The sequence below is a fragment of the Hevea brasiliensis genome, chromosome 2, assembly GCF_030052815.1.
Source record: "Hevea brasiliensis isolate MT/VB/25A 57/8 chromosome 2, ASM3005281v1, whole genome shotgun sequence".
In the NCBI taxonomy this organism is placed as follows: domain Eukaryota; kingdom Viridiplantae; phylum Streptophyta; class Magnoliopsida; order Malpighiales; family Euphorbiaceae; genus Hevea; species Hevea brasiliensis.
In genome coordinates this window covers 112,385,049-112,454,426 of record NC_079494.1, presented here as the reverse complement: position 1 = coordinate 112,454,426, position 69,378 = coordinate 112,385,049, and the positions used below count along the sequence as shown (strand labels likewise).

The following is a 69,378-nucleotide window of genomic DNA, read 5'->3' as shown; positions in this document are numbered from 1 at the left end:
CGCAGAATCTAGAAACAAAGAATTACAGAAAAGACAAAACAGAATCCTATACTCCGCATGTAACATCCTAACAAGACTCATTTTTCACTCCCAAGTATATTCTTTCCCATGAATCTAGAGCCTAAGCTCTGATACCAACTTTGTCACGACCCAACCTATTGGGCCGGACCGGCACTAGGACCTGGGCCAGCCTAAAGCCCCCGAGGCCCGTAGTAAGCCTAACTATTCCTCAACCCATAACCAAGCCCATAATTTAGGCCCAATATGCATATAAAAATAATTTACATTAAACTGTTATAATTTTATTTCGGGCCTTCTTAGCCCAAAAATCATCAGAGACTAAAATTAGAGGAGCCCGGCTCAACCCTGTTACCTCATTTTACAAACTATTTAAATACCATACAAATCTTCATTTATTAATCTAAAAAATTTAAATTACACGATTCCTAATAAGGTTCACACTATTACTAACACATGCGGAGTTCTAGATTTTTAATTTAGAAAAGATATTAAAACAATTAAGTAATCGACGTTAAACCTGCGAGGAAGAAAACAGGTTGCTCAGAAATAACTCCCGTGGCTGGAAAATATTGAACAGGAGTGAACGTTCGACTCAGAGAGTAAAATATCAATTTTAAGCATAATCTCTATAACTATCTAAAACTAATGCACCCTATAGAGTGAAATGCAACATCAATAACATTTTCACATCATAACATCAAAAAGGTAATTTGGAGCACTCATGCACCCTGTAACATCAATCATAATATATGGGAGCTGATCCCCTATACAGCCCTCTTAAATCCAACCTGGTGCCAGCGAAGAACTCAAGCCAGACTTTCGCTTAATAACCAAATCGGGAGTCCCAGCGAAGAACTCAAGCCGTGACTACCCCCCGAAGGATCGGGTCCCAGCGAAGAACTCAAGCCGTGACTACCCGTCCTATCCATAGTCCACACCACATCATACGCACGCCAACGCACGCACACTGCTCCAAATCGCCACAACAACATACATGGCACTTTCACAGTTATGAATGCAACATAAATCGTGCCTAAAGTTTATCTACATAAATATATGCATATAAGTAATGCATGGGCATGCTTGAACATATAATAATAGTGAAATTACAATTAAAATTAATATTTTACTCACAGTACACCGATGACTATTGTGGCTGCTGGACGCAGAAAAATAGCTGATCTCGATCACCTAATAATTAAATTATAAATTTATTAGTACTAAGTTAGAATAAAACTCTAAAGAGGCAATAGACAGCATAATTCATACCAGAAATCCGGCAGAGTTTCCCCTATACCTGGGACCTACCCAACCTGCAAAAAGGGCTCAAATAACACTTCTAAATTCTCAATTTCCACAATCACATCTCATCAATATCACATGGCCCCTCCTGGGCCCTCCAAATCAGACAATACTCAAAATCTTAAAAATTACGTTTTAGTCCCTATAATTGATATTTTGCAAAAATCCACTCAAACAAGCTCCAACAATTCTAAAATTTCACCCCGCGGTCCCTAATAATATTATATGACTATTGCAAAAGGAATTATAATTTTTCGATAATCCACGAATATTTTATGAATTTTATTCTAAATCGATATTAGCCGAAAATGAGCAACTTGGAGTTCGGGTTTACCTATGCCAATTTCGACACTGAACGCGCCCGTAACGTCTGAAAATGCTAGGATTGACTGTAATATTGACCACGTTCTGAGATTGGCCGTCGGGCAGCCGGATCTGGCTGAAAATGCAGTCCCGACGCCGATGAGCTATCCTCGATCCAATCGCACCTAAATTAAGTCCAAATTTTGTTAATAATTATCATAAAATTATTTTTAAATTTTAGAAATCGAAAAAGTTCGAAAATCTCACCAAGCGATCCGACTGCTCGATTATCGCCTTTTTCAAACGGTGTCCGACGGAGCGACCGGCCCTATCCCGAAGATCTCGTGCGTCTTGAGTCCATCGGTGGCCTCGGATTTCCAATCCAAGGTCGGATCGGAAAAGTGGCGGAAATCTCGAAACCCATATGTTTTTCTTCCAACTTTCCCTCACCGATCTTCTCCTCCGCCACCGCTGGAGGCGAGGCTGGTTGGTTCTTGAAGCTTGTGTGGGAGTTGAACGAGCCCACCTCGTCGGAAACAACCACCGATGACGCCGAACGGCTCGAAAGTGGCACCTCGCACATGCGCCCACCTCCCTCTCTCATTGAAACTAGCCTTCATTGCCGCTTTGCCGCTTTGCTTGTCAGAGAGGCTCGTCGAGCATGCCGAGACTCACCGGTCTTCATCGCCAGCGGTGTCCTTTGCCACGGAAAATGAAGAAAGGAAGAGAAAGAGAGGGTGAAAGGGAGAGAGTGCGTGGGGGTGAGGGGGGGGTTTGCATGGGTCTGTTTCCAAATTTCAATTTTTTTTTTTTTAATTTAAAGGTTGGCAGTGACAGTGGATTTCCACTGTCACACGCCAACCTCAAATCAATCAATATATATATATATATATATATATATATATATATATATATATTTTTTTTTTTTTTTCTGGGTTGTTACACATAACTATGAAATCCGGCCAAACCGATTGATTAAACAGTAAAATTCATTAATCGGCCTTTCAAATGGTCTAATTCATATTCAAAAACTATATGGCATCAAAATCGGCAAAAATTCGGTGATCTAACCGAATACTTGATCACCCGTTCAACTCATTGTGTGTTCAACGGTTTCGCAAGTCTTCATTATTTTTTTGTTATTCAACCAATTTGATAAAAAAAAATTATGATATTTTAGGAAATCTAGGGTTATATAAATGAATTAGAGCTAATTTACATGAAGGAAAGAAAAAAAAAATTTGTGGCTTGAATCTTTGATTGTAACGATCATGGCTTAAATCTTAATTAATAAAGAAAATAATTTATGTGTATATATGCACTTGTTTTGTATAATTATTTGTTAAATATAAAATATAAGATTTTAATGAAAATAAAATAAAAGATATTTAATACATCCAAAACCTAATTAATTAGTGTTTATTATATTTATTTTATATGTAACTGCTCAATTTGTTCCATTTATTATTATAGCTAAAGATAATAAATCATTGTTTGGTTTTGGCCTCAGCAGCGGATTCAAAAATATTGTTTTGGTAAACATATAAAAAAATATAATAAAATATATTATTATAATTGTATTTTAATAAGATTTAATATTCTAAAAACTATTAAAATTTGAAAAAGTTAATTAATTCCTCAATATAAAAATATGTTTTTTTTTTCTTTATAAAAAGGTTCAAAGTTTATATTGAAGAGGTGTTAATTTATAACAAAACATGTGTACATAAAAGTAATTTCAAAAAAACAAAGATCAATGGATCTCTTATTTACATTTATATATATCTGCTATTGACCTGACATGTAACACCCCAAAATTTTAAATTTTATGAGCATTTTTTTGTATTTTAATTTTATTTAAATTTTAGAAATTTTTTTGAGATTTTTCGGATTTTAAAAATCGGGTTCGATTTTTCAAAAATATAAACTTTGATGATTTTTAAAAATTAATTTAAAGACCACGTGGCAAAACTAAAAATATATTTGGAGTCTACGTATTTTTTTGAGTTTTCTGAAATTTTTTCGAAATTTTTGGACCTCGTTTTCGGTCCCGAGGCAGAATAAAAAAATTCAAAATTTTGTATTTGAATCGGACCGAATCGAATCGATCGGACGGATCGGCCAAATCGACCGCCTTTTCTTTTTCTTCTTCCCTTCCTCGCGTCGACCTCTCTCCCTTCTCTCTCTCTTTTCTCTCTCCCGCCGCCACGGCCACCACCTCCCGCCACTCACTGACGGCGCGCCTTCCACCTCCCAGCTAGGCCGCCCAAAGCCGGAAACCCGCGTGAACTTCCTCCCTCGCGCGCGCGGCGTTTCGACTTTCCCGGCCAAAATCCGGCCGATCCGGCCACCAATTGGACCGAGTCTTGTGTCTAAAATCATCTACTCGACGAGAGTTTCCATAGACACCAAGAACACTGAAATCCATCGAGCGGTTTATCCGATTTTTGCTCGGGAAGTTTTTAGCCCATTTCGACTTTTAGGCTAGATTTCTCGAAAACCGTGAATCCCACGAGACAACCGAGAGTACCAAAGACGCTCCACTGCCGAGAGCTTCGCAAATGACATAATTTTCGTTTTTTTCTGACACCGTTTTTCGGTGGGTCCCACGGAACTTCGCAATATTTTTTCGAGCATTTAATGAGCTTAGAAAATTCTGAAAAATTTATGTACTAACCCCCGTGTTATAGGCTTCGTGTAGGTATCCTCAATTCGCGGAAATTCGACAGTTGTCCGGGTCTGTGAATTTCCGGCCAGACAAACCCGTTACCGGAAAAGTCTCCGAATTGGATCGAGGTTTTGGCTAGCCCCCATTGTCGACGCCCCGAAGGCCCTCAAGTCGGAATCGGCAAAGGTAAACCCGAACCTTCCTTTTTCGTAATTTTCTAGTGCTTAAATAGGATTAAAAATCCATAAAATATTCGTGGTAGCTTAGAAAATTATGATTCTTTTTGCAATAGCCTAGTAATATTGCTAAGGACCGCGGGGCAAAGTTTTAGAATTTTTAGAACTTGTTTGGGCATTTTTTGCAAAAATGATCAATTATAAGGACTAAATTGAAATTTTACATATTATGATGGATGACTGATTTGATGGGTCCAGGAGGGGCTGTGTGATGTGATTGAGTTGTGGATATATGGATTGTGAGTATAGAAGTGTGTTTTGAGCCCTTTTGCAGGTTGGGTAGGTCCTAGGTACAGGGGAGACTCTGCCGGATTTTCAGCACGACTTAGGACGTAATTGGTCTTTTCTTGATTTGTATTGAGTCATTTGTATTAAATAAATGTAATGTAATTGTCAGGTGAGCCGGGACAGCCTTCTTCCTCCGCCCAGCCGCCACAGTGACCGTTGTTAAGTCTGTGAGTAAAATATTAATTTTAATTGTAATTTCGATATTATTATATGTTCAAGCATGCCCATGCATCACTTATATGCATATATTTATGTAGTTAAACTCTAGGCACGATTTATGTTGCATTCATAACTGTTAGCGTGCCATGGATGTTGTTGTGGTAATTTGGAGCAGAGTGCGTGCGTTGGCGTGCGTGTGATGTGGTGTGGACTATGGATAGGACGGGTAGACACGGCTTGAGATCTTCGCTGGGACCCGGTCCTTCGGGGTAGACACGTCTTGAGTTCTTCGCTGGGACCCCGATTTGGTTATTAAGTGGAAGTCCGAGCTGAGTTCTTCGCTGGCACCAGGTTGGATTTAAGAGAGCTATATAGGGGATCAGCTCCCATATATTATGATTGATGTTACAGGGTGCGTGAGTGCTCCAAATTACCTTTTTGATGTTATGATGTGAAAATGTTGTTGATGTTGCATTTCACTCTACAGGGTGCATTAGTTTTAGATAGTTATAGAGATTATAGTTAAAATTGATATTTTACTCTCTGAGTCGAACGCTCACTCCTGTTCAAAAATTTTTCCAGGCCACAGGAGGATATTTTTGAGGTTAACCTGCTTTCTCCCTCGCAGGTCGATTACTAATGTTTGTATAAACTTGTTAAATCTTAGAGTTTCCGCATGTGTTAGAAATGTTTATTTGATTTAGGTCTGTAACCTAAATTATTATTTTGGACCTGTAAACTTAATATTATATGCATGTTTGATGGATTGGATGAGGGAGCTGAGCTCCCATTTATTTTTATGCTGATGAGTATGTGGAGGGTGAGCTGAGCTCCCCAATTGAGTATTTATTGTGTTTACAGGTCGGGTGAGTCGAAAACTCCCCGTTGGAAAGTCCATTTTATGGCCGGACTCTCCGCTTGTTTTCTTGAAATTGGGCCCAAATGGGCCTTAGAGTTGGGTTAATGAACAGCTAGGCTTACTACGGGCCTCGGGGCTTTAGGTCGCCTGTGTCCTAGTCTGGTCCGCCCATGGGTTGGGTCGTGACAAATGTGGTATCAGAGCTTAGGCTCCAGATTCTTAGGGAATGTTCATCTAAAATGTTGAGAAGAGTCTAATAGGAGTCACATGCGGAAAGTAGGGTCCACATTCGTCTTGCATTGTCACCTTTGCTTCTAGTCTCTGCTTCATATATTGTGTATAAATATGAGTCTATAGAGCTGTGTAATGTGCAGTTTTGAATTTTGTGGGCTAATGCTGCTGAATTTCAGGAAAATGAGTAGAAGCGGAGAGCGCCATCGCACTGTAACTGGATGTGCCTGACGAGGTGTCAGCACAGGATGAGACGCCTGCCCCGAGGAGGCGGGGTAGGAGGCCTAGAGCTGCTCAAGTAGAAGAGTAGCTGCCAACAGTTTAGGATCAGTCTTTCATGGCACAGGGTCCTATGGACCCCATGGCAGCTGCTCTAGCTAGGTTGCAGAGAACCATCGACATGATGGCACAGTATATGGTCCACCCTCCACAGCAGCAGTAGTCCACCGCACCAAGAGGGAACCTTACAAACAGATAATAAATTTCAAGAAATTGGTGCCTGGTACTTACGATGTGTCTGATGATGCATATCGGTTCTTGGATTCTCGCAGATAGGCAGGGGACAGAGCTGATCGATGTAAGACTTATAGAGTGTATGCAGCATGTAATGGGGCCTATGCCTAGACAATGGATGAATGACTACATATTACCTCGGATGGAGGGTTTGTCGTGGGCTCAGTTTGTGGAACTGTTTATCAATCGGTTTGTGCCAGAAAGTTTCAGAGATCAGAAACAGTGGGCCTTTGAGGCCTTAAGACAGAATGGCAGGTCTGTAGATGAATATGCTACTGAATTTCGAATTGAGCAGATATGCCTCACAGAAGAGCTACTGAAACAATGAAGGTGAAGAGATTCCTAAAAGGGCTTGACAGAGGTATGCAAACCTGCCATGATGTCCGATCGCTTTTGACGTGGTAGTTGATCGAGCAGCATGATAGAGATTAGCTATGCCGTGGATGACAAATGGAAGGGCAAAGAAAAACAGAGCGTAGGGTTCTTCAGTGTTCCCCACATGGCTACTACATGCATGGTGGCCAAACTAATTACAGAGGAAGAAGCGAGAATAAGAGGAGTGGTTTGAGACACAAATCCCGAGGATCTGCACCGGTATGGATCCAGAAGGTGGTCTGATTCAGTACAGCAGCCTGGTCGTTCAGATCCTCCTTGGCACCTTGTGCAGTGTGAAGAGGACATTCAGACCTTGTATGATGGGTTCAGGAGTATGCTTCTGTGTGGCCAACTGTGTCACTTTGCTAGGGAATGCCCCGTGTTCATGAGCCACGATGGGGTCACAGGTGGTTACGTACAAATGTTCCTCGCCGATTGTATCCGGAAGCTTCCAAGATGTCGATTCCAGTGGCCAACAGCGCCGAGGACAATGGCGACGTGGATTTGGAGGCGGTCGAGGTAGAAGTCGATGATCAAGGTTACGCCACTGGTAGGGGTCAAGCTCGGGTTTTCACCCTGACCCACCAGGATGCTCAGGCTTCCAATGCAGTTGTGGCAGGTATTCTTCTGGTCTGTTCCTATGAGGTTCTTGTTTTAATAGATCCGGGTGCTACACACTCATTTGTCTCCCCTGTGTTTGCCATGAGGTTGGGTAGAAACCCTATAACCTTAGAATGTCCTTTGTCAGTAGCTACCCCACTTAGCGACAACATAGAGGTAGATATGGTTTTTCCGGGTAGTCCAGTGGTAGTGGATGGAAAGATCCTCCCAGCAGACTTGGTTCCTCTACTCGTAATGGATTTTGATGTAATTTTGGGGATGGATTGGTTGGCAACTCACTATGCCACTTTAGACTGCAGGAACAAAAAGGTGTATTTCCATATACCTGGTGTGGAAGAGTTTAGCTTTGATGGTGGCAGGAGCGTGGCTCCATATAATTTGGTGTCAGCAATAAGTGCTAGAAAAATGTTGAGTCGTGGATGCCAAGGGTATTTGGCATTGGTGAGGGATACATCTGTAGAAGGTGTCAGCATGGAAAATGTTCCTGTTGTCAGAGAATTTATGGATGTCTTCTCAGAGGAGCTTCCAGGGTTGCCACCAGGAAGGGAAATAGAGTTTTGCATTGATGTTGTGCCGGGTTCAAACCTCATATCAATGCCGCCATACAGGATGGCCCCAGCAGAATTGAAAGAGTTAAAGGAGCAACTACAGGAGCTGTTGGACAAAGGTTTCATACGTCCGAGCACTTCACCCTGGGGTGCTCCTGTTCTATTTGTGAGAAAGAAGGATGGGTCATTGAGGTTGTGTATCGACTACAGACAGCTGAACAAGGTGACTGTGAAGAACAAGTATCCACTTCCTCGGATCAATGATTTGTTTGATCAGCTCCAAGGAGCTAGATTCTTTTCCAAGATAGACTTGCGATCAGGCTACCATCAGTTGAGAATCAGGAATGAGGACGTGTCCAAAACGGCATTCAGGACAAGATATGGTTATTATGAGTTCTTGGTAATGTCTTTTGGACTCACTAATGCACCAACAGCCTTCATGGACTTGATGAACAGGGTGTTCAAGCCATTTTTGGACCGTTTTGTCATTGTATTCATAGATGACATTTTGGTATACTCTCAGACCGAGGAAGAGCACGTGTGGCACTTGAGGATGGTGTTGCAGACTTTGAGGGAGCACCAGCTATATGCCAAATTTTCAAAATGTGAATTTTGGCTAGAAAGCATCTCATTCTTGGGACACGTGGTTTCAAGAGAAGGTATTCAAGTGGATCCCAAGAAAATTGAAGCTGTAACTGATTGGCTTAGGCCTACAACAGTCACTGAGGTGCGAAGTTTTCTAGGTTTAGCTGGCTACTACAGGAGCTTTGTGCAAGATTTTTCCAGGGTAGCGGCTCCCTTAACTAAGTTAACTCGGAAGAATGTTCCATTCATTTGGACAGATGACTATGAGAAGAGTTTCCAGAAGTTGAAGGAGTGTCTAACCACTGCCCCTGTGTTGACACTACCTGTGAGTGGTGAAGGATACACCATGTATTGTGACGCCTCCAGAGTTGGCTTAGGGTGTGTTTTGATGCAGAATGGAAATATAGTGGCTTATACTTCAAGGCAGCTGAAGAGGCATGAGCAGAACTACCCCACCCATGACTTGGAAATGGCGGCTGTAATCTTTGCACTAAAAATCTGGAGACACTACCTGTATGGTGAAGTGTGCGAGATATACACTGACCATAAGAGTTTGAAGTACATCTTCCAACAGAGGGATTTAAACTTGAGACAGAGGAGATGGATGGAACTTCTGAAAGACTATGATTGCACCATCCAGTACCACCTTGGGAAGGCCAATATTGTAGCAGATGCTTTGAGCAGAAAATCTTCTGGTAGTTTGGCGCACATTTCAGTAGAGAAGAGACCGTTGATTCGGGAGGTACATGAATTGATGGATCAAGGTTTAATCCTAGATCTGCTGGGATGAGGGGTATTGTTGGCTCATTTTTCAGTGAGGCCGACTTGAGGGACAGAGTTAGAGTTTCCAAAGACAGACCAACAATTGATGAAGATTATAGAAAGAGTACGAAGGTGAAGGTGGTGAGTTTGGATTTGCCAATGATGGCGCCCTAGTACAAGGTTCTAGGATATGTGTGCCCGATGTGGACAACCTCAGGAATGAAATCATGCGAGAGGCACACTACACACTGCATGCTGTCCACCTGTGTTCCACCAAGATGTACCATGATGTGAAAGATAGCTATTGGTGGAATGGCATGAAGAGAGACATAGCAGACTTTGTGTCCAAGTGCTTGATTTGTCAAAAGGTGAAGTTTGAACACCAGAGACCGTTGGGGAAGCTGCAAGAGCTCCCTATCCCAGAATGGAAGTGGGAAATGATTACCATGGATTTTGTGATCAAGGTTGCCTCGTACTCACGTGAGGATATGACTCGATATGGGTAATTGTAGACCGTCCTAACCAAATCACTCACTTCTTGCCCGTGAAGACTACATATTCTGTGGCACAAGACGCCCGACTTACATTCGAGAGATAGTCGATTGCATGGAGTTCCAGCTTCCATAATATCCGATGTAAGGCCCGATTCACTTCTCGGTTTGGAGAAAGTTGCAGAGGCACTTGGCACACAGATAAACTTTAGTACGGCTTTCCACCCTCGCATGCAGACGACTGAAAGGACAATCCAAACATCGAAGACATGCTTCGCATGAGTGTCTTGGATTTTGGAGGTCAATGGGATGATCGGCTAGCTTTGGTGGAGTTTGCCTACACAACAAGCTACCATTCCAAAGATAGGGGTGGCACCCTATGAGGCACTATATGGAAGAAAGTATAGGTCTCCTCTGTGTTGGACGGAAATGGAAGAAGCGAGGGTGCATGACGTAGGCCTAGTGCAGTACACTTCAGAGATAGTTCCTTTGATCAGGGAACGATTGAAAACAAATTTTCGTGAGGCGTAAGAGTTATGCACTGACGGAGGGATGTGGAGTTTGCAGTAGATGACTATGTATTCCTGAAGGTTTCTCCGATGAAAGGAGTGATGAGATTTGGGAAGAAGGGCAAGTTGGCACCTCGGTATATCGGACCTTTTGAGGTTACTGATAGAGTTGGAGCAGTTGCTCACCGCTGGAGCTACCACCCAACCTTTCTCACGCTCATCCCGTGTTTCACATCTCCATGCTCAGAAATACATTCCCGATCCTTCTCATGTACTGCGTTGATGTAATAGAGCTAAAAGAGAACTTGACATTTGAGAAGCAACTCAGAGCCATAGTGGACTACCAAGTGAGATAGCTAAGATCCAAGCAGATCCCTATGGTTAAGGTTTTGTGGAGGAGTCAGTCAGTGGAAGAGTGCACCTGGGAGTCAGAACGGGACATGTGTAGCAAGTACCCTTATCTGTTCAATGTATAATCATGTGCTTTATTCTGCCTTGTGTAAAATTCGAGGACGAATTTTCTATAAGGAGGGAAGAATGTAACACCCCAAAATTTTAAATTTTATGAGCATTTTTTTGTATTTTAATTTTATTTAAATTTTAGGAATTTTTTTGAGATTTTTCGGATTTTAAAAATTGGGTTCGATTTTCCGAAAATATAAACTTTAATGATTTTTAAAAATTAATTTAAAGACCACGTGGTAAAACTAAAAATATATTTGGAGTCTACGTATTTTTCTGAGTTTTCTCGGAATTTTTCGTAATTTTTGGACCTCGTTGCTCCCGGCAGTAAAAATCCAAAATTTTGTATCTTGAATCGACCACTGAATCGAACCTGACCGGTCAAACCGCCTTTTTCTTTTCTTCTTCCCTTCCCGCATCGACCTCTCTCTCTCCTTCTCTCTCTTTTCTCTCTCCTCCTGCCCCTGCCGCCGGCTAGCCACCTCCCCTGCCACCCCTCCACCACGCGCCCCACCTCCTCGGCCACCCAAACGGCCGAAAAACGCGCGCGAACTCCCTCCCTCGCGTCCGCGGCGTTTCGACTTCCCCGGCCAAAATCCGGTCGATCCGGCCACTAATTGGACCGGGTCTTGTGTCTAAAATCATCTACTCGACGAGAGCTTTCCATAGACACCAAGAACACCGAAATCAATCGAGCGATTTGTCCGATTTTTGCTCGGGAAGTTTTTAGCCCATTTCGACTTTTAGGCTAGATTTCTCGAAAATCGTGAATTCCACGAGACAACCGAGAGTACCAGCATGCTCCACTCGTCGAGAGCTTCGCGGCGACATAAATTTCGAATTTTTCCGACACCGTTTTTTGGTGGGTCCCACAGAACTTCGCAGTGTTTTTCCGAGCATTTAATGAGCTTAGAAAATTCTGAAAAATTTATGTACTAACCCCCGTGTTATGGGCTTCGTGTAGGTATCCTCAATTCGCGGAAATTCGACAGTTGTTCTGCAGTGAATTTCCGCCAAATGCACTGCACGGAAAAGTCTCCGAATTGGACCGAGGTTTTGGCTAGCCCCCATTGTCAGACGTCCCGAGCGCGTCCCCGAAGTCGGAATCGGCAAAGGTAAACCCGAAACTTGCTTTTTCGTAATTTTCTAGTGCTTAAATAGGATTAAAAATCCATTAAATATTCGTGGTAGCTTAGAAAATTATGATTCTTTTTGCAATAGCCTAGTAATATTGCTAAGGACCGCGGGACGAAGTTTTAGAATTTTTAAAACTTTTTTGGGCAGTTTTTACAAAAATGATTAATTATAAGGACTAAATTGAAATTTTACATATTGTGATGGATGACTGATTTGATGGGCCCAGGAGGAGCTGTGTGATGTGATTGAGTTGTGGATATATAGATTGTGAGTATAGAAGTGTGTTTTGAGCCCTTTTGCAGGTTGGGTAGATCTTAGGTATAGGGGAGACTCTGCCGGATTTTCGGCACGACTTAGGACGTAATTGGTCTTTTCTTGATTTGTATTGAGTCATTTGTATTAAATAAATGTAATGTAATTGTCAGGTGAGCCGGGACAGCCTTCTTCCTCCGCTCAGCCGCCACAGTGACCGTTGTTAAGTCTGTGAGTAAAATATTAATTTTAATTGTAATTTCGATATTATTATATGTTCAGCATGCCCATGCATCACTTAAATGCATATATTTATGTTGTTAAACTCTAGGCACGATTTATGTTGCATTCATAACTGTTAGCGTGCCATGGATGTTGTTGTGGTAATTTGGAGCAGAGTGCGTGCGTTGGCGTGCGTGTGATGTGGTGTGGACTATGGATAGGAAGGGTAGATACGGCTTGAGATCTTCGCTGGGACCCGGTCCTTCGGGGTAGACACGGCTTGAGTTCTTCGCTGGGACCCCGATTTGGTTATTAAGTGGAAGTCCGAGCTGAGTTTTTACCGGCACTGTGTTGGATTTAAGAGAGTCAGATAGGGATCAGCTCCCATATATTATGATTGATGTTACAGGGTGCGTGAGTGCTCCAAATTACCTTTTTGATGTTATGATGTGAAAATGTTGTTGATGTTGCATTTCACTCTACAGGGTGCATTAGTTTTAGATAGTTATAGAGATTATGGTTAAAATTGATATTTTACTCTCTGAGTCGAACGCTCACTCCTGTTCAAAAATTTTTCCAGGCCACAGGAGGATATTTTTGAGGTTAACCTGCTTTCTTCCTCGCAGGTCGATTACTAATGTTTGTATAAACTTGTTAAATCTTAGAATTTCCGCATGTGTTAGAAATGTTTATTTGATTTGGGTCTGTAACCTAAATTATTATTTTGGACCTGTAAACTTAATATTATATGCATGTTTGATGGATTGGATGAGGGAGCTGAGCTCCCATTTATTTTTATGCTGATGAGTATGTGGAGGGTGAGCTGAGCTCCCCAATTGAGTATTTATTGTGTTTACAGGTCGGGTGAGTCGAAAACTCCCCGTTGGAAAGTCCATTTTATGGTCGGACTCTGTCCGTTTGTTTTCTTGAAATTGGGCCCAAATGGGCCTTAGAGTTGGGTTAATGAACAGTTAGGCTTACTACGGGGCCTCGGGGGCTTTAGGCTGGGCCAGGTCCTAGTGCCGGTCCGGCCCATGGGTTGGGTCGTGACCTGACATATATAATAAGTGAGTTATTTATTAATGGAGTTGTGTCTGCCATTGGAAAAAAAAAAAGTTTTTAGCTTATTTTACATAGGCAATTAAATGAGTTATATTTATTTTTTTAAAATTAATTATGATATAAAATATTACTTATAACTATTTATGTTGAATATAGCGATTTGTATTAAATTAATAATATTATTATATTATATTATATATTATGAAATAATTTAATATCGGTTAATTTTAAACTTGTAATTTTTTATGTTCACCGATTCTCAAATTGAGGTGGTTTGAAACTATTCCTCATCTGAAGCTGAGAGGTGACGGGAAACTGAGCTTTTGGTTAGGCTATGAGGCTGGACAGGACTGGATTAAAAGAATAAATTAGAAACGTACAAGGTTTTAAAGCATAAGCAATGGGCGGGCGCCCACGGTGGTGTGGGCGTGTACCAAAAGCAAGGGAATCCGAAACCAGCAGCGAGCGCAGTTGGAAGTTTCGAAATTGGCAACTTTCCAGTTGATAGGCACTACCCCACCTCCACGTTCGCGTTTCGCAACCTAATTTCTTCGCGCTGCCTTTCTCCATTTGACATTCTGTCCCTGATTTCGCGCGCTCCCAAATTCTTCCTTATCTTTCATCTTTTTCATATTTTATCCTCCACTAAATTCTGCCTTTATATTTGGAGTCCAGTCCATATATTTTGTAAAGCATGGCATTCGTCTCTTTCCTTCGACGCACTTCTTTCTCTAAAAGTTTTTACATGGAATTTCATAAATAAAATAAAACACTAATTACTAATTTTAAAAAATAATAATAATGCGATTTGAAGGAAGAACTTACCTGCACTAAATGTATATATTAATGCAATATATGAATAATATGTAAACTAAAAATAGATATACACTATTTAAAATTATGATAGGTTTTATTTAATTTTTTTTGAAATAATTTTTATGGAATTAATATGGGGTAAAAACCATACACACAGTTTAAATAAAAATATTATATGAAAGAATGCAGTAAATTAAATAATAAGGAGAATTATCTAAGTACAAACGCTTTAATATTTAAACATAAAAATTACATTTTGAACATAAATGTAATCTTTTTACAAAACAAAGCATGATACTAGGCATCAAATATACGATAACCAAATTGCTTCCGCCGTCGTTAAAGAGCTGCGGAGGTGACTGGAGCAGCAACACCATCGTCATCGAAGTTCCAGAGATTCTCAACCAAGCTTTCCTGAGCAGTATTTGGTGCAGCTGATTGTCCATCCAGATACGGAATTTGATAGAATTTCATGTAATTCTCATAAGCCATTAGCTCCTCCGACAGCTTCTGCACTTCGCTCTCTTGATGCTGAGATTTCACGTCCACTATCACCACCTCCCCACTGTTCACCTTCTCCACCGCCATTTTCTGCTCCTCCCTTTTCACTTCCACTTCACCTATGTAACAGTTGTTGCTTCCTTTCTGATTGCAGCCCACTAGCCCAATTACAGAGTAGGCTTCCTCCTCCGAACCAGACCCAGAATTCTCCTCGCCAGAAACGAAAATAGGTGCGGTATTTATACCATTTGAAGCATAGGATCCAATATGGTTTAAATCACAACCGAACCCAAAATCATAACTTTTGGGAGGATTGCTGAAATTACAAGTGAGGGGTTGGTACAGAGGGGGACTGGGATTCCTCTGATGTGGACGGTTAAGGTGGTGTTGGGAAGTGGTGTCGTCTTCATTGGGGAAATTGACTTTGGCTTTACTCCCGCGAATTTTACGAGCCTCTCTATCGTAGGCACGAGCAGCTTCTTCAGCGGTGTTGAAGGTGCCAAGCCAAACGCGTACTCCTTTCCTTGGGTCGCGAATCTCCGCAGCCCATTTGCCCCACGGACGTTGCCTGATACCTCTATACAAGTTCTTCCTCTGCCTCTTGGCGGGGGTCTTTTTCACATGATCATCATCTGCTTGCATAAATTTCACAATCAAATCCGATTTCGAGGAGAACTAAATAATAATAATAATAATGGAAGATAAATCTCATTAGTCTTATTAGATAAATTGTTACCTGAAGCAGATTGCGATCTTTTGAGAGTGAAAGATTCGTGGTTGCCGAATGAGTTCGGATGGGATTCGAAGGGGCTGCGTTTAGAGAAGGATGAGTTAGGCCATATGTCAGAAGGGGTGATGCCGCGGGCGCGGTTGCGAGGAATGAGATCTGCTATAATAGCTCCACCACACATGTTTAGCTAAGGCGAGTAAGCGAAGGCTATTAGGAATATCTTGGATTTTCAATGGATGAAGGAAAAACGAGAAGGTAATGGAGGAAATGGAAAATAGAGAAGACGTGACGTCTATAGGGTTTAAGAAGTTGGAAGAGTGAGTTAAAATTTGGAGACGAGAGGGGTTTATGTAAGAAATGAGGTGGGGGTGGGTGCCAGCATTGCACACTGGGATTGTGGAAGTTTCCTTGGATACGCCTGCCTAATTTACCATTTCCACATTTTCCTTTTTTTTTTTTTTTCCTTTGGAAGCTACAAAATTTCTACGTGTTTTGTAATTAATTTTTTTTAATATTGAAAAAAATATTTTATTTATAATATTTTAAACGCCAACCTGTCAAAAAATATTTTGAAGTTTTAATACTGCTTGTTGAATTTGAGAATTACGAAGGTGGGGTCGGATACAGTAAAAATATAGTTATTCTATTAATAAGTCACATGATTTTGATATTAAAAATTTTTAATTTTTCCGACTGTTTACAATTTTAATTTAAATATTTTATTACTTATAATCAATTATGATAAAATTATTTAAAATTAAAATTAATTATAGAAAATAAGAATTTGATATAAATTTAAAATTAATTACAATTTAGCCAATTATAAAATAACCTAGTATTTACTTAATGAGTTAGTAATTCTCAAGTATCAAATGTTTGTTATTGAGAAACTTAGGGTATATTTATTTGTGAAATTTAAAATAATTTTTTAGAAAAAAATTTAAAGAAAATTAAAAATATAATTTTTTTTATTCACATGTCTCAATTTTTTAATACTAATTTTTAAATTTAATTAAAACAGTATATTATTCAATTCTTTCTCATTTTAATATTTTCTTTGAGTGAGCATCCATTAGTGTTTTCAATTTTTAGCGATTGCAATTCATCCCCTTTCTTTTATACTGTTTTTTTTGTTATTTATATATATATATATATATATCCCTTTAAAATAGATTCGGTATATCCTCTCAGATTTATTAATTATTATTGATAAATATTAAGTAAATAAATTTTTATATCTATTATTGTTGATAGATATTAATTATATGTGTTACGTTTTTATTCTATAATGAAGTTATTCTTTTTATTAAAAATTTTATGTTTATAGGTATTTTATTTTTTAAATGTTCTATGAGATGTAAATTATTTTTTTAATAGAAGAACTAAATTTAAAAGTTATATAATGTGACTCGTAAAAATACTATATGGTAGAAAAGCAAAGCATGCAATATATCTATTAGTCAATCAATGTACTCTGTAATTTTATCAGATCTTTTAAATTATTTATATTTTTATATAAATAATTAATTTTATTTATATAAAAATTTAATATATTATTTTGTACTTTATAAGTTATAAAAAAATATATATTTGCTTAAATTTGATTTTGTGAAATCATTTTGAAAATTTTACATATAATATTAAGGATAATGTAAGAGGCATTTCAATTTTCCTCTTAACTTCAACAATTTTATGCCAGCAATGATAATGGAATGATGCGAATTTAAATCACTTTATTTACTTCAAATGCATATTTTATCAAGATTTTGAGTTATATAAATATATAACTCTTTATTTTAATTTTGGGATTTTTATTTTAGCTTGTGTTGAATTATGGATAGTTTCACAGCTTGGCCTGGGTTTTACATTATAAAACAGTCTCCTACATATAAAATGATAAAACCTTATATTTAAAAAAAAAAAAAAAAACTTGATAAAGAAACGAGTCGATTGTATTAATTTAATTTTTAATTTATTAATCAACATAAATAAAAAAAATAATTTTTTAAATTTTCACTAAAATTGGATTGATTTGATTTTTTTTTTTAATTAAAATGAATTGTGGTCAGCTTTACTTGTGGACACTGGCGGCACAAATGTCGTTTAGCAGACAGCTGAGAGACAACTTTGGAACAAGTGTGATGCTAATGTCGGCTTTTAACAATATCCAAACAATTGATTAGTACAAAGGAGAAACTGCTACGCACGTTGGATGTCAAACAGGTGGGCATCAATTGACTGGACGTCGTCTACTCTCTGCATTTAATTGGCTTGGCTGCTCATTGGTCATAATTTTATTTTTTAATATAATTAATTTCCATTGATTCCAACTCAAAATTTCATCGGAAAAAAATTTCGACCTGACTTCTTGACTATTTTTTTATAAAATTTAAAATACACAATTTTTTTTTTATATTTTATAAGTATCTCTCGTCCAATAAATAAAAATTAATTTTATTAATATTGGATTAGATTACTAATGGGTAAAATATTTTTAATGGATATGCATGTGACTGAAGTATTTAAGATTGATTTATAATTATTGATTTTATATGAATAATATATCAGTTGGCAAGGTTTACTGTAATCCTTATAGTTCATTTAAAGGTCTTTCATTCATAATTATTATTTTACATTGAACTGAAAAAAGATATTCTGTCTAGTTAATAAACTAAACACTCTTTATAACTCTATCTTACAAGGGTCCACCAGTTTTTAAACAAGTTTTTCATCACCTTTCCCTTCGCGCGCAGAGGGCAGAATCAAACTCTGACATGAATTTTTCGAGACTCTAATACCAATTAAATTGAAAATGATATTCTATTCGGTTAGAACATCAAATACTATTTATCACTCCGTCCTATAGGGTCCACCAGTCTTTTAACCAGTTTTCGGAAACAATAGGAGAAATATTTACACAGCAATATTTTTGTTCCTTTCATCATCACGTTGGCCAAAATAAATTGGTAAAAACTAATGCAATTATGTTTTACCAAAATGGACTGAATTGGGAACATGGTAGTTAATTGAGGAAAAGTAATTACCTACACCCAGTTATTTAAATTGATTACACGCTCATTCAACTTATATTACTTTAAATTATTTTTCATATTTAAAATTTAATAATTACTTTATAATAAGTTAATTTAAAATTAATTGGATATATGATTAGTCAAACACTCACATGTATTTAAATAGTACTCATAAATTAATTACTATTGCTTCTTTATTTTACTCTTTATCTTTCCAAAAATTCAACAACTAATTCGATTTTTGTTTGACAAGCAAGTAAAGATTTATATAAGGAATATTTTGACTTATCCACACCTAAAGCATTGAAAAATATAAAATAAACTTGTGAAAAAAAAAAATTAAAAATTTCATCTGATAATAATTTTTTTTAAAAAAGTTGGGAATGAACAAAAAAAGAGTTGAGGGACGAGATCACTTCCCTGTTTCTATCCCACATAGGATTGGGGTTAGGTTGGAAACTTTATTAAATCAAGGATAAATAAATTATAAGTTATAAATATAAGTGTTAAACATAATTTAGTAATATATTAATATATTTTTATTAAAATTATACTATTTAAATAATTAAATATATAAAAATAAATTAATTTTTTAATAATAAATAATAATATATATGAAAATTTGAGACAAAGAGACCTTCATCTATTCCTGCTCTGTATAGTAATAGATCAAAGCGAATTTGAGAAAAATTAATCGAATATGAGACATATCAGATCAAGTTTGAAAATCATTGTAATTCATTAAAAAAATATATATATATATATATAATAAAAAAAATATTGAACAATCTTATACAAATATTTATTATTTTTCTTTTCAACCACGGTTGTTTATTATTATTACCCTCCCACCACAATAAAGCAATGGTCGTCGCTTATCAACATCTTCCCAACAAAATAAAGAATCTCAATAGTTTCAATATTTCATAGCTTACAAATTAAGCAGGGTAGGAAAATGGGATGGACTCAGTAAAACAAAATTAATTGGTAGGGTTTAATTTAAAATTGAAATACGAAGACATTTGAAGAAGGCTTCATAAAAATATAGCTAGCTAGTAGTAAATTGATAATTTCGAGTGTGTTAAATATAGTTCTTGCTATGACTTAATTCAGATTGAAAGCTTATTACTCACTGATATATATAACAAGTTTGAGTTTCTACTATTTTAATCTCTCTACTAAAAAAAGAAGTAATAACGTGAAATGAACTTGACAAACTAAAAGAATACTACTAAATTTATATGTTTACAAAAATATATAATTATAAATTATTTTATTTTAATTATAATATTATATAAATTTCATTATTTGTTGTTTAGATATGGAATTGTAAAGAAAAAGACTATACCTATCTATTTATAATTTTAATAAATATTCCATTCTTAAAAGGAATTCTACTTTTCCTAACAATTTTTACATTGACGTTATTTTTATGTATAATATAAAATTATTATACATTAATTTAATGATTAACAAAAATAATGATTATCCACAAATTATCAACCAGTTTTATAGATAGCAAATATTAAAATTCCAGTAAAATTTTCATCATTTTGTTTGAATAGTATGTGAAAAGTTAAGTTTTCTAATAAAATTATGTTCGTCAAGTCGCACATGACTTCTTCATTGGCTAAGCATTCACGTTCATTGAATTGTCAACTGGGCAAATATTTCCTTTTACCTATTGTGCAACCAAGTTTCCCTCTACTTGTATTCTTTGTTCTTAAAAATTGGACTTCTTGCAAGTAAAAAGGACTTGCTGCATGTAGCCTCTCACATCAGCAATCCATACATTCTCTTTCTTCTCCTTTTCTGTTTACATTGCACAGCAGCAATGGCATCCACCCGTTTCTTCTTTTCGTCTTCTATCTTCCTTTTATATTTGCTAGTCCTTACTTCTGCTGGCGATTATGGCCGTGTCCCTAACCCAGATAATAGTTATGCCTCAACACCCAAACTAGAAAATGTCAAACCTGAAGATGGGTACAGCCCAAAACCAGAATCTGAAGTTGTCAAGCCTAATGATGGGTGTGGCCCAGAATCCAAATCTGACACTAAGAAACCTGAAGATGGATATAGCCCAAAACCAAAATGTGAAGTTGTTAAGCCTGATGATGGACATGGCCGAAAACCTGACACCAGGAAACCTGAAGATGGGTACAGACCAAAACCAGACAGCGTCAAGCCTAATGATACCTAAGGTCCAAGACCTAAACCTGACAGCGAGAACCCCTGAAGATGGGTGTAGCCCAAACCAGGAAATGGGTATGGCTTGAAACGGGAAATCCATTACGAATTGGCGTTGAAGGGCTTGTTCTATGCGAATCGGGCTCCAGCTATATCCCTGTTGAAGGAAATTAATCTTAGAACATTCCATCAATCATTCTGTAATCTATCTCATAAACCGACTCAAAACTTAATTTAATTGCTCCTAATACTCTATGTCATTTTGTTTTAAGAGTACAGGAGTCGCAGCTAGGACAATATGTTCAGCTTGGGACCAGAATGGATACGAGACAACATCTTTCTCCTGCCTGACCAGTGCAACTGATGCAAAGGGTTACTTCTTTAGGACACTCTCCCTTTTAGGGCTTGGTGACGATTTAAAGCTGACAGAATGCAAGGTTAAGCTCGAAAGATCTCCATTGAAAGCTGCAATGTCTCTACAGATGTGGACAAAGGCATTACTGGCGCTCTCTTTTCTTCTTACCGCATCCTCCATGACAAGAAGATCAAGTTATACTCTGTTGGGCCCTTCTTCTACAATCCGGAGCCTAAACCAACTCCGACTGGTTACTAATAATTTTACTTTACGTGGCTAAACATGGGCCGGTTATCTATTGTTCTAAAGCTTTAGGAGTTGAAATTGATTTGATTCTTATTTTTGTTTGTTCTTGATTGTTCTAATTGTTGGATTTTAATTTCCATAAAGAAAATTGTAATACATTTTGTTCTTATATTAATTAAGAAGTTGAGCTTTTTTTTTATTTTTAAATATTCTCTCCTCATATTCATGAAAAATGATTTAATTATCGAAATTAATGTTACACTCTGACGATATCAAATGGAGGGGGGTGTATTATTTATATTTGGGTGTAATTTAGAGAAGAGAGTTTTCTGATCTCATTAACTGTGAAATTTTGGCTCAAATTGAATTAAATTAAAATACAATGGTTTAGTTTAATTTATAAAACAGTCTGAAATAGAAAATTTGTACATAATTATTTAATAAAAAAATTAACACTTTCTTTCTAAGAAATATATCATTTAAATAAACCATTAAAATTATCTCAGTTGACGAGCCAAATTACTTCTAAATTTTAAAGTCTGAATATAAAAGAGAATTCTCTATACACAAATTAGTACTATAAAATTATGCAAATATCCTTTCAGATTTTTTTTTTTGAACTGCAATTTTAACGATGACTATAGTATTATTAAATTATGTAAATATCCTTAGTCTCTATACACAAATTAGCAAAAATATTTATCTTAACTTATGAAAATCAATTTATAAGCACTTATAAATTAATTTGAGCTTATAAATTAATTTCAACTTATAAGCATTTAAAAATTTTAAGTAATTATCTGTTACTTAAAATACTTATAAGTGGTTGATAAACAGTTTAAGTATTTAATAAAAAACAACTTAAAAGCTCATTTACTATTAAAATAATAAAAAAAATATTAAATCATATTTATATATGAAATTTTAAAAATTAAATGATGATAATACGATAAAATATTTTATCAAATTAACTTATAAGTACTAAAATAACAAGTTGAGTTCTTTTTTTTTTTTTTTTTTGCTTATAAGCTCAACTTATGAGCTAAAAAATTATTATAAAAAAATATATCAGCTTATTTTTAGAGCTTATAAGTTGGTTTTATCTGTTTCTAAGTCAAAACAAACATCTTCTTAATATTATATCATAAAAATTATTTTATTTTGATAGAGAAATCATAATAATTATTACATATCTAACACATAAAAGCAACCATTAGGATTTCAATTATGATACAAGTATTTTGACGACAAGATTTGTAGGCTGACGTTCATATTTTCTGTACCAAATAGTTGGACTAATCCTAACAAACCAAGGGTTTAAAAAAGCAACAAGCAGCAGCATTATGTCAATAAGATTGATGGAGTTAATTCAAGTCGAATTAATTATAAAAAAGAATGGTTAACCCATTCAACGGTGTGATGCAATTTCTTTTCATCATTGTAGTGTTAATTAGCCGATAGTAATCCTGTAATTGAAAAGCATTTTCGATTTAAAGGATCAATAATGACCTATAAGCCTGAAACATTCAAGAAATTGTGGAGAGATAGAGACTGAGGCAACTGTCTGTGGCTGCTGCATTTTGAGAGACACAAGTTGTTTGATCGTGGAGTCTTCAAAAGTCGTGAATTCAGAAACAAACCATGCATAGGAATGCGACGTGCAGTTTTGTTACTCTTTTTTGGAGATTCCTTTCCTGTCGTGCCAACAAATCACATCCCATTTCAAGTATTCTATTTGAGAATTCTAAACTTAGCCATCCTTGTAAAAGGCCATGGTGGTCTTTGTAGCTCTCATCCTTCAGCAGTTCAGCTTGACTCATCTTTCTTTCTTCTCTCTAAGAGTTGGTGAGTAGTGAGCACATTATAGTATAATGGGTTTCTCTCATTTCTGCTTGGCAATCTCTGCGGCTGTATCTTTAGCAGTTATTGCTTCTGCCAGCGATGGAGTTTATGGTGCCAATTATCCCAATCTTGAGAAACCAAACCTGGAAAAGGACAAGTTACTCTCCACATTAATTGGGATTCAAGGACTCATTTACTGCAAATCAGGCCCCGAACTCATTCCTCTTGCAGGTAAAATTATGCATAACTCATTCGAAATTCTCCATGGATAGACTAATCAAGAGAAACCCAATTGACCACTAATTAATATAATGCAGGAGCTGTGGCAAGGGTAACATGCCTTGCAGTTGATGACTATGGATACGAAACAGCACCTTTGTCCATCCTGAGTGGAGCAACCGATGCTAAGGGCTACTTCTTTGCAACCTTATCACCTTCAGAGGTCGAAGATGAAAGGAAGATTAAAGAGTGCAAGGCATTCTTAGAGGTGTCTCCATTATTGAAGACTTGCAATGTTCCCACGGACGTGAACAAGGGGATCTCTGGTGCTCTTCTTGATTCTTATCAATTCCTTACCCAGAAGAATATGAAATTGTTCACTGTGGGGCCTTTCTTCTACACTTCTGAGACTGATTAGCCCAAATCAGTCTCTAATAATGGTTATTAATTAAACATTCAACAATTATCTGTCATGCTTCATTTGTTATATTTTTTTCGAATTTATGGTGACTTGACGCTGCCTCTCTTTTGTTTCTTAGGTTTGTTTGTGATAATAACTCCTTTTCTACTAACGGATAAATATTTTATTCTCTGCCCTCCTGATGAGTTAATTCTCTTTGCTAAATATTCTTGTTCCTACATGAGTCCAAAATTTTCCTTTAATTTTTTATATTTGGACCAGCTGAGTCTTGAATAATAGTTTCATGCAATTTGACATTAGTTCAGCTTCAACATGCCTCTAAAAACTTTCTCCCAAATAGGCTGTTAAGAGAGAGTTTTTTAAACAAATCAGATCTTAATCGGAGTTCCTTATGATTATTAATTAATTAATTAATTAGGAAATATTTATCAGAACACTAAGAAAAAAAAATGTTATTATGCCATAATCAAAAATAAAAAAAATAATAAAATTGAATACATGATATGCATTATAATTTTACCAAATGAAGAAATTACAAATTATCTAGAATTAACAAAATTATAGCAAAATTAGGTGAATCATGGTTTGTATTATGATGTGGTTAAAGTGTGATTAACAGAATCTCCAAAGAGAAGGGGTAGGAAGGAAGCAAAAGATGCCAAGTAGCAAAATTGTGCAAAAAGGCTGTCCTCTTCAAACTCCGAGATCGATATTGCACTCCTTCCAAAGTCAATGACCCAATCAAATCTTTATCTTTTGTTTTTTTTTCCTCCTCAATATCAACATTAAATATATAAACCGTTTAATTAGCGTATACACACTAGCATAGCACATACCTAAAACTAAAGAAAAGAACAACATCAGACATGGAGAAACGCCGGTCCACATCTAAACAAGGCAAAAGGAAGCCACAATTTGTCTCTGCTGGTGGAGGTGATATTGGGGGGCTTGTTGTCTGGGGCGGAGCCTTGGCTGTTGCAGGTTTGGCTGCAGCTTTTGCTGTCCGCAAAGGTAGAAGAAGAGGTGCCAATGAGATCAGCAGCCGCCGGCACAAAGAAGAGCAAGCAAGTCAAGGGCTGCAGTTCATCCTTCAAACTTCATCATCTTCAACTTTTCATTGCAATCCATGGTTAGGTCAAAGATACACTAGAAAATTCTGCCTCTGTTTTATTTTACCTGATTTATAGCTTTCTTTATGTGAATATTTAATTGAGAATTGTTGTTGTTTAGCTGCGCAAGCGATGGATCAACAAAGATGGTTGCAACCCAGATTGATTCTTGCGAGTTGTTCTCCAATGAAAGTTTGATCTTGGTAATTTCTTTCTTCCAGAACTGATGATTCATCAGGATTCACATCTATAAGTCAATTATATTGCAACAAACGCGTAATGAACATAAGATTATTTATTGCATTTCTTTTGATAACTTGATGATTTGGTTCAGGAAGAAAATCCTGCATCTACAAACAATTGCAGAAATGAGAATTCTAAAAATGATTATCAGGGGATCCTCATCAAGGATGATTCAAAACAAGAAAGCATTAACTCGTGTGACAATTATAGCGGGATTGAAGAATTACCATCGCCAGTGTTTGATAGCCACTCCTTGTATGTACAGGAGAACAGGATTGAGAATGATTCGGGAGAGGAATCACCCTTAATGGAAGTAGTTGAAGAAGGTATAGAAGAGAAGGAAGCATCGGATGATGTAAAGATAGGAGAGAGAATTTCATCAATGCATTTAGTTGAAGAAAATGGCGATGATGATCAGGAGGAAGAAACCAAAGAGGAGTCCCCCTTGGTAGAAATAAATGCTCTTAAAAAGGAAGAACCAATCGACTCTTTAAAGATATGTGAAGAGAAAAATTCATCAGTACATTCAGTCAAAGAAACAGAGGATGATGACCAGGAATACGGAAAGGAGTCGCCCGTGGTGGAAAGAATTGAAGTCTGGAAAGAGGAAGAATCGTTTGATGATGCTCCAAAGGCAAGTGAAGACATAACTTCAACAGAGCGTTCAATTGAAGATGAGGATGATGATCAAGAGGAAGAAGAAGAAGAAGAGGATGACAATGAAGAATGTGTCATGGAAAAAGGCGACGAGAATTCAGAAGTAACAGGAAGCTCTTCAGCTGGATCCAATGAAGAAGAAATTTGGCCATTGGAATCGGTAGAAGCAATGTCACAAGCGCTCAAAAACACCTCGATAAACCAGCAGTTCTCTGCAGCGAAGATTATGGAGGAAGACGAAACCAACGAAACCCAAGAGTGTATTCACTTAGATAACAGTGAAATTAATATAGTTGACAATTGCAGATATAACCATCAGACTACCCACGCTTCAACGTTCTTGAAGAAAGAAGAAACCCTGGAGTTTACAGCGGCTAACGATCAACCAAAGTGCTTAGCAAAATGGAGAAATTTGGTTTGGCATATGTTAGTGCTAGCATTGATGGTGCTACTTTTATTTACCCTTAGGAATGCAATATTTTAGTTATCTTCTTAAGTGTGATTCCCTCCTTGTTTTATGAGATATAGAAAAACTGAAATAAATCAATTTCAGTGAGTAGAGAAATAAAACTATTAAAGCTCTGTTGCATCTTTTGTAGAAATCACTCCATAATGTTGATAATGATCATCATTTGAATATCACCCTTTCCGATCACTAGGCTGTTCGATATGCAACAACTACCAATCTGTCGCCACAATAAGTTGTCAAAAAGCCATCCACCCCAATCAAAACAGTGCAACAATGCCTGCCCATATCTATTCTGGCTAGAACTGCACAAGCAGGAAGAAGCAATCCCTAATGCAATTCCCAGACAAAAAGATACGATGCATTATTCATGGAAAATTAGGAAGAAAGAAAAGGTATGAGTAGATGATAAAAAAAGAATATCTATATGGCAAGGTTTCTCACAACCCTTTTGTAAGTGTTTCACCATTCTCTTTTCACAAGTATTTTTACATGTGTATACACTATCACTCCTTTTTCTCTATATACAATGACCTGAATTTCCAGAGACAGAATTGGCTCAATTTTCTGTTGCTGGTTTATTTTGTTATTGTTGTCCAACAAATAGATGAAACTATTGAGCTTATTATCCAAAATGTAAGAACACCAGACTTGTTTTTCTGGAGGGGCAAAACTTCTTACCCAAGCGTGCAACAACCAGGTAAACTCATTTGGTCAACTGATAAATTAGCATTCAAGAAATTGGGGGTTTTCCATTGAGCTTGGCCAGCTGCAACCCATAGACCATCCCAAAACACCGAAAATCAGATCCACACTTGAGCAGGCCTTTACCTGAAAGAGAAAGAAGCGGGCACTATCAGGACCAAATAATGTCATAAATGCTTGTGATGAATTATAAGAGAGAGGACAGAAAGTGAGAACAATTGCCGTATACACTACCAAACTATCAGGGTTCCCTTCAATATGAAATAACATCACGGACATCCCCCTTCCTCTATCAATTTCAGCCTGGTCATTGAAAGTTAAAGATATTGCAGGTCACATAATTAAGCAAAAAAAACAGAAATCACAGTTCAATGAGACATTTAATAATTAGAATCACTCACCACACAGGAACATATAGCTATACCTACAGCTGCCAATGCTGTTGTAACCTCAGCCATTATGCCTGACAATAATGTTTCTATAAGTATGGGTTAAACATAAAATTAGGACGACTGGGGTTTAATACTTGAAACCATGTCACTATCAGAAAATGATTCAGAAGTGACACACGAAATTTGCATAAACCCCTTGACAGAGCAGGTAAGTTAAACATGTCAGGTTTGACTAAAGGGAAAATTACCTCTTCGATCTATGCATACCACACAAAACCACTGGACTGAGTGCCCTTCAATTCTGTGCCAAGAGGCAACCTTGCTGGCATGCCAACTTTCTAAACCAGGCAAGACTTCCTTGTGCATTGGAATATTTGACTGCATCATTTTGGCAAAACCATTTCCCTGTGATAACAACTCCTCCTTGGCCTCCAAATTCACATGTTGCAAATGCTTATTATGTTTCCCATTTACCTTGGGGACCCAAACACTTCCATTTTTAGAAGGCATGGGCAGATCTTCAAAATATTTCCTTTGAGATGACTTCACAACTTTCCTAAACATTTTCTCCCACAGGGTTCTATTCCATTCGGCATTATCTGAGAGTTCTTCTACTTCACTCTCCTCCTCAGAATCAGCTATAAAGTCATTTATTGTATCTGCTGTTATTTCGGCAGCAGATAGTGCAGCTTGCTCCCTTAAGAACTGTATATGATAAATTTTCTTTATATTTTTAGTCCTGAGAGCAATTACAAAAGTTTTGAGAATAATGTATCTTCAATCTATTTAACTAAACCTACTTTCACAATTTTGTGTCTGGCACTACGTGTTTTAGCATGTTGCAGCCATTGCTTGTGCCTCTGAAAAGCTGATTTGCTAGAAAGTGCCTAAGGAAACAATAAATAAAGTTTTGAGAATAGCAGAACAAGCCATTAATGGTACACACATGTTAACTTCCAAATGAGCAACTATAGGAATTATGCCTCCAGAATATAAAGAAAAAAAAATACCACATTTTCTATTCAAAATTAAAAATTAAAGGGAAGATAAAAAAACTAACATTGTAGGTGATTATCTCGATGACTTCTGCATTGGCAAGTACATGCACAGGAGAAACAAGATTACCATTAACCTGGAAAAAACAAAGCAACGCATTTGTTATTCAGGATTTGGTTTTTAGAAGACTTTTTTTTAACCTTTTCATCTAATTCATTTTTCCATAGAAAAATGTATGAAATCCATTTTCTGAGTGAAACTTCAAAACTCTCTTCTAAAATTGAAAGATTAGAATAAGACATTATCCAGTTTTCCATTTGAATGAGGAAACCGTATTTTCCATTTTTCCAAACTTGAAAAGAAAATCTTAAGAACTACATTCACCAAGTAAACCCACTTTTCAGTTCTTAATTAAATTTGGAAACCCCAGTTTTCTGTTTCTCCGAACTTGCAAAGAAAACTGGGAATACTAGTTTATAGTTTTCTAAATTCTATATCAAATTCAAAATAGTGGAAACTTCAGTTTTCCTAGGCACCGTGTGGTTCAACCTTTGCTTTTTTGATTCATAAAGAATACTTTTAACGAATCTTGATTTTCCTACAAAGTAAATTTTTTTTAAATAAAAAAATTGAAATTATAAACAACTTCAACAGAGCAAACGAAACAGTGACAAAGAGAACAATTTTTTTTTTTATTGGTAAATACATTTTCCAACAGTTTCCTTTTTTTTTTCGAAAGTCTTTTGTAAGTAAATATGCCCCTAGACCTCATATGTTTGTTGTCTTCAGATTTGCAAAAGAACACAACACCAATCAAACTGAAAAAGGATACCTTTGCAGCCACCATCTTGTTGCCAATTTCAGTGTGTATCATGTAAGCATAGTCGACCACAGTTGCTCCCTTTGGCAAATTTTTTATCTGTATCCAAAGTATCAATAAATTTTAGTAATCCAGAAATGCACAACTTCCTAATATATGAATTCACCCTATCTACCCATAAGAGATGAAATCCACTCTCTTACCTCTCCCTTAGGTGTAAAAACAAAGACACAACTTCCTAACAGATCTCTAGTGATGGTATCTACAAATTCTCTGGAGCTCATATTGCCAACAAATTCCTCTTGCCATTCTCTAATTGCATTGAGCCAGCCAATCTGAAGGAAAGAAAGGACTTCACCATGAAATTAATATCAAGGTCAGGGCGCTTAAAATGGTTTTCTACAAGTTCCTCAAGGATGTCTCCTAACTGTCACAATTTATTAACAGAAAAAAATTAACATACCCTGAGTGCAATGTTTGCATTGTTAAGACACACTGTCTTCCCTCTTGAACTTCTACCATTAGGCAGTGCATGTCCAACTAAACCTGTAACAAATACTCTCCCACTATAATGAGCAGCAATGCCTCTCTCCGCTATCAGATCCATCTCTTCAGTTCTAATCTGTTGAAAATGCATCAGCCTTCTTTATGTAACTAAATATGCAACAAGTAACCAAATCAATACTTCAGAAAGATAATAGAGAAGTTCCTTGAAATACACAATAAAAATCTATAAAATTTTGCCAGGGAGAGGCCCGGAGAGGGAAATTGACTCTTCTGCAGGATACAGTTACAGCTACAAAACTGAAGAAAAAACAAACAAAGAAAAGAACGAAAGCCAAAGCAAGCCCTTACTTCCTCCATAGCAAGTAAAAAGTGAAACTTGGTAACAAATGAACATAGAATAGTACCTGAACCTCCAGTCGAAGCATGCTTTCATACAGAAATGGAATTACAGTTGTATGAAGACTTTGATAACCATTAGGCTTTGGGGTTGCAATATAGTCTTTCATCTGTTACAGGAATTAAACCGATATTCTTAACATATTACCAACAGTTTTTAGATTATAATTATGTACTTCAAAATAAGAATAAAAGAATACATACAGCTCTAGGAATAGGGGTCCAGATTCCGTGGACTAAGCCAAGGACATGGTAGCATATCTGCACAATCTCAAAACATGAGAACAGGCCGCATGCCACACAAAAGTGGCTGCAACAGATGACAGAATTTTTCAGAAAACAGACATGGATGTACCTGCTGTGGATTGCACAGAGGCCCAACTCCAATACACGGCTTTGGCTTTATGATAATTCGCAGCTGGTTACAACCAAAAGGAGCAATATGTCAACTGGCAAATATGAAACTAGAGAAAATATCCACTGTCAGATGTTTCTCATGATAGTTCAAATGACATATCAAAGCAAACCTGTGCAATTTGGTTAACTTCACTGATCGAACCTTTAGATTTAAGTACCGCTTTGTAAAGACTGAAAGCAAATAAGAGATTCCAATTACAAGTTGTGAACGAGAAGGGGGTTTTTTTTTTTTGAAGCAACAACTTTAACAGACCAAGAGGGAAAAGAAGAAGCAGGTGAAGGCATTTCTCAAAGCAATTACAATCTCCAGGACATTACATGAAGCACACAACATAATATACAGTGACATTACCAATCTAAATGAATCAAAGGTCAACTTATTACATCTTCTGAGACCCAAGGAGGATAATTCAGTGTTATAGGCCCTTTTGCACAGACAGATATGCAAGAACAAAAGGAATTAAATTGCTATTGCAATTGAGCCTCTATTCATTAGACTATAGCAACCATCTAAAACAGCTATTTTTTAATCACCAACGAAATTTGATGCAAATAATGATACAATAATAAAATGGGAATTCATAGTTTTTTAAAGAAAAAAAAAATAGCAAGTAGGCTAAATAAGTAAATGAACAAAACAAGATGTTAGAAGTATGGTTAATGGCTTCACCTGTAAGGCTCCTTACATGCAGAGCGAACTTCAGTCTTCACAGTCATAAGGTCAAGGAACTGATCATCCAATATCTTTTTCTTCAAAATTTTGTTTGCCTATACAAAGCCAGTAGTCTTGATAAGCAATGACTATATTGATGCAAGACTACGTCAAGAACCACCAACTTAACATTCCCCAACCTCAAGGGTAAAGGTTTCACTTCAAGATAGTAAAGAAAAACATTCTTGCACTTTGTTTAAATAAATATATGATAAAAATTATTAACAAAGAAATTACCTCCATGAGCTCTTTCTCATGTTCTTTATAGAGGTCTGCAACTCTCATCTTGACCTTAGCATAAGCCTCAGGATTTGTATACATGAATGAAAGATTTTCAAGCTCAGACTGCAAAATATTATCAGTTGCGTGATCAATAAATTAACAGAAAAAAATGAAGAGTATAAAATACACCAAAAATATCCCAAACACTTTGGGGCTTTGAGTGAAAGAAGAGTATAGTATCATGGCCACTGCTAGCTAACCATAGACAAAAGGTCATGCATCTGCAATCACTGCAAATTAATTTACCCAAAGAGGACAAAATTACACACTTAAGTAGGAGTATTGTGCATTACATCGGACTAACTCATGAGATGGTCATGTTCTGTTTCTGATAATAACCTGAACTAGAGGAATACAACACAATAGGTTCTTCAAGTTCAAAACTGGTCATTCTCAAAGGTGGAAGGAACCACAAAACTAAAATTGTCTGTATAAGGATCTAAATTCAACATTTTAAACTTTGACCACTGATGCGGTGAAGATCATTGTATAAGATGAATTAACAAGTTTAAGCAGCAAATATTTATCTCCAACTCAACTTCATAGAATAGAATTTGATGTGTGAAAAGTCAGCATGTAGGTTTACCTTTATTTGATACATTCCTAGCAGTTTTGAAAGAGGAGCAAAGACCTGAAGTGTTTCCATTGCAATGCTGGACTGAAAAAACGTAGCAATGATAAAAATGAAAACTAAATGGTCAAGGACAAATTACGAGCTCTTTTTTCCCTTTTAACCATACCTACTTTTTTTTTCCCGGTAATTAATAAAATTAATAAAATTATGACTTATAGGGTGGGGGGAGGGCGCGGGGGCGCACTATACCTGCTTACGTGGAGGCATATGCGAAAGAGTGCGCATGTTATGTAACCTGTCAGCTAATTTGACAATAATTACACGGACCTGAGACATAATCATTTTTAGTTGCAAACTAGCTTTGACAATAGATAAGCCAAGGTATCTTTAAAAAGAAGAAGAAGGAACAAATCACCTCCTCTGTCATGGCAAGAAACATCTGCCGTAGGTCATCAGCTTTTACATCTTGTACTGAATCACTTTCATTCTTACGCTTTAATTTTCCCAATTTGGATACCTAGCAGGAAAGGGAAGAAACTGATATCAGTATGCGCTCAAATCTCAGTAAAAGTTTGTTTAAGATGAACTTAATCCACTAAAAGAACATAATTACACCCATAAAAGTATAGCACCTTAGTCTCCCCTTCTACAATGTGCCGTACAGTGGGACCAAATTCCTCCTCAATTCTTTCAAAAGTAACAACATTTGTATCTTCAACAGTGTCATGCAGTAATCCAGCAGCAATGGACTCCCAATCCAATTCCTAAAAGAATAGAAAAGTTTTGATTGTAGAGTGCAATTCAAAGTAGATATCAAGTATGGGCATGCTTTTAAATTCTGAGTAACTCACAAGTTCTCCTAGAATGCGCGCAACTTCTACTGGATGAATGATGAATGGCTCCCCGCTGCGTCTTTTCTGACCATCATGAGCCTCAAAAGCCAGCTGTACCAATGAAATTACTACATTCATAAGCACTTCAAGAGTACAGATTTGCAAGAAAGGTCAACAAAGATTCTTCTGCACAAAAGGTTACCTTAAGAGCATTCTGGACCAATTCCAATTCTTTTGGTGAAAGGTATGAAACAGTAGGCTTAAGATCCTGAAGTGATCACACAATCAACAATATAAGTCATAGTTGACTGAAGCAATCCCACTTTCATGATGATGATTATCACAATAGAGATACCCAGGGCAAATTGTGCGATCTCTACCTCCCATAGTGATTCAGGAGAAACCTCATTGAAGGCACCTGAGGAAATGGATGAAGAACAAAACAACTGCCATCTTTGATCAGCAAAATGAAGAATTCCAGGTTTAAAGAGTCTCCCAACAAATGCAGATCCAAAAGCTTCAATAGAATAACAGCTTCCTATATCAAGGACTTCACATTTCTAGCAAGCCAGAAAGTCAAAAAAGCAAAAGAACATGATATCAATGACATTAAGAAAATAGGTCATAAGAAAATTTCATACAAAGACTAGAATCTAGTATGAATAGAATAAGTTAATGTCAAGGGGTAGGAAGTTTGGGTAGTAAAATGTAAATTTTAGGGACTAAAGGGAATATTTTGTATTTATTTTCTATTTATATAATTTTAGGGTGTGATAGCTTAAGTATAGTGATATTCCCTCCTGCCATACCCCATTTTGTTCCTATCGCTCTTTAGAAGGGAGTAACTAGATAGCCAATGCCAAGGTACAGTTGCATTTATATGGTTGCCTTTGTTCGCATGACACAAGATAAGTTTAACACATATAATAAGAGGTGGTTTTCGTTTTTTTGGGTAGCATTACAACAATTATTAGAGTCCATTACAATGGTAGGAATATGGACAAGTTTCCTATAACAGTGGGTTTACATCGGGTTTGATTTTGAGTCCTTACTCATTTACCTTATTTATGGATGAGCTACCCATTCATATTCAATACAATGTCTCATAATGCATATTATTTGCAGATGATATTTTCTTAGTAGATGAACTAGTGAAGGAATTAACCAAAAGCTGGAGTTGAAAAGGACTCTTAAGAGAAAGGTTTTTAGGTTAAGTAGAAAAAAGATGAAATATACGCATTATGAGTTTTAACTCTCATATAAGGAATTGAGGTGAGGTTCAATTAGATAGAGTTTTTGTGCCAAAATGCAACCAATTCAAATATTTAGGTTTTTATCATCTAGAAAAATGGAGTAATAAAATCATAAGATTAAAACATAATGACTAAAACGGAGGAGTGTGACAGGAATGCTAGTATGCTATACGACCATATGATCCTTGATAAAATGAAAGGTAAGTTATGTAAAATTATGGCCAATCCAGCTATGTTGTATGAGGGTGAACATTATTCATCCAAAGTATAACATATCTACAAGATGAGTGTTGTAAAAATGCTAATATTAAGATAGATGTCCGATAACATGATAATTAATAAGATTAGAAAAGACCACATCTGCCAAAGAGTGCATATAGCAAACATTGGATATAAGATGAGAGGGTTAATTAAAAATAGTATATGATCATGTCAAAAAAGAGCATTGAACGACCTAGTATAAAAGTGTGATAAATTAATAGTAAAAAGAGTAAGAAGGGAAATGAGAAGACTTAAAATGACGTAGAGGTAAGTAATATAAAAGATTTATAATTTTTAAATATTAATATAGAATTGATTTCAAAAAGATTTGAATGACAAAAATAGTCCATATAACCGACTCCAATTAATTTGAAATTAAAATTTAGTTATTGTTGATTTTAGCGAGTATTGGATAAAGAAGTGACCTAATCAATTTTTCATACTACCTCACTTGGATGGGAGTGCAAGGATCAAAATAAATATAAAAGCAAAAAGATACCAATAACCTTGTTTGGATAGCAAATAACAAAGAATTAGTAAAGTATTACTCACATCATAAAACTATTTAAATTGTAGTGGAATGAGGAATGAGGGAAAAAGTTTTAAAAGGAAATTTTGCTGCGTGATATTATGCCCTTGAAATAATAATAAAAATTATATTAGTATTTAGATAGTGTCATATGAGTATGAATATGGATAAATCAATTTTTATAATTTGCGATATAGTGGGATGAACTTAGCCAATACGCTATATGGGATTGCAGTATGCTTAAATATATTGCTCAATTAGTTTTGAATTATATGCATTAAAACTATGTATTTCAAAGCAACTATTTTATAAAATTTAAACTACTAGTGTATGTAAAATTCAAATAATAAAAAGCAAAAAGGTTAAATAACTCTAATTCGCCTCAATTTAACTTTTAATTTATTGTGATAAAGCCTATTTTATAGGCTCACAATTAATTAATATATATATATATATATATATATATATATATATATATATATATGATTTAACAATTAAACACAATCTCATTAGAGTTTTGAAGTCTTTAGATTAAATATTTATATAAAGATTTGTGCATAATTAATTAAAATATGTATAATGAGTGCACGAATCTATAACTTTAGTGCATCTAATGTAACTTGAACAAGTTTTACAACCTTTACATTAGATATTTATTTAGAGATTTGTGCAGAATTAATTAAAATTTGTATAATGTGTGCACAAATCTATGTGTATTTAATCTAACGGAATATTAAACTAAACACGCTATAGTAGCCGCACCCTATTCTTTTCTCAACTCGCAAATGAAACTATGAAGAGGTCTGTCCAAATACTGACGTAATTAATTATAATCAATGCAAGAACACGAATCAATTTACGAAACTTACAGTTTTGAATTGATTACTTCTTCCATTTCGCCCACATGAGAATGACGAACACTGGGGAGGATGCACAGTGCTTGCAAGAAACCCTGCCAAGATTCTACGAGCTTTCCACGCACAAGACGGCACGCTACAGTCATATCTCCCGCTATCTTCTCCATTGGATAATTTACATATGTTCACGTATTCTAAGGATACTGAGAGAAAAAAAAAAAAAAAAAAAGTTACTCCAAAAAAAATGCATCGAAATAGCATGAAAACAGGAAATTTTGGTCAATTTCATCTTCAGCTTAGTTTAATCCAAGACTTGCAAAAATATAAAACAAAAAAAGAATAAGTTTTGGCCTCAACTACGATACAAAAGTTGAATTTAACTAAATTGAACACATTACTGCAAACTTGAATCGCCAAGAGATACAAATTTTGTCATTCAAAAACATAATTTCCCTCCTTTTCACCACATTTTCTGAGAATCCAAACAAGGGGTTAAACACAATTAAACTAGGGAATTGCCAGACGTTACTTTCTGTAGAAATAAAACAATATTTCGAAAATAATTCAAAAACAAAATTCTTTTAAGAATTCAAAAAAATCCATTACTAAAGCGGAGATACCTGACAATGAAGAGGCAGAAGCCATTTCTAGAGGGAAGCATCAGAGCAAAGCAATCTCATTTAATTAAACTTGAAGCATTGAAGACGATACGAACACGGAAATCAAGAAACGTAAAGTTGGAAAACACGAATCAGCAACTCATTTACTCGAATTTACCAGAGAGAGAAAGAGAGAGAAGTGGCTGCTGAACTAAGAATCTGTTAAGACTCCTTTGGTGAGTTGAAAAGCATAACAAATAAGCGATGGATTTGAACGACGGAGCTGAAGTGATAATCTATAGAGAGAGAGAGAGAGAGAGAGAGAGAGAGAGAGAAGGAGGGATGGATTCGCTTAGCAAAGGCCACACAAACTAAATGCTGTCATTCGATAAAAGATATTTCTCTTTTTATTTTTTTACAAAAAGATGTTTCTCTTTTTATCTTTCTTATTTTGGCGAGGCAATTTTTTTTTTCTTTTGAATTTCTCCTGGTAATTTCTCGGTGAAGTTTTTACTTTTTTAATTTTTTAAAGAATATTGAAAATATTTTTAAACATTTTATATTATTATTAATTTTATTTAATTAATACAATTTTTATTTATTAATAAATATTATTCACTTTATAAAATAGGTTTTTGATTTTATAAAATAAAATTTAAATTTATAATAAATAAAGTATATAAGAGATGATAGCATTTAGAAAATTTGTCTCTATCATGAATATATGTACAATTCTTATATCTTCATGCCTTTTATCATATGTACAACATTTATATCCGCACTCAAAGCCCTTTTTTGGCCACGATTAATGTCATTATTCCATTGAAAAAAATGTATTGGAGCTTGGCAAAATAAAAATCTAGTAAATCACTGATTTTGATTTATGTAGTCATGTGCTTTATTTATGTGCAACTTGTTTGTTTTCAATTCTCATTTGGTTTGGCAATTTTCGAGTTTATAATAGATTGGACCGATTAACAAACTTTGTTTGATTTTTCTTGTTTTTAGATTATGACTTATTTTTACTTTTTTTTAATTAATTATATATATATATATATATTGATGCATTTTACATCGATTCTGCATTGAGATTTTAAATGTTATATATGAATTAACAAACCTCCCATTATTAGTTAGTTTTTTTTAATTATAATTAGATAAATTCATATAATTTGATATCAGAGTTTAATTCTGTATTGATTGATAGGTCAAAATCATATATAAAGGTTTTTTATGTTTTTCGGGAGATATCGAGGTAAACGAGTTATGGCCTCAGTTATTTCACAAAGACCTTCAATCTAAAGAAGTCAGAAATTATATATCGCACATTAATTATAAGTTTAAGTCTCATTTATCTTTTTATAAATTAGTTTAATTTAAACCAAATTTATGCATTAGTTTGTATTTATTATTTTTAACGTAATTAAAAGAATATAATTTATAATTAAATATACAAGCTTTATTTTTTTTATTAATTAGGTTGGATTTAATTGGTGAATATTTTAAATTTATTTATTCACTTAAAAGTGAAATTTTAATCTCATTGTGGTGAAATTTGATCTCAAAATAGTTTTGATTGTAAATATTAAAATAAAAAAATCATAAATTGACCTAGTCGCCACTAGCCAACTTAATTAATTTTAAATTAAAATTAAACAATATTATTATCCTCAACCTAAAGTTCAATTCATCCTTTTCCTCTAATTATTCTTTCCTTTGGCTTCTCGTTGGTGGTTATCCCCCTCCACTCCTTTTCTCTTTATATATATATATATATATATATATAATTTTCTAATAATTATAGCATCGTATCATTTAAGAATAGATTCTATATATATGTATTTGAATATATTCTTATTAATAAATCTTAAATAAGAATTTATTTTATTTTTTTTCATTTTATATTGATTTGCTTATATAAATATAATAATACAATAATTTGTATTTTAAATTTATATTTTATTTTTAATTAATAAAATATAATTTCTTAAAGAAATCAATTGAGATAAATTAAAGATGGATGAACCAATCAGATTTTCTAAAGCAAGAATAACGTTGGCGAGTACTTTGACCTTATCAATGACTACTATTTTCCACACATTAAGATGGAAAATGTTGATTTTTTTTTTTCCTTCCCATCGAGCAAGTCAATACTCAGATAATCCAGTGCAATTATTATATATATATATATAATAAATATATTATAATCATTAATTATAATAAAATTTATATAAATTCTTTATAATTTATATAAAATTCACTATAATTAATGATCTGATTATATTTTAAAATTTTCAATAGTCAATAGTGTGTATAGCTTTATTTTTATCTAAAATTTTCGTAGTCAAAATAGGATTAATATATAAATAAATTCATTTAATATGCGTGGTAGTAGCCTTATTTTTGCAAAGTGCCCTTGTATGGTGACTTTTTGGACGCTTCATTGAGAGTACAAAATTATTGGCAGATTAAAAAAATATTTAGGATCAGTTAATTTTTTATTAATAAAAATATATTTTTCATTGAAAAATAAGGTTGAATAAATTCATTAATAAAAAAATTATTATAAATTTAAATAATATAATATTTATAAATTAATTGGATGTATAGATTCGGACCTAAGTATTCACTAAGCATAGTTTTTGAAAACGGGTTAATCGAGTAAACAAAGACAATGATAAAGGATACTTAGCTTTGTTTTACATTGCTAATTTGCTATTAAACATATTATTGATTAAAATATTTTTAATAATAATAATTAATTTTTAATTGTAAATAATTAAAATTGATTATATTAACTCTGCTAAAAATCAATTATGTATCAATATTTAAATATATTGAAATATCTTTTTAAATATATTATTAAAGAATATTAAATTTAAATTAAACATATTTTAATTATAAAAATTTAAAAATAATTAAATTTTTTTTGTCAAATTATTTTTTCATAAACATCTAATATATTTTTTAAAAAAATATATATTTTTAACTTTGTAACTAGGGCTATGCAATATTCACTCCAAATCGACTGCATTGTATTGAGCCTATTCAATTCAACCGGTTTTGAATATACTTTCCCTGGTTTCCCATTCTAGCCGTCCCCCTCCCAACCTAGCCCTCTCTACCCCTTTTATTTAAAACACCGCGAGGTCCACGACACCTTCTTCTTCTTCTTCTTCTTCTTCTTCTTCTTCTTCTTCTTCTTCCATCATCTTTAGTGTTCACGCATGCCATGCGTCATCTTCAATCTTCACCTACAAATACCAAAAGAGCAGAGCCAATATGTCTTTTGAATTTGATGATATGGGTATGGTTACTCAAAAGCTCTTAAAATGACATTCTTGATCTTTCCTTTTTGAGCTTTGAACATCCAATATGTTCAAACGATATTCAAACAACTTTTTTCTTCAATAAAAATTTGATAAATATATTTAGAATTAATTATTGATTTAAAACATAAATATTAATGAGTGGAAAAAACTTATTTATAACTAATTTATTTTCAACTTAAAATATAAATATATATGTCTTATCTACTTTAGGTGTAGTTTTCATCATACATATTATATTTTCAATAGAATCTAAGTAAAAATTTTCTTAATATGATTATATTACAATAGGTGAAATTTTCCTTTTTGGAATTACACTAAGCTTATGGAGTGATTTTATAATGAATCTGCGATTCCATATAAGCATTTACTGGAATAACATTTAATTTAAAAAAAACAGTTATTATGTCAATAAAAAAAAATAAATATGTTAATATAACTGAATTTTATAGGACCTATTATTACTAATTTGTCATTTTATCATTAGTTTATCATTAATGAAATGCATAAGTGGTTTTCATAAAATAATTACCCAATGGTGTGGGTCCCAACAAATAATAACTAACTAATAATTTTTTTATTTAAAAAAAACAATTATAATTATTTAGGTGACTGTTAACTATTGGCCTACTATTCTATTTCAAAAGTTGACATAGAATCAGTGTGCTACTCAAATTCTAATTCTAATGGGAAAAATTATATCCTAATATAGTGATTTATATAGATAAATTTATATTGAATGGCAAATTAATGAATAAATTACACATAAATAAAAATAGTTACTAAATTTTAAAAATAAAAAAATTATTGAATGATTACTTAATAGTTATAATTTTAAAGGGCTCATTTATGTATATATTATTATATTATCATTGTAGGTAGGAAATACCATGAAATCACTGCTGTATAGTGTGGATTTGCTTCATAGCCATCAAATAAAGACTAGCTAGTTTTTTTTTTTTTTTTAATTATTTTTTTTTATAGCAACCAATGGCAAGAAGGACTACCACAAGGACAAAAAAAAAAAAAAAAACTTCCTGGTGTGTGTTCTCGAATTAATATTGGCTCCTACCATGAGCAAATTAAAGATCCAAAAAATATAATCCGGTAATGATGATTAATTTAATTGAGGTCATACCCTATTTTTAGAATTCTTCATTTAAATTAGTGCAGAAAATATATTTATGTACTTGTTAACAAAATTATAAATGGGTTATGATTTTAGTGGATTCCAATTTAGAGCATGGTTAACAAAATGAAAATTCAGAAGAAAATTTTCACTACAATACTTTTTTTAGTCATTACGTACTGTTATATATATACACACACATACATATGTGTGTATATATATATATATATATATAGACGTAACTAATAATAATTACATGCCATGCAGAAGGCCTAATGAAAATAGCGAAGGGTTGGTGCAGGTGGTGCTGACACTGCTGGTGGTTTCTTGGCATGATGTTCTGCAGTTACGAAACCGTCATACTTTGGCACTACTGGTGGTTTCTTGGCACGATATTCTGCAACTACTACACCGCCATATTTTAAGGCTGCCTCGTCACAGTTGATAGTTTCCCGAGCTTGATGATGAACTTGTGGAGTTGCAGGCGAAAGCTGATGATGCGGATTGTGATGGCTACAGGCGGAATAAAGAGGAGGCCTCTGCTTTCGGATTATGCAATGCTCCTCCAGTAATGCGAAGGCTTCAATTCCTATATCTTTGATGTTGCTTGAAAAAGCCATGCCCAGCAGCTCTTCTAGCTCGCTATTCCCTGCTGACTTTGTGCTTGTCTGAGATACACATGGTCGTAGAGGCATAGCCCTTTTATAAACAAAATTATAGATTCTCTCTTTTCTTTCAAATTAATGTAAAAGGTAAAGATTCACATAGATTCGATCAGCTTTCGGTGGCCGCTTCCACGTGAGGTTGCAAGTTTAAATTCTTATCTATCTTCGGAGGAGATAACCAAAAAGTGCCCAAGAACATTTCTCTTCCTATCTGAACTGAATATATAATTGACTTGACTAGCAAGTACAAAGTGGATCCATACATGGACCAATTCTTGCTTCCATTGTTTGGCCACGGCAAGCCCAGGGACACGTAAATAAAAGAAGAATAAACTATCAAGAATCTGGTTTATCGGCTATGCGTGGACGAAGGAGTGTTGTAAAGAAGAACCCTTTTTGTAGAATTTCAATACTAGGTGGCTTTACCAAGATTCTTGGAATAGCTGAAAATAACAAAAGGCAAAAGGTGCATTCGAAAGATGGATAAGATGCAAGAAAATTCTGTCTTAATTAATTTGAAAGATGGATAAGATGCTGGAAGTCTGGAACTTTCTGTTTTTATGAGATATGGATAAGAAATCTCTCAACTCGCAAGGATGGTAACAAAAGCCCTGAAAATCACTTTGCTCAAATCCGAATTCGAATCAAATTATTGTTGGTATTTTCAATATTCAAACTACCCAAACTCGTGATAAATCCCATTATTGTCAAAAAAATGTCCTAATTCGGTCAGATTTAGTACCCACAGATATCTAACTTATTGCTATCTCTGCCACCAATATGGGATATATGGATATCCATGTATAGCCACTGTTTTGAGTCCTTTGACGTTGGCTTGAACTCTGTTCCTTCAACAATTCCTCCGCCGTCCTGCTTCTCTGTTCCTCGACCCGGCCTCCCTAACATCTCCACCAATCGCTCAAGTTTCTTCTGCTGGGTCCCCCAGGGATAGGTGGGCTTGTATTTTACATATTGGCTTCTCAAGCCCATGCCCATTAAGCCAATTCTTGGACCAAATACGATTTGGTTCGAGCGATGTTAGCGTGGGTCTATGCTTTATTCCCCTGCACTTTGGGAGAGAATGAGAGTTTTTACTTGGTATTGCCGTTTAAATTATTATTTAAAATATTATTTTAAATACATTAATTAAAAAGTTGTTAGAATTCATTTTAAGTTAAATTTATAAATTTTACTTATTAAAATTTTAAAATAAATAAATAATTCTTTAAATTATTATTTAACAGTATTTGAATAATATTTTCTAAAAATATATTTAAATCACAATGCTAAACAGACTTTAATGCTTTACATGTCCCATTTGTCAATTTTTTTTTTTAATTTGTTGATGGTTCATAAATTAATTAAAGCATCATTTTAAAAAATTAAAAATTTTGAAACTAAACTTAATTAAATTTTAAATCTTAATAAAATTAAATATTCTTTTTTATCAATAGATAGAAAACACACACAAATTAGTGAAAGCTCACAATAATAAATCGCTATTAAAATCATGACAATTTTAACAGAGTTTTTATTTCTATATAATATAATTATATATTAAGCAATGATTAATTTAATATTAATCAATTCAATTATTATAACTATTAGATATATTTTACATTGATATCGTATTATATTATCCATTCAATTATTATTTGCACATTAAACTATAATCTAATTCCCAAAGCAATTAAAACTAATTCTCATGATAAAAAAGTACATATCCAACTTTAATATGATATTTAATACCATTTAAGTTCATTATTAATCTTATTGTGAGTCTCAATGCAGGCAATCATATTATAAGTCTTTTTCTTTTTCAACAAATATATGAAAAATATATTAAAAAATACTATTCATTTTCAAAATATTTTTAAGCACCATATAAACAAAAACATAATTATTTGCAAAAATAAAAAAAAATATTATTCACATAAAGATAAGAAAGTGTTCATTTGAAATTGTGTCATGGCATGTTTAACAGTCATAATCAATATAAACAGTTCAATTATATAATAATATGTTACAGGTTCTAAGCGAGATTCATATTAGATGCAATTTTATAATTAATTTTCTTTTTATTCGGTCTCCTTTTTTTCTTAATGGTGTTGTTTACTTGATAATTATCACTCAACTTTATTAGTTATTTTACAAAAATCAATCAATTTTATTTTTTTCTTAAATTTTATTAATTTTAATTTAATATTATTAAAGCCACTGTTACTGAATTGTAGGTTTTTAGATTAATTTTGACTAAATTTTTACTTATAGTCACATAATTTTATGTATTTTTTCAGCATACTTCGACGGTGAGTAAGAAGAAATCCTACCCATAAGTTCTCTTTTCCAAGTTATCTGTTCCTGTTTTCTGCTATCTTCTTAAGTGGTATATCAGCTGGAAACTAGTAATCGCTTGAGCTCTTCACTTGTTGAAGGTAGAGCAACATCTAGACACAACGCCACGTACCAATATGGCTTGTCAAACACCTACCCCTGCTACTGAAACAGTTTTACAGCATCCTTCACCTTCTGAAATTGTAAATCTCACATCTTCTCTTTCTTTTTCATTGCCTTTGAGAAGAACACTTTCTTCTCGAATTGATAACCTCATAGAAATAGCCACTTTGCCTGAAGATGCACAGGTTGGAGAATCTCTCATTCCTCTTCTCAGTCCTTACAACATTTACAGACGATCTGGATCTTTGACCAGATCTATCAGATTTCTTATCACTACCAAGAGATCTCTTCCCAAAGAATATGTTCAAGCTTCTCGCATAGATCAATGCTCTCTTCATAGCACAGCAGCTGAACAGTATGTGACCTTAGAAATCCCACCTCCACTAATCCCTAAATGAAGACAAGAGGGATATTCTCATCTTCACTTCGGAGCAGTTAGACTTCTCCTCAGTCTACATGGAAGGCACGGGCTTCCAGTCACTGCCAGAGTATCACTTCTGGATACCAGATTTTTACAATATGAGCATGCGGTCATTGGAATATATCTTACTACACTGCACACTGGGAGTGTGGTGTTGACATTCTTCCCAAACTATAATCTCTCTCTAAGATATCATCATCTCACCACCGCTCTCAAAGTACAAGTCCAGCTTACAGGAGCAGCTCAAGTGACATCATCTATGATGGTCACTCTACATCATCAGATCATTTACAGATTACAAGATCATGCAGTAGATCTATCACAGTCATCTGTCTCAAATGATGCTTTACTGGTCTTGGCTGATACTGAGACTACACTGATAATTGTACAGATACCCAGGCAACTACCTAGAAATGAGCTTGAGCAACTCATCCCAAAGGACTGGCTGACTAATTATGAGAGGCTCCACTCCACCTCTTAGCCAATCCAGATAACAGAATCCTCTTTTAGAAGGAATGCTGATGGAACGGTGCAGACCACTTTCCAACAACCTCGACACTCTACAGGATTTTTGCCTATATTACAAACCATGATGGTCCAGCCATTAGAGAAGAAACAAGAAGATTTTCCCATCAGAGTAGTAACTCTAAATAACCACTACATCTATCCTATGAAGGTAGATGGTCACTGTCCTTGGGATATTCTAGGATCTGGCATGTGTAACCCAGATTGTGACTGCTGTGACAACTAATGGAAAAATGAATATGACCATCCTCTGTCTGATAAAAATTGGAAGAAACTTACAAAGAAGACCAGAGCTTCCTGCAGACCTCCTCAGACCCGTAGGGAGGACTTTCCTGATTACAGCCCATGGATAGGCATCCATGAGGAAACAAAGCAGAAGAAGCCTCTTCCAATTTATGAACTTGGCTTAGAGATCATCAGAAAGGAAGAAGGAAGATCTCAGCCTTTACCTCTACCAATACCCTTTGCACTGTGGTAGATTTCATCATTCGGTGACCTGTGTTTCCCCCGGACAATTAATGGGATTAGGGCCACACTTAAGACAATTTGAGAAGCCATAAACACAAATAATTAGTAATGTTTAATTAGTTAACTATAAATAAGAAAAACAGAACATAAGAGGTTAAACGAGCCGAGAGTCACAGCGATGAGTGACCTCCTCGGGAATGACTGCGAAGTCATTCTAAACTCAAATTTCGAACCGTAAAAAGTGACGCTGCGGTCCTTAGGACCCTTATGGACATAGTGGAAAAGAGAAAATCACGAAAAAGAACTGTTAAGTCACAAATAATTAGGTCGTGAGCCTAAGAAATATTGGATTATTTGCAAACCGATGAACCGACGAGGCAATTTGGTCAATTGACCCCAAGAGTCGACTCGACCTAATCACAAATAAAATCGGAGAAAAGAAAATTTGAATCGAGAATTAAATTAAAAAACTAATAGAAAAAAAAAAGAAAAAAAAAGAAGAAGAAGATAGAAAAGTTAAAGATGATGACATCATGAATGATGTCAATAAGAAATTAATTAAGTTATTTATTAAATGGGATTTTGTGGTCTTCCATCAACTAAAATAAATTAAGAAAAGAAAAAATTAACAACAAAAGTCATCTTCATCTTCTCAAAAACGTCACTCTCTTCTCTCCCTCACAAAACCACCTTGAAAGCTCATTTTTGAGCTTGAAAACTAAAATCCAACCATACAAAATTGTTCTACCATAAGTAGACCTTGTTTGGGCAACTAAGAAAGAAGATTCAAGGAAAAGAAAGAAAAAAAATTTGAAGAAAAGGAGGAAGAAAATTCTGCTCAAGGTATAGTACTATAAACTTCAATTTTTATTGTTTAATTAGTGTTAGTGTGGCATCAAGAGCTTGTAAATAAACTTGAAATGAAATAAAATCATGGGAGAAGGACTAAACTGAAATTTTGGCTTGGTTGATGGGAGTATGATTGGTATGGTTTGATGTGTTTAAAGGGAATTAAAGATGTTAATAAACTTACATTAGTATGGTGTTAAGATGGAAATGCACCAATTGTGATTGAATGAGTGAGTTAGGGTTTCAATGCTAGGGTTTATGAACCAAAATTTGGAGAAATGCATAAATGGCATGTTTAACCTATTGTGAATGAAATAATGGTCAATTATGACCAAATAACTTGTGTGGGAATGATAGGAATGAAAACTAAATTCGGAGGTAAATGGTCATGCTGCTGGCATGACCAAACCCACTTTGAAGGACCAAAACTCAATTTTACAAGTCCAATTGATATGCCACCAATTGGAGATGAAAATAGACATAAAAGAGCACAATTTTCATTAAGGAACCATAGCAAAAACTGACCAAAACTTGGTGAAACAATTGACCAAAGTGAGTTGATAGCAGGCTGCCACGCACTAAACTGACCAAATGAACAGTAAGTCATAACTCGAGCTAGGTAGGTCAAATTGACCTGAAATTTTACCAGCAATTAGATATGATATAGATCTAAAACTTTCATGAAGAAAACCAACCCAAATTAGGCCATTAACTCATTCAAATCATTGAGCAAAGTTAAATTTACTGTCTCGAGATTCTGCAGAATTTTCATTGAGCACCAATGTTTGGATGGCTATAACTCTCTCTAGAAAACTCGATTTAGGCAATTCTTGAACCGATGGAAACCTAAGACATAGTACAACATTTCATATGAAGAAAGTGAGACCAAAATATGAACTTAACTTGGTCAAATTATTAACCAAAGTTGGACCAAAAATCACAAAGACTAAAATCTCAAGATGAACAAAGACATATGAACAAGAAACTTATTTTGGCCATAACTTGAGCTACAAAACTCCGATTGGGGTGATCCAAAAATGAGAATACACTTAAGACAATAAGGAACATTTTCTATGAAGAAAGTTTTGTCAAATTCTAACAGTAGATCGACCAATGGAACAGTACAACTTTGGAGAACCAAAACCGAAAATTGGCAATTTTGCCAAAATGACCTAAGCTTTAAACAAATGACCAAAACCAACAAGTTTGGTGACCAAAATGTGGTATGTGGGTGAAGTTGGAGTTCCCATACCCATTAAGCCTTAGAAAGTCAATAATTTGACTTGAATAGTGCAGTGAATAGTAACCCGGAACACAAAATTTCGAGAACGTCGAATTTAACACGTTAGAGCTAGGTAAATGTGAAGTTAAGTTTATTTTGGATTTATTTTAAGTTTTAGTACTGAAACATTGGAAAATTTCGTGTTTCAGTGGAAAAGAATACCGACAGGAGTCGAGTCAAGGCCAACAAAGACTCGTTTGAGGTTTGTGCACAACATATACTTTTATAATCATCTTTTGCATAATGTTTTGAATAATGTGAAATATTATATTATAGCATTTTTATGATGTTTGATTTAAATTGTGAAAGTTATTGTGTATATTTGAAATGACAATGTTTAGCAAATTGTTAAGATAAGTTTTGAAACCACAGTGTCATGACCATATATTTGAACACCTCACTAGCACGACTAGTGGGGGTAATTAGTTTCGAATTTTGATTCCTTCTCTGGAGAAGTGTTGAGGTGTGCCAGTAGAAGAGGATGTGAATGGATATCCATATATTTGAGTTAGCTAGCCTTGTGATATGATTTCTCTTTAGCCTCTGGCTATTGAGATTCATGTGATTTCTCTTTAGCCTCTGGCTATTGAGATTCTATTTGTTTCGAATGGCGTGATCTAACTGTGGGTTTTATGAAATGTGTTTTGATACTTTGAAATAAACTTGGTTTACATGTAAAATCTTACAATGCATGATTGTATTTAATTTTCATGTTTAGTCAAATTTTTGAATTAATGTGCTTTAAGTTTTGCATAAAGATTATTTTAGTATATTGTGCACCACTGAGTCCTAGTACTCATGATAGCTTTATTCTTTGTCCAGAATCTGAAACTAGAGGAGCAAAGACCAGCGAAAAATTGAGGTGTGAGAAGTTACCCTAAAGTTTTCGGTATAATTTATACCCTAATCAGTAAATATTTCTTTTGATGTATATATTGCACATAAATGTATGGACATGTACATGGGTCTTGAGCAGCTTGTACAAAGTTTGTATAAAAGTTGTAATAAATTTTAGTTTAGACTTCCTGAATGTAAATTTTAGTATGATGAATATATAAATTGTTTGTCTTGAATGGAATATGAATAAATGATATTGATGGATGATTTTGAAGAAATTATTGAACTTGTGAATTTGAGAAATTGATTGAGATTGAGTTTGAAATTGAAGTAGTGGTTGAGAAAAACTTTTAGAAGTGCTTTTACAGTATTCAAGAACGGTTTTCTCAAAATACAGAGGAAACTCACAAAATTTTTATAAAATTTATGGAAAACTAAAATGGCCAAAAATATTAATTAGTTTTAATTTCAACTAAATGTTTTAAATACTTATTTGAAATGCTCACCACTTGTCAAAGATAAGAAAATTGTTTTAAAATCCCTTGTAGGGTACTTAATGAGTTATCGGTAGGTGAAGTTCGGTAGTTCATTAGGTATTCTACGGGATCATGTTATGCCTTACAGAGGGGTAAGGTGTGACATGTTTTAGTGGTATCAGAGAAAGTTTTTGAATTATGTTTTAAATTGTGAATTTGTGTTTTTCTTTGTTAAGTACAACTGCTCAATGTCCATAATTGTTACATACAGTGCATTACATCATGAATATGACCTAACGGAGGGAAATCTCCTTGTGTTACTTGTTCAGGAGATACCCTAACTTCAGCCTGAAATGGAAGAAGGGGATCGCTCGATGAGCAAGTTGAAGCCGAGGCACAAGGAAGCCCCACTTTACCGAATGTCAAGGTCAAGAGCACCACCCCACAAATGCCGCAGCCTCGCACAATTTGCACAACAGATGGTCGCGATGTTTCAACAAATGGTGGGGTATGCCCTCAAACTCCACCACAACCACTGTGGTACAACCATTGCCTCGGCGGACAATATGATAAATTATCAAGTATGGGGTCAGAATTTAAGGGTACAGTGGACCCTTTAGAGGCAGAGCAATGGCTTGAAAGAATGGACAGAGTGTTTAAGAAATTGCACCGCCTGCATGAGTTGAAGTTCGAATATTCTCGGTCGCCATCGCAAGGATGCATATGATTGGTGGAAGACCATCCCCACTTAAGCGCGAACCACTGCTAACCTGGGATGACTTCATCGAGAGTTCGCATGTAAATACATCCCGGATGCATATGTTGATCGAAATTGCAAGAATTTTTAGTTTGAAACAAGGAAATCGATCAAGGGAGTATGAGAGAGAGTTCTCCCTTTGAGTCACTATGCGAGAGTCTCCTTACTACCAAGAAAGCAAGATGCAAGAGATTTGAGACGGGTTTGAAGCCCAAAGATAAGGATGCAAGTTGTGGGATTTCGACACAAAGAACTTCTCGTAACTTATGTCTCAAGCACTTGAACCGAGAGAGTTGAAGCAACCCCAGTGAAGGAAAAAGCTGAAAAATCAGAAAAAGACAAGGGGAAAAATCAGTTGAACAGAGTTCTGGTGCTACCTCTGGAAAGAAAAAGAAGTTTAGTGGACCCAGCAGGGGTCGAGGTTGAAGATTTGGTAGGGGCCGATTCTCTGGACAGAGACCCCCTAGGTCCGGCCGCTAGCCTGAGTTCACATTCTCGCCCGCCGTGAGACTTGTGGCAAGATTCATGGGGAATGTTATTGGGCCACCGGAGCTCGCTTTAACTGTGGAGGTAAGGGCCATATAGCTAAAGACTGCATACTAGTGCTCGAGATATGGTCCAGCTCCTACTGCCGACGGGATCTATTGCAGTCCCGCTCCTGCAGGTTCACAACAACCCAGAGGAAGAGGCAGAGGTAGAGGCACCGCCTGTGCTGGCATAATTGGTCGGGCCAGACAAGGAAGTGCTTCAACCAGAATCTACGCAATGAGACAGCGTGAAGAGGCCGAGACTTCGATGTGGTAGCCGTATATTCTCTATCTCTGGTCAAGATGTATTTGTATTGTTTGATCCGGTTCAACCCATTCATATGTTAGTGCTAGCATAGTCGTTCACTTGCTGTCCCATGTGTGCAAATGGGTTTTGAAGTGCTAGTAACTAGTCCGTTAAGACAAGAGGTCCGGTCAATGTAATTTATAGAGACTGCCCTTTGGTGATCCAAGGACATGTTTTCTGTCGGACTTGATTGAGATGCCCTTCAGAGAGTATGATATTATCTTAGGCATGGATTGGTTAGCTGCATCATGCTATGATTGATCGATCAAGATGGGCACTTTTGGTCTCCCTTTGTACGGTGATGTGGTCATACACGGGAGAGGCATTTATCGCCATCAAACATCATTTCTACGCACTAGCCGTAAAGATGATCGAAAGGGGTGTGAAGCATACTTGGCACATGTGATAGACACCCAAGTGGGGAGTCCAAAGACTAAGGACATCCCTATCAGATGTGATTTTCCTGATGTGTTTCGATGAATTGCCGTGATTACCTCGAAAGAGAGGTGCGATTTGAAATTGATGTTATGCTCGTGTGGATCCAATCTCCATAACGCCATATAGAATGGCACCGCAGATTGAAAGAGTTGAAAGTGCGATTGCAAGAATTGTTTGACAAGGGCTTTATCCGCCCTAGTGTGTCACCTTGGGAGCGCCAGTGTTGTTTGTAAAGAAGAAAGATGGCACTCTCCGCTTGTGTATTGATTATCTATAGCGATTGAATAAGGTGACAATAAAGAATAGATATCCATTGCCCGCATTGATGACTTTTTGATCGCTTGAGGGGTGCAATTGTGTTCTCCAAAATTGACTCGAGATCGAGTTATTATCACCGAAAGTACAAGAGCAAAGTATTCCTAAATCGCCTTCGAACCCGCTATGGCCATTATGAGTTCCTAGTTATGCCATTTGGGTTAACTAATGCTCATTGCTTTTATGGATCGATGAACACTATCTTCGCACCATACCTCGACCATTTGTTGTGGTATTCATAGATGATATATTGGTCTATTCGAGGAATGCAAGAGCATGATAGACATCTGCGGATTGTACCAGACTTTGAGAGAGAAACAATATATGCCAAATTGTCGAAGTGTGAATTTTGGCTGAAAGAAATATCTTTTTGGGGCATGTAGTATCGTAAGAGGGCATTAAGGTAGATCCAAGTAAGATTGAAGCCGCTCGCCCTAATTGGAGGCCACCTAAATGTCACGTAAATTCGTAGTTTTCTGGTTTAGCCGATACTACCGTAGATTTGTGAAGGGATTCTCCATGTTGGCATCTCCATTGACCAAGCCGCTTAGAAAAGATGTAAAATTTCAAAGGACGGATAAATGCCACAGAGTTTTGATGAATTGAAGAGATGTTTGACTGAAGCTCAGTCTAACTTTACCCACACCGTAAAGAATATACTGATTCTGATGCTTCTCACAACGGGTTAGGATGTCTCTTGATGCAACATCGAAATGTCATTGCCTAAGCAACACGCCAGCTAAAACCCCAAGAGACGAAATATCCGACACATGATATGCAGCTTGCACCATTGTGTTTGCTCTTAAGATCCGAGACACTATTTGTATGGGAAAAGTGTTACATCTACACGCATCATAAGAGTTTAAAGTATTTGGGCACCCAAAAAGAGCTGAATTTGAGACAGAGGAGATGGTTAGAGTTGATAAAGACTATGATTGTCCGATAGACTATCACCAGTGAAAGCTAATGTTGTGGTCGCGCCTTAAGTCGCAAGACTATGGCAAGTCTACAAGTTACTCCTTTGTCTTTGGTTCATGAGTTGAGATCATTACATGCCAGTTTAGAGATTAATGATGAGGGGCAGACAACAGTTGCATGGTATGTACAAAAGCCGTTGTTGATTGATCATATTAGAATGGTCGCCGTAATGATCGAAGTATCGGTTGATGGAAGAAGTCCGACAGGGCAAGAAACCGTAATTCTCAATCGAGATGATGGTTTCTTGTTACACAGGCGTAATATGTGTTCCTAATGATGTTGATTTGAGGCGCATCATTTTGAAGGAAGCACATGAGTCTCCTTTGCCATGCACCCAGTGGCACAAAAATGTATAGAGGGCTAAAGGAGCATTCTTGGTGGATGGCTATGAAAAGAGATGTGGCGAGTTTGTATCCAAATGCCTAACTTGTCGCCAAGTAAAGGCGAACATCAAGTACCATTTGGTTGTTACATCCACTACCGCACTAATGGAAATGGAAAAAATAACGATGGATTTTGTGATGGGACTTCCGAGGACACGTAAGAGTCATGATGCGCTTTGGGTCATTGTTGTGATCGACTAAATCGCTCATTTTCTCGCTATGATGGACTACAGTTTAGAAAGATTGGCCAAGTTATACATCGATGAGATTGTGAGATTGCATGGAGTGCCAGTATCCATCGTGTCAGACAGAGATCCTAGGTTCACTTCTAGATTCTGGGGTAGTCTTCAGAGAGCCCTAGGAACTAGATTGAACTTCAAGATCGCATTCCACCCACGGCATGGCCACCGAGAGGGTAATTGATCTTGGAGGACATGCTACGGGCTTGTGTGATTGAGTTTGAGGGTAGTTGGGATACACACTTGCCTTTGATTGAGTTTGCTTACAACAACAGCTACCAATCAAGCATTGGAATGCCTACATATGAAGCTTTGTATGGCAGGAAATGTAGAACCCCATTGTGTTGGGATGACGTGGGTGAAAGAAAGATGATCGGACCCAAAATTGTTCAACAGACTGAAGAGAAAATTCGGGTGATCAGAGATCGACTTAAAGCTGCATCAGATCGTCAGAAGTCCTACATTGATCTGAAGAGAAGGGATATTGAGTATGCAGTGGGTGAGAAAGTTTTCCTCAAGGTTTCTCCTTGGAAGAGGATTATGAGATTCTACTGAAAGGGAAACTAAGTCCTCGTTTTATCGGGCCATATGAGGTTCTGGAGAGATTGGGTCCTTTGGCATATCGGTTTGCACTACATCCAGAGTTGGAGAAGATACATAATGTCTTCCATGTGTCCATGTTGAGGAGGTACCGATCAGACCCATCTCATGTACTACCAGTAGAAGAAATAGAAGTGAATCCAGACCTCACATATGAAGAAGAACCCATAAAGATTCTGGCTTATGAGGTGAAGCAGCTACGGAATAAGCAGATACCGTTGGTAAAAGTGTTGTGGAACCATCATTCGGGCCAAGAAGCTACTTGGGAACGAGAGGAGGACATGAGGAGACAACACCCACAGCTGTTCAGAGAATGAGACCAGGTAAAAATTTCGAGACGAAATTTATTTAAGGGGGGGAGAATTGTAACACCCCCGTTGCATAGCCTGGTAGATTTCACTGTTCCGGTGACCGGTGTCGGTCCAGACAATTAATGGGATTAGGGCCACACTTAAGACAATTTGAGAAGCCATAAACACAAATAATTAGCAATATTTAATGAGTTAACTATAAATAAGAAAAAGCAGAACATAAGAGGTTAAACGAGCCGAGAGTCACAAATATGAGTGACCTCCTGAATGATCACAAGTCATTTTAAACTCAAATTTCGAACCGTAAAAAGTGACGCTGCGGTCCTTAGGACCCTTATGGACATAGTGGAAAAGAGAAAATCACGAAAAAGAACTGTTAAGTCAGTCAAATAATTAGGTCAGGGAGCCGGAAGAAATATTGGATTATTTGCAAACCGGGATGAACCGACGAGGGGCAATTTGGTCAATTGACCCCAAGAGCTGACTCGACCTAATCACAAATAAAATCGGAGAAAAGAAAATTTGAATCGAGAATTAAATTAAAAACTAATAGAAAAAAAGAAAAAGAAGAAGAAGAAGATAGAAAAGTTAAAGATGATGACATCATGAATGATGTCAATAAGAAATTAATTAAGTTATTTATTAAATGGGATTTTGTGGTCTTCCATCAACTAAAATAAATTAAGAAAAGAAAAAAATTAACAACAAAAAGTCATCTTCATCTTCTCAAAAACGTCACTCTCTTCTCTCCCTCACAAAACCACCATGAAAGCTCATTTTTGAGCTTGAAAAACTAAAATCCAACCATACAAAATTGTTCTACCATAAGTAGACCTTGTTTGGGCAACTAAGAAAGAAGATTCAAGGAAAAGAAAGAAAAAAAATTTGAAGAAAAGGAGGAAGAAAATTCTGCTCAAGGTATAGTACTATAAACTTCAATTTTTATTGTTTAATTAGTGTTAGTGTGGCATCAAGAGCTTGTAAATAAACTTGAAATGAAATAAAATCATGGGAGAAGGACTAAACTGAAATTTTGGCTTGGTTGATGGGAGTATGATTGGTATGGTTTGATGTGTTTAAAGGGAATTAAAGATGTTAATAAACTTACATTAGTATGGTGTTAAGATGGAAATGCACCAATTGTGATTGAATGAGTGAGTTAGGGTTTCAATGCTAGGGTTTATGAACCAAAATTTGGAGAAATGCATAAATGGCATGTTTAACCTATTGTGAAATGAAATAATGGTCAATTATGACCAAATAACTTGTGTGGGAATGATAGGAATGAAAACTAAATTCGGAGGTAAATGGTCATGCTGCTGGCAGCATGACCAAACCCACTTTGAAGGACCAAAACTCAAATTTTACAAGTCCAATTGATATGCCACCAATTGGAGATGAAAATAGACATAAAAGAGCACAATTTTCATTAAGGAACCATAGCAAAAAACTGACCAAAACTTGGTGAAACAATTGACCAAAGTGAGTTGATAGCAGGCTGCCACTGCACTAAACTGACCAAATGAACAGTAAGTCATAACTCGAGCTAGGTAGGTCAAATTGACCTGAAATTTTACCAGCAATTAGATATGATATAGATCTAAAACTTTCATGAAGAAAACCAACCCAAATTAGGCCATTAACTCATTCAAATCATTGAGCAAAGTTAAATTTACTGTACTGAGATTCTGCAGAATTTTCATTGAGCACCAATGTTTGGATGGCTATAACTCTCTCTAGAAAACTCGGATTTAGGCAATTCTTGAACCGATGGAAACCTAAGACATAGTACAACATTTCATATGAAGAAAGTGAGACCAAAATATGAACTTAACTTGGTCAAATTATTAACCAAAGTTGGACCAAAAATCTGCCAAAGACTAAAATCTCAAAGATGAATAAGACATATGAACAGAAACTTATTTTGGCCATAACTTGAGCTACAAAACTCCGATTGGGGTGATCCAAAAATGAGAATACACTTAAGACAATAAGGAACATTTTCTATGAAGAAAGTTTTGTCAAATTCTAACAGTAGATCGACCAATGGAACAGTACAACTTTGGAGAACCAAAACCGAAAATTGGCAATTTTGCCAAAATGACCTAAGCTTTAAACAAATGACCAAAACCAACAAGTTTGGTGACCAAAATGTGGTATGTGGGTGAAGTTGGAGTTCCCATACCCATTAAGCCTTAGAAAGTCAATAATTTGACTTGAATAGTGCAGTGAATAGTAACCCGGAACACAAAATTTCGAGAACGTCGAATTTAACACGTTAGAGCTAGGTAAATGTGAAGTTAAGTTTATTTTGGATTTATTTTAAGTTTTAGTACTGAAACATTGGACAATTTCGTGTTTCAGTGGAAAAGAATACCGGGACAGAACCCGAGGAGTCGAGTCAAGGCCAACAGGCGACTCGTTTGAGGTTTGTGCACAACATATACTTTTATAATCATCTTTTGCATAATGTTTTGAATAATGTGAAATATTATATTATAGCATTTTATGATGTTTGATTTAAATTGTGAAAGTTATTGTGTATATTTGAAATGACAATGTTTAGCAAATTGTTAAGATAAGTTTTGAAACCACGATGTCATGACCATATATTTGAACACCTCACTAGCACGACTAGTGGGGGTAATTAGTTTCAATTTTGATTCCTTCTCGGAGAAGTGTTGAGGTGTGCCAGAGAAGAGGATGTGAATGGATATCCATATATTTGAGTTAGCTAGCCTTGTGATATGATTTCTCTTTAGCCTCCGGCTATTGAGATTCATGTGATTTCTCTTTAGCCTCGGCTATTGAGATTCTATTTGTTTCAATGGCGTGATCTAACTGTGGGTTTTATGAAATGTGTTTTGATACTTTGAAATAAACTTGGTTTACATGTAAAATCTTACAATGCATGATTGTATTTAATTTTCATGTTTAGTCAAATTTTGAATTAATGTGCTTTAAGTTTTGCATAAAGATTATTTTAGTATATTGTGCACCATCGAGTCCTAGTACTCGATAGCTTTATTGTTTCGCAGATAGAAACTAGAGGAGCGTGATGAAGAGTCGAGGTGTGAGAAGCTACCACTTAAAGTTTTCGGTATAATTTATACCCTAATCAGTAAATATTTCTTTTGATGTATATATTGCACCTAAATGTATGGACATGTACATGGGTCTTGAGCAGATTGAACAAAGTTTGTATAAAAGTTGTAATAAATTTTAGTTTGGACTTCCTGAATGTAAATTTTAGTATGATGAATATATAAATTGTTTGTCTTGAATGGAATATGAATAAATGATATTGATGGACAGTATTTTGAAGAAATTATTGAACTTGTGAATTTGAGAAATTGATTGAGATTGAGTTTGAAATTGAAGTAGTGGTTGAGAAAAACTTTTAGAAGTGCTTTTACAGTATTCAAGAACGGTTTTCTCAAAATACAGAGGAAACTCACAAAATTTTTATAAAATTTATGGAAAACTAAAATGGCCAAAAATATTAATTAGTTTTAATTTCAACTAAATGTTTTAAATACTTATTTGAAATGCTCACCACTTGTCAAAGATAAGAAAATTGTTTTAAAATCCCTTGTAGGGTACTTAATGAGTTATCGGTAGGTGAAGTTCGGTAGTTCATTAGGTATTCTACGGGATCATGTTATGCCTTACAGAGGGGTAAGGTGTGACAACCTCCTCTTCCTACTCCACCCCCTGCACTTCCTTTAGTACAGCCTTGTATGATGTTCTCTCCAACTTCATATGAAGCAGAATTTCCTCCACTGGCACAGCAGACAGACCAACATGCTAAAATCTCCACAAGGCTTTTCATTCACTTCACTAAGGTTGATACAGAAGGCCAGATCACTCCTATCTCCCAAGCTGAAAAAGTCCTTAACTGGCAAACAAAGAATGCGGCAGTCCAAAACAAAACCCTGCAATGCATTGACTCTAAGATTGATCAAGTCCTTATAAGGACGCAACACATTGATCAAAAGGTGGACTCTTTCACTACGTTTTCCCAGAACATGCACAGGGACTTACAAGGGAAAATCATGCAGCTTTACAAGGATCTCAAATCCTTGATTACCCAAAGGAGATTTGGGACTTAGTGTCCTACCAACATACTGTAGTTTGTGAGGTGACACGGATACTATGCAGAACTGTGAACGGCCTCACCCAGTCTGTAGTCTACTGGGCTCTCTGTTCAAATCTTCAGTACCTACGCGTTACAAAAGCGACGCACTAAGCATAAAGCTTAGTGGTGCCAATAATACAAGAAAATATAATATGCAAATAAAAGTAAAAATTTCCTAGTTATTGTGTTTATAAGAAATGAATAATTACTAACTTATTGTTTAGTCAAAGGCTAATTACATTTTATGATATTAACTCTTTCTAGTATTTTATTGACCGTTTTCTTGCTAATTTTTTAGCCTCTTTTCATTGTAATAATTATTGTTCTTTATTTTGATATTTAATTTCCTTACGTCCTTTAAAAATCAATTCAATTACAATTATACTTTTTCATGCCCAAGTAACCTATACAGATTGACCGGACTGGATAAACGGATAAACTAGCACTGGGTACCAGGTACTTCGGGCCGTCACACCATCGGTCACAATGTGTCTCCCGGTGTACAAACAAAATGGCTAATAAGCCATAAAAGCAATAAGGCATAAAGCCAAGTATAACATCATAATCAATATAGCCATAAGCTATCATATCACATAATGGCATGGAGCCATATATCATATGCAGTACTGCTATCAGAACCCTATTGGCATTCCAACCTATCCAAACCAATCACATTAGTTCTACTAGGGCTTATTACAAAGTCATTTCTTGAATATTTGTACTTAACATGTGAGGTTACTATTCATTTAGTCATTTAAGTCAAAATATTGACTTTCTCATATATAATAGTTACATGAGTTTTAATCACATAGATTTACCACATTTTGATTCCTAAAAGTATTGGCATTAGTTGCCAATCCATACTTCTAAACATTGGAGAATAATTCAAAATTCTAGTTTTTGGGTGCTAGAGTTTACTGTTCCATTAGGCCATTCTACAGTGAGAATTTGTTCAAATATTCTTCATCAAAGTTGTTCCTTATTGTGTCTAGTTACAATTATTTTTTTGAATCACTCTATTTGGAGTTTTGTAGCTTAAGTTATGGCCTAAACACCATAACTGGCCAGATTGTAATTTTTTCAGAATTTCTGGGCAGAATCAATTCTGCAGTTTTTGTATACTGATTGTAGGTCAGTTTTTGGACATGTTATGTTTAAAATTTGGATTTATTTTCTTTACGAAAGTTGTAGGTCTATGTCTCAGCTTTCTATTGGTAAAAATTCAGGTCAATTGGACCTTTCTACAATGAGTTATGACCAAATGAATTAACACTATTTATTTGGTCATTTTTCAGAAAATATTATTGGTCCACGATTAGGTCAATTTTTTTGCCACTTTTTTTGTTTTTTCTAGGGACAGTTTTCATCAAAGTTGTTTGTGTTTGTGTGTAGTCTAACCCTCCAATTGGCTTTGCACCACCAAGAGTTTACCTATTTATAAGTTATAACCCAACAAGAGATTCAATTTCAAAAAATCACATAAATAACTTAAAATTCTCTTTAATCTCTACATTAGTTAAATCACCAAACTACACCAAATGGTCACTAAATGACCATTACAACATCATTTTGTGTTTAATTGCATCTACCCCCATATTTGAGTTTCAAACCCTAGCACTAAAATTCCAAAGTTTCATTTTCTTGCACTAAACTCATAAATTAATGTTTTAAGTGATACAATCATATCAAGGGCAGCCTATTCACTCATTTAATCTAAAGAAATCATCAAAACCATAGCAAGTCCATGGCTGCCAAAAATAGGATGACACTTTAACATGTTTATTTTTGATGAAATTTCACATATTCTAGCTCAAATTATCATTCTAACAAGAATTTTGAAGAAAAGAGAAAATGAATTGGACACTAACCTCAATTGATCACTCTTCCAAGTTTTCAAATCTTCATCTTATTCTCTTCTTTTTGCTGCCTAGAGGTGTTCTAAGGTGTGAGGATCAAATTTAATGAAGTAGTTAGGGATTTATGGTGATTTAAGGTGGGAAATAAAGCTTGGAGTAGTGTAAAAATGGTGAGATTTTCCTTTTCTCTCTCTTTTCTCTCTTGATTCGGCTTATTAGGGAAGATGGCTGCTGATTTCTTTTGTTTTTATCTCATTTTTTATTTCCTTTTTATCTCTTTGGTTAATTTGTTAAATTGTGATTGGGTGGGGGCATGTTAATGACATCATGTGATGTCATAATTCCCATTTAATTCATTTTCTTTTTCTTTTATTCTCTACTCAATTTTAATTTAAGTTTTAACAATATTTATTCACATTTTATGTCATAATAATTATTTATTTAATTGGACAAGTCGGTAAAAAATCATCTCAGAAGGTGAATGACCAAAATGCCATCCGTTTGGCTTATCGAGCCAAAATCGTTTGTACCAATCAAAAAATTTTTCTAAGCCTTTTTCTTGACTTCTAATGTCATCGAAACCTCAATGACTCTTCTCTGGAGTCCCAAAAATTATTTTATGAATTTTCTCCTGGGTTTAGGGCTTCTAACTGCGAAGACCGCAACTTTCCACTGGGTTACCCATCGTTAGGGTACCGACTTATTTAACTTAGTATTTAACTTTGTTGTATTTTATTTCTAAAATTTTTTCTCAATTTTTTTTTATCATTATTTGAGTTATTTATGACTCCTCACTTTAGTCTAAATATTTTTTCAGACGTTCTAGTTGTCCAGACCAACACCGATTACTGGAACAGTAGAATATACAGAATTGCTACAGTGAGGGTGTTACAAATAACTTATAAAATTGATTAATATTGAATAATAATCATCCGTCATTTACTATTATTTTCTTAAAATCCTACATTTTTTTCTCATTGTTTTTGTGCTTACAATAAAAAAAATGTGTCAGAAATGTTATAGAAAATAGGGGAAAATGAAAAAAAATATTTAATAAAAATAATTATAGCATGCATATTCAAATACACAGTGAATATTAATTTTCCTGCACGTTTAAAAATAAATAAAGGAAATTACTTTCACTCGCAAATTTATGGTTATTTGATTTTCCAGCAAATAAAAATTAACTATTTACTACCTTCATTCACAAACGTCTGCTTAAGCTTACATAAAATACCTCCAATTACAAAATTTGTACATAGCTTGGTGGCTAATGTTTTCAACTAAAATGTCCAACAAATTGGATTTAAATTAAATCAAAATTGATTAATTTAGTTTCCCATTGAATTAATTTATTTAAATTAAAATTTTAAACTATTGAACATTAACTAAAATTAAAAATTGAATTCTAAATCTAAATCACCAACTTTAATTCAAAACTAATCTAAATCGGTCTTTATTGAGAGATTTTATATAATAAATCAGTTACTTTAATTAAAATTCTTAATTAGAATGATATCATTTACATACTTATATGTGCATTCACTAATGTGATATGATGAAAAATTGGATAGAGTATCATTGAAATGAATTGAACGAATAAAAATAAATGAGTTAACTAAAATAAGAATTTATGATGAGTGAGATAAATTTATTCAGTCTAAGGCTAATTATTGCTAAAAAATTAGAGTTAACTAATTAAATAATTAATCTTTTCGCTCTTATAAGTTCTTAAATTCTTTATAATTTTTAGATGTAAAACTCTTAACAGCCCGTGTAATTCCTAGTTGGGATTTGCTTTTATCCAAGTGTGTGTTAGAACGAGCAAGTATATAACATTAAAGAAGTAATTATAGCACTGTAGAATAGACGACTAGGTGGCCAACTGGGCCAGAAAAAATATTCGTTTGGATAAGAAGATAGTACAATTTTTATTACTCTATTCAATAAAGGCTCTTTAAGAAAACAAATCTATCTACCAGCCGGTGGATTGGATTGGGTAATTTATTAGCGGATTAATGGGGAAATGAGGATGATGATGATGATGAATATTGTATTATTTTTAGTTTTGATATAATCATGGCACGAAGACTATACAAGCTGACAGCACCACGGCAAATAAAAGTAAAAGCAATTCGTTCAAAAAAGAACAAGCGAAGCTATGCAAAAAGGTCCAACAAGATGAGATTGAAAACAGCATCCAAAGACAACAATTGAATAAAAAGTAGTGGTGGCCAGTTCTTGTAATCCTTATGTTTATCCAGATAAGTTAATAGAATTAATTTAATTAATAAGAATGATAATTTTTCTTATTCTGTATTTGATTTTGTTATGAAATATTTTAAAATTTTTATGAATAATTAATCTAAAAGAATAGTCTACCCAAAAAAAAAAAAAATCTAAGAGAATACATCTTAAAAAGTATTAAAATTATACAGTAAAGCCATAGTTTTATATAACAGTTTACACTATTAAAATTTGTTAGATAGTTATTTTTTAAAACCCATTATTAAATATTAATTATCTAACTTCATTAGCTTATCATCCCATCTATTTTATAATTTCTCTTGAAAATGACATAAAATATGAATTCCAACATCAATTTGGAAACCAACACGCGTCCCGCATAAAAAGGTGACGTTAACTAATTCATCCATTAAATTATGAATTGAATTTTCAAAAAGGAAATTTACTATTTAACTTGTAAATTTTATCATTAATAATAATTTAGTCTATAAATTTTAAAAATTAAATTGCATAATTCATAATTTTTCTTTTATTAAAATTATAAATCTCTCCATCTAATATTGTTATTAGTTAAAATAAAGCGATAAATATATCCTTTATTTAATAAAAATTAATTATTTAAATAATTAATCTATTAAATCTCATAGCTCTTATCTTATTTCACATTTTTTTCATTTAAAAATTTTCTCTCTTTCTTCTATCATTGATATCAGTGAAATTAACAAAAATATCAGACAAAAAAACTTACAATTTTGATGAAAATAAAAATAAAAAATTAAATAATTTAATTTTTAAAATTTAGAGATTAAATTATTATTAATAATAAAATTTAAAGAATAAATTGTAAATTTCCCTTTTCAAAAACCTATTCCTGCTTGAAAATTAAGAGGGTTCAAAAATCTAGATGTTTGAAAGGAATAACTTCGAGTTTAATATGTTAAAATTCATGAAAATATGTGGGATTTTGATTAATATTTTATCCGTTTTCTTCTTCATTTGTAAGTAATTATTCTTTTTAAAATAATAATTTATTTATTAATATATTTTTATTTAATATATATTAAAAAATAAAATATATTAATTTTAAAAATAAAATTAATTTATTAATAAATTTTAATTTCGTTAAACTTTTTTATCTTTTCATTCATTTAACAATTACTGCTCATGAAAAGATTAAAATACTATAATATAAACTAATAACTCTATGAATGTTTTGATATAAAATAGATAAAAGTATTAACAATAATAAAACTCGAACTCCATCTCATCCTAAGTTGATACTATTTTCTAATTTTTTTCATTTATTATTTTCTAAATACAGACACTTACTCTGTCAAAAAGAATATAATACTTTTTAAATACGATTATATATTATTCTAAACTTTTCTGGTACAGTTTGATCCAATTAGTATCCTTTTGTGTTATACCGCCGCCGCTCGTGATCACAGTCCAACACTCATCCCTTGTTGTTTTCCATCTCTGCAGGCTTCCCGCAATTTTTTTTTTTTTTTCTGTGAAAGAGATCAGAAATACAGGCATATTAAGTCTAACGATGAGAATAGACTACAGTAAAAATTATAATAATTATAATAAATTTTTATTATATATATTGCCTTCATATAATATATTTTTAATTAAAAAAATAAAAAATATATATACACTAAATTCAATACTCAACTCAATTCAACTAAGTCTTTATTCTAAAAATTTTGGGTCGGTTATATAGATTCACTTTCTCCACTCTAAACGATTTTGGGTTAAATCCTCATAAATTTGTAATGCTTCTAGGTCATGTTGTACTACTCTTCTTCAAGTTAATTTAGGTCTACCATTTTTTTTTCTTTCTATCCTCTAACCTAATGTCTACTTGTCAAACTGGAACCTCCGTATGTCTACGCTTCACATGACCAAACTACCTCAATCTCCTTTCTCTCAACTTATCCTCAATTGGTACCACTCCTACCTTTTCTCTAATACTCTCATTACGGACTTTATCTAGTCTAGTATGGCTACTCATCTACCTTAACATTCTCATCTCTGCAACTTTTATCTTAGACGCATACGACTCCTTAAATGCCCAACACTCACTACCATATAACATAGCCGGTCGTATGGAGTTAAAATTTCCCTTTCAACTTATTGGGAATCTTGCGATCACATAAAACTCCCGTGGCACGTCTCCACTTCAACCATCCGGCTTTAATCCTATGACTAACATCCTCCTCACATCCTCCATCTACTTGAAGGACTGAGCCAAGATATTTAAAGTGATTAATTTGGGACAGTACCACTCCATCCAAACTAAATCCTTCCCTATCACTAGTTTGGCCTTCACTGAACTTGCAATGCATGTATTCTGTCTTCGTTCTACTTAACTTAAAGCCCTTTGACTCTAGAGTACTTCTCCAAAGTTCTAGGTTTCTATTGACTCCTTCTCGCGTCTCATCTATCAGAACAATATCATTCGCAAACATCATGCACCAAGGAATACTCTCTTGTATATGTTTCGTCAATTTATCTAAAACTAATGTAAAAAGGTAAGGGCTTATAGCTAATCCTTGGTGTAATCCAATTGAGATCAAAAAATCTCTTGTGTCCTCTCCCACTGTGTGCACAATAGTAGTTGCTCCTTAATACATATCTTTCAACACTTGTATGTACTTAATAAATACCCTCTTTTGCTCTAACACACTCCAAATGACATCTCTTGGAACACTATCATAAGCCTTCTCCAAATCAATAAAAACCATGTGTAGATTTTTCTTCACATCTCTATATTTCTCCATCAAGCTTCTAATGAGAAATATCGCTTCCATAGTTGAAAGGAGTTGTCATGAAGCCAAATTGATTAAGAGAGATAGAAGTATCACGACGTAGTCAATGCTCCACAACTCTCTCCCACAACTTCATAGTATGGCTCATGAGTTTAATTCTCCTATAGTTCAAGTAACTCTGTATGTCTTCCTTATTTTTAAAAATAGGTACTAAAATACTCCTCCTTCATTCATCAGGTATTTTCTTTGAGTTTAGAATCTTATTAAATAATTTAGTTAACCATGTCACTCCCATATCTCCCAAACACTTCCACACTTCAATTGGTATTCCATCGGGTCCACAGACTTTACCCACTTTCATTCTTTTAAGTGCTTCCTTTACTTCTAAATATCTAATCCTTCTAGTATAATTCACATTCTTTTCTATCGTTCTATAGTCTATATTCACGCTATTACCATTTTGACTATTATTAAAGAGATCATTAAAATAATTTCTCCATCTTTCTTTAATGTCCTCATCTTTCACCAACATTTTTCCTTCTTTATCCTTAATGCACCTAACTTTATTGAGATCTTGACATTTCCTTTCTCTCCTCTTTGCTAATCTATAAATATTTTTTTTTTCCTTTCTTTAGTTCCAAATTTCTCATATAACTTTTCAAAGACCTGTGCTCTTGCTTGACTAACTGCCTTTTTTGCCTCTTTTTTTGCTATCTTGTACTGTTCATATGCCTCATTATTATCACATTTTGGTAATTTCTTATAATATTCTATTTTCCTCTTCACTGCCTTTTGTACTTCCTCATTCCACCACTATCTCTATTTTGAGGGTGGTCCATGTCCTTTAGACTCTCAAAGTACTTTTCTAGCTACTTCTCTAATTTTTGATGCCATCTGTATCCACATATCATTGGCCTCCATATTCAGCTTCCATGCTTCGGACTCGAGAAGCTCATTTTTGAACTTCACTTGCTTTACTCCTTTGAACTCCCACCACTTTGTTCGAGCTATACTATTTATTCTGACCTTATTTGAATTGTTCCTAAACTTGACATCCAAGATCACTAACCGATGTTGACTTGTTAAAGCCTCTCCTGGAATGACCTTTCAATCCTTGCATAGAGCTCTATTTGTCTTCCTAGTTAAGAGGAAGTTAATTTGGTTTCTATGTTGCCCACTTTTAAAAGTCACTAAATGTGACTTTCTTTTTATAAAGTAGGTATTTGCTAGTATTAGGTCGTATGTCATAGCAAAATCCATGATGCTTTTTCCCTCCTCATTTCGACTGCCAAAACCAAAACCTCCATGAACATTCTCATAGCCTTGCCTATCACTTCCTACATGTCCATTCAAATCTCCACCAATGAAAATATTATCTTCATTTGGTACGCTTTGCGTTAAATCATCCATATCTTCCCAAAACCTTTACTCTCACTATCTAGTCCTATTTGTGGGGTATAAGCACTAACTACATTTATTGTTTTTCCTTATAGTACTAGCTTTACTAGTATAATTCTATCTCCTACTATTTTCACAGCTATTAATATCCTGTCTATGATTATGCTCAATCCGTTCTTATTTCTCTCATTTCCGGTAAACCACAGTTTGTACCTTGAATTACCCACTTCTTTGCTTTTCTCTCCTACCCATTTAGTCTCCTGAATGCAAGCAATAATCACCATTCTCCTTTCCAAGGTATCCACAAGCTCCATTAATTTTCATGTAAGTGATCAAATATTCCAAGTACCAACCCTGATCCTCCTCTTATCCTGTCCCTTCTTAATTGGTATTTTTTTATGATATCTTCAATTATTTGCTATGTCTATCTTGTATTCTGTTCTACTATCTATCCTATGGACTAACTTCTTTACCCATACCCATTTATGATGTGTGAACCCTTACTCACTTAACACCATATCCGGGCGCCAGCAAGGCGCATCATTTTCGGTGAACGCCCTACACCCTTATATATTATACATTAAATTCAATGATAAAAATAAATTATGCCCTCATAAAATATATTTTTTTAATTTTTTTTATCAAAGAGATTAAAAAATATATACATATTAAATTTAATGATAAAAATAAATTATTATTAAAATTATAGTAATTTTATTAAAATTTTTATTGTTACACAAACTTAACGCGCACATACATTCGCAAGCGATCAAAATATTTTTATCATATTTTCTACAGTAGCCTCATATCATATCAATCACTTCCGACTTCGATCACGCAATTCGCCTTTTACTTTGAATTTGCCTCTTTCTTCCTTTTCTAAGTTTTAACACGCCAACGCCTGGTTCGGTTCCTCTCTGGGTCACCTGGTCTACTCGCACAGAAACCTTACAGCCTTCTTTTATTTTTGCGTCCAGTTCGATCATGGGAACTCCCAAGTTGGCTAGAATCCCCAGCATGAGGGATCGCGTTGAAGATACTCTCTCTGCTCACCGAAACGAGCTTGTTTCTCTCCTCTGCAGGTTCTTCCTTGCACATATACTACTTTTACTGTTCTTTTCCTGTTTGGTTACTGAGAAAACGGAGTATAATTTCAACTTCCGCCCTGCTGTGCTCAGTATCTTCTTGTGAGATGGAAGTGTCCTTTTTGTTTTTATTTTTGTTTTTAAATTTTTCGGTGAGTAAAAAAGAACTACTATTTTGTGTTTTTAGTGACAGTTATTTTGGGATTTGAAGGTATGTGGATCAAGGCAAAGGAATTTTGCAACCGCATACTTTGATCGATGAACTTGATAATATTGTCAGCGAAGACGAAGCAAGGCTGGGGCTAAGGGATGGTCCTTTCGGCGAAATCCTTAAATCTGCTCAGGTTAGTCTTTGTTTCGCTTTTGTTGAACAAGCATGATCTTAAAGCGTTTGATCATAGCATATTCTACATAGAAATGAGAGGGAGAGGGAAAAGGGGGGAGAGAAACACCGTATTATGCTGATTTATTAGTTTACTTTTAATTTCTGGCAAAGAAGAAACTCATGTTCAATCAATAAATCACCAATCAAAGCCAGGTGCCTTTTGATTGGCGGGAAAAGAGAAGGAAAAAAGATAATTTTCTTTTTGTTTAACCTTTTCCAATATGTAGTTTACGTTTGAAATAAGATCTTGCATTGTTTACAGGATAATGCATAAAGGAGGAAAAATAGGCTACATGCCCTCAGATGTACATGTTAAAATTAAAAATAGCATGCTAAAAGTAGCTTTTTACAATTTTAATAACCTGCAAAGTTTTTCTGGCCAATAAATTGGGCAGAATTGGGTTTAATTACTTTTTATTTTTTATCTACTTAAGAAAATTATACTGGGCACTTTTGCATGTTACCATTAAATTCTGCTACTTCTGTATGTTTTTGTATGTTTTCCTGTCAAGGTAATATTTCACTGCAATAAATGGAGCCTTTATTTTTATTTTCTGCAAATTACGTTCTTTGCTTTTTTATATATGTTGCTGCAAATTGCATTATGTCTTTACTTTTGCTTTTTATATATATTGGTAATAGGAAGCCATAGTTTTGCCTCCATTTGTGGCAATAGCCATTCGTCCTAGACCTGGTGTCTGGGAATATGTCCGTGTGAATGTTTATGAACTCAGTGTGGAGCAATTGAGCGTCTCAGAATACCTTCGGTTCAAAGAAGAACTTGTAGATGGGCCGTAAGCAACTTCTCTGTTCCTTGATTTTTTTTTAAAAAATTTTCTTGCTTAGACTAAATGTATATTAGCATATAACCATTTGATCCTTTATTGATTATTGTTTATGTTATTTACCAAATGTTTCTTTAGGTCTAATGATCCCTATGTACTTGAGCTTGACTTTGAGCCATTTAATGCTGATGTTCCTCGTCCCAACCGGTCTTCATCTATTGGCAATGGTGTTCAATTCCTCAATCGCCATCTTTCTTCAATTATGTTTCGTAACAAGGACTGCTTGGAACCTTTAAATGATTTCCTTCGAGCACACAAATATAAAGGGCATGTGAGTTTGTGGCAACAGGAACTTACTTTAAAAGTGTCTTCACTTGTCAAAATTTAACCATGATGGATTTATAAATTTATAATGTCTCGATTATAATTGCAAATTCTGAATTTTTTTTATCACTGGAATTGAGATGCGATGGATTTAGTAAGGATTGAAATGATACTTGGATTGAGGATTTTTGTAATGAATAATTGAATTATGGATTATGTGCAGGCCTTGATGTTGAATGATCGGATACAGAGCATATCCGGACTTCAGTCTGCCCTTGCTAAGGCAGAAGAATATATTTCTAAGCTTCCACCTGATTCACCATATTCTGAATTTGAATATAAGTAAGTTATTTTTATGTGTAACCTATTGTCTCATGAAGTTTATAAATGGGGTATATTTGTAGAAAATTATTCTTGTCACCAAACTTTTCCTGCATCTGATTTTTACTTTGATTCAGATTACAAGAACTGGGTTTTGAGAGAGGGTGGGGGGATACTGCAGCACGGGTACTGGAGACAATGCACCTTCT

At 34.7% G+C, this 69,378-nt stretch overlaps 5 protein-coding genes and 1 pseudogene across 5 annotated transcripts in view; 4 read left to right on the top strand and 2 right to left on the bottom strand.

Moving 5' to 3' along the window:
- Positions 1 to 14,593: 14,593 nt before the first annotated feature.
- LOC110659270 (ethylene-responsive transcription factor RAP2-12) lies at positions 14,594 to 15,988 on the bottom strand. Its single transcript, XM_021817146.2, has 2 exons — positions 15,660 to 15,988; positions 14,594 to 15,555 (listed from the first exon to the last, which is right to left on the bottom strand). Exons 1-2 carry the CDS (start codon positions 15,832 to 15,834, stop codon positions 14,762 to 14,764), a joined length of 969 nt encoding a protein of 322 aa, XP_021672838.2. The 5' UTR covers positions 15,835 to 15,988; the 3' UTR covers positions 14,594 to 14,761.
- Positions 15,989 to 20,480: 4,492 nt separating this feature from the next.
- LOC110659214 (proline-rich protein 3-like) lies at positions 20,481 to 21,485 on the top strand (annotated as a pseudogene).
- A 1,771-nt stretch (positions 21,486 to 23,256) lies between these two features.
- On the top strand, positions 23,257 to 23,952 carry LOC110659204 (protein SEED AND ROOT HAIR PROTECTIVE PROTEIN-like). Its single transcript, XM_021817069.2, has 2 exons — positions 23,257 to 23,546; positions 23,633 to 23,952. The coding sequence occupies exons 1-2, from the start codon at positions 23,345 to 23,347 to the stop codon at positions 23,950 to 23,952; spliced, it is 522 nt and encodes a 173-aa protein (XP_021672761.2). The 5' UTR covers positions 23,257 to 23,344.
- A 786-nt stretch (positions 23,953 to 24,738) lies between these two features.
- Positions 24,739 to 26,566, top strand: LOC110659271 (uncharacterized). Its single transcript, XM_058139063.1, has 3 exons — positions 24,739 to 25,084; positions 25,186 to 25,267; positions 25,399 to 26,566. Exons 1-3 carry the CDS (start codon positions 24,822 to 24,824, stop codon positions 26,446 to 26,448), a joined length of 1,395 nt encoding a protein of 464 aa, XP_057995046.1. The 5' UTR covers positions 24,739 to 24,821; the 3' UTR covers positions 26,449 to 26,566.
- Positions 26,567 to 26,841: 275 nt separating this feature from the next.
- Positions 26,842 to 36,884, bottom strand: LOC110659272 (putative GTP diphosphokinase RSH1, chloroplastic). The gene is made up of 24 exons (XM_021817150.2): positions 36,585 to 36,884; positions 35,977 to 36,167; positions 33,445 to 33,624; positions 33,267 to 33,332; positions 33,083 to 33,175; positions 32,864 to 32,995; positions 32,647 to 32,748; positions 32,481 to 32,558; positions 32,244 to 32,315; positions 31,613 to 31,720; positions 31,334 to 31,431; positions 30,774 to 30,834; positions 30,602 to 30,664; positions 30,451 to 30,507; positions 30,255 to 30,356; positions 29,807 to 29,965; positions 29,547 to 29,678; positions 29,356 to 29,442; positions 28,588 to 28,659; positions 28,328 to 28,414; positions 27,776 to 28,232; positions 27,537 to 27,598; positions 27,370 to 27,438; positions 26,842 to 27,261 (listed from the first exon to the last, which is right to left on the bottom strand). The coding sequence occupies exons 1-24, from the start codon at positions 36,607 to 36,609 to the stop codon at positions 27,157 to 27,159; spliced, it is 2,658 nt and encodes an 885-aa protein (XP_021672842.2). The 5' UTR covers positions 36,610 to 36,884; the 3' UTR covers positions 26,842 to 27,156.
- Positions 36,885 to 67,045: 30,161 nt separating this feature from the next.
- LOC110659273 (sucrose synthase 2) overlaps positions 67,046 to 69,378 on the top strand; it is a 7,416-nt gene continuing 5,083 nt past the window's right edge. Inside the window, exons 1-6 of the mRNA XM_021817152.2 lie at positions 67,046 to 67,351; positions 67,566 to 67,698; positions 68,382 to 68,533; positions 68,663 to 68,855; positions 69,072 to 69,190; positions 69,307 to 69,378. The exon at positions 69,307 to 69,378 is cut by the window's right edge and continues 145 nt beyond it. Of these exons, the coding sequence (XP_021672844.2) occupies positions 67,254 to 67,351; positions 67,566 to 67,698; positions 68,382 to 68,533; positions 68,663 to 68,855; positions 69,072 to 69,190; positions 69,307 to 69,378 (767 nt within the window). The 5' untranslated portion in view covers positions 67,046 to 67,253. The remainder of the gene's footprint in view (positions 67,352 to 67,565; positions 67,699 to 68,381; positions 68,534 to 68,662; positions 68,856 to 69,071; positions 69,191 to 69,306) is intronic.

What these genes read in the sequence shown, in the direction of transcription:
- LOC110659270 (XM_021817146.2), bottom strand. Translation starts at nt 15,834, where the DNA reads ATGTGTGGTGGAGCTATTATAGCAGATCTCATTCCTCGCAACCGCGCC. An exon ending in AAGATCGCAATCTGCTTCAG is followed by an intron (nt 15,556 to 15,659) that starts GTAACAATTTAT and finishes TTATGCAAGCAG; the next exon opens with ATGATGATCATGTGAAAAAG.
- LOC110659204 (XM_021817069.2), top strand. Translation starts at nt 23,345, where the DNA reads ATGGGTTTCTCTCATTTCTGCTTGGCAATCTCTGCGGCTGTATCTTTA. An exon ending in CGAACTCATTCCTCTTGCAG is followed by an intron (nt 23,547 to 23,632) that starts GTAAAATTATGC and finishes AATATAATGCAG; the next exon opens with GAGCTGTGGCAAGGGTAACA.
- LOC110659271 (XM_058139063.1), top strand. Translation starts at nt 24,822, where the DNA reads ATGGAGAAACGCCGGTCCACATCTAAACAAGGCAAAAGGAAGCCACAA. An exon ending in ACTTTTCATTGCAATCCATG is followed by an intron (nt 25,085 to 25,185) that starts GTTAGGTCAAAG and finishes GTTGTTGTTTAG; the next exon opens with CTGCGCAAGCGATGGATCAA. An exon ending in CCAATGAAAGTTTGATCTTG is followed by an intron (nt 25,268 to 25,398) that starts GTAATTTCTTTC and finishes GATTTGGTTCAG; the next exon opens with GAAGAAAATCCTGCATCTAC.
- LOC110659272 (XM_021817150.2), bottom strand. Translation starts at nt 36,609, where the DNA reads ATGGCTTCTGCCTCTTCATTGTCAG. An exon ending in CGCGCATTCTAGGAGAACTT is followed by an intron (nt 32,996 to 33,082) that starts GTGAGTTACTCA and finishes CTATTCTTTTAG; the next exon opens with GAATTGGATTGGGAGTCCAT. An exon ending in TTTTTACACCTAAGGGAGAG is followed by an intron (nt 29,443 to 29,546) that starts GTAAGAGAGTGG and finishes CTTTGGATACAG; the next exon opens with ATAAAAAATTTGCCAAAGGG.